General features: G+C 45.1%; 5 protein-coding genes and 3 pseudogenes across 16 annotated transcripts; 3 read left to right on the top strand and 5 right to left on the bottom strand.

Moving 5' to 3' along the window:
- Positions 1-18,213: 18,213 nt before the first annotated feature.
- Positions 18,214-19,200, bottom strand: LOC125550146 (LOB domain-containing protein CRL1). The gene is made up of 2 exons (XM_048713062.2): positions 18,862-19,200; positions 18,214-18,725 (listed from the first exon to the last, which is right to left on the bottom strand). Exons 1-2 carry the CDS (start codon positions 19,138-19,140, stop codon positions 18,378-18,380), a joined length of 627 nt encoding a protein of 208 aa, XP_048569019.1. The 5' UTR covers positions 19,141-19,200; the 3' UTR covers positions 18,214-18,377.
- Positions 19,201-20,686: 1,486 nt separating this feature from the next.
- On the top strand, positions 20,687-23,654 carry LOC125550147 (peptidyl-prolyl cis-trans isomerase). 5 transcript variants are annotated; one of them, XR_007301541.2, is made up of 4 exons: positions 20,687-20,837; positions 21,228-21,772; positions 22,584-22,656; positions 23,261-23,654. XR_007301541.2 is itself a non-coding variant. In XM_048713064.2 (3 exons), exons 2-3 carry the CDS (start codon positions 21,247-21,249, stop codon positions 22,598-22,600), a joined length of 543 nt encoding a protein of 180 aa, XP_048569021.1. In that variant the 5' UTR covers positions 20,687-20,837; positions 21,228-21,246; the 3' UTR covers positions 22,601-23,654. The 5 variants fall into 5 exon arrangements, 2 of the variants coding, with proteins under 2 accessions (XP_048569021.1, XP_087373483.1); XR_015600074.1 differs by having other exon boundaries at positions 23,228-23,654; XR_007301540.2 differs by having other exon boundaries at positions 23,134-23,654.
- Positions 23,655-24,347: 693 nt separating this feature from the next.
- LOC147974224 (uncharacterized) lies at positions 24,348-25,886 on the bottom strand. Its single transcript, XM_087519401.1, has 4 exons — positions 25,828-25,886; positions 25,665-25,736; positions 25,142-25,438; positions 24,348-24,954 (listed from the first exon to the last, which is right to left on the bottom strand). Exons 1-4 carry the CDS (start codon positions 25,884-25,886, stop codon positions 24,348-24,350), a joined length of 1,035 nt encoding a protein of 344 aa, XP_087375527.1.
- A 585-nt stretch (positions 25,887-26,471) lies between these two features.
- On the bottom strand, positions 26,472-29,654 carry LOC147974223 (putative F-box protein At1g47790; annotated as a pseudogene).
- Positions 29,655-29,805: 151 nt separating this feature from the next.
- On the bottom strand, positions 29,806-30,857 carry LOC147974222 (putative F-box protein At1g47790; annotated as a pseudogene).
- Positions 30,858-31,663: 806 nt separating this feature from the next.
- Positions 31,664-33,406, bottom strand: LOC125550148 (acyl transferase 4). Its single transcript, XM_048713065.2, has 2 exons — positions 32,824-33,406; positions 31,664-32,718 (listed from the first exon to the last, which is right to left on the bottom strand). Exons 1-2 carry the CDS (start codon positions 33,247-33,249, stop codon positions 31,876-31,878), a joined length of 1,269 nt encoding a protein of 422 aa, XP_048569022.1. The 5' UTR covers positions 33,250-33,406; the 3' UTR covers positions 31,664-31,875.
- Positions 33,407-41,826: 8,420 nt separating this feature from the next.
- On the top strand, positions 41,827-61,823 carry LOC125550149 (uncharacterized). 8 transcript variants are annotated; one of them, XR_015600073.1, is made up of 11 exons: positions 41,828-42,150; positions 43,478-43,725; positions 54,178-54,255; positions 54,335-54,434; positions 57,125-57,379; positions 57,466-57,519; positions 57,610-57,642; positions 57,698-57,780; positions 61,162-61,220; positions 61,307-61,349; positions 61,431-61,823. XR_015600073.1 is itself a non-coding variant. In XM_048713068.2 (11 exons), the coding sequence occupies exons 2-10, from the start codon at positions 43,526-43,528 to the stop codon at positions 61,320-61,322; spliced, it is 855 nt and encodes a 284-aa protein (XP_048569025.1). In that variant the 5' UTR covers positions 41,829-42,150; positions 43,478-43,525; the 3' UTR covers positions 61,323-61,349; positions 61,449-61,823. The 8 variants fall into 8 exon arrangements, 6 of the variants coding, with proteins under 6 accessions (XP_087373482.1, XP_048569025.1, XP_048569023.1 ...); XR_015600072.1 differs by having other exon boundaries at positions 41,829-42,150; positions 61,449-61,823; XM_048713068.2 differs by having other exon boundaries at positions 41,829-42,150; positions 57,721-57,780; positions 61,449-61,823.
- LOC147974221 (uncharacterized) lies at positions 47,316-54,171 on the top strand (annotated as a pseudogene).
- Positions 61,824-70,321: the final 8,498 nt, after the last annotated feature.

The following is a 70,321-nucleotide window of genomic DNA, read 5'->3' as shown; positions in this document are numbered from 1 at the left end:
GGAATGGGTCATGTCAATCACATCATTCTCCTAATAATGTGATCCCGTTAATCAAATGACAACACATGTCTATTGTTAGGAAACATAACCATCTTTGATTAACGAGCTAGTCAAGTAGAGGCATACTAGTGACGTTTAGTTTGTCTATGTATTCACACAAGTATTATGTTTCCGGATAATACAATTCTAGCATGAATAATAAACATTTATCATGATTTGAGGAAATAAAATAATAACACTATTATTGCCTCTAGGGCATATTTCCTTCAGTCTCCCACTTGCACTAGAGTCAATAATCTAGATTACACAGTAATGATTCTAACACCCATGGAGCTTTGGTGCTGATCATGTTTTGCTCGTGGAAGAGGCTTAGTCAATGGGTCTGCAACATTCAGATCCGTATGTATCTTGCAAATCTCTATGTCTCCCACCTGGACTAGATCCCGGATGGAATTGAAGCGTCTCTTGATGTGCTTGGTTCTCTTGTGAAATCTGGATTCCTTTGCCAAGGCAATTGCACCAGTATTGTCACAAAAGATTTTCATTGGACCTGATGCACTAGGTATGACACCTAGATCGGATATGAACTCCTTCATCCAGACTCCTTCGTTTGCTGCTTCCGAAGCAGCTATGTACTATGCTTCACATGTAGATCCTGCCACAACGCTTTGTTTAGAACTGCACCAACTGATAGCTCCACCGTTTAATGTAAACACGTATCCGGTTTGCGATTTAGAATCGTCTGGATCAGTGTCAAAGCTTGCATCAACGTAACCATTTACGATGAGCTCTTTGTCACCTCCATATATGAGAAACATATCCTTAGTCCTTTTCAGGTATTTCAGGATGTTCTTGACCGCTGTCCAGTGATCCACTCCTGGATTACTTTGGTACCTCCCTGCTAGACTTATAGCAAGGCACACATCAGGTCTGGTACACAGCATTGCATACATGATAGAGCCTATGGCTGAAGCATAGGGAACATCTTTCATTTTCTCTCTATCTTCTGCATTGGTCGGGCATTGAGTCTTACTCAATTTCACACCTTGTAACACAGGCAAGAATCCTTTCTTTGCTTGATCCATTTTGAACTTTTTCAAAACTTTGTCAAGGTATGTGCTTTGTGAAAGTCCAATTAAGCGTCTTGATCTGTCTTTATAGATCTTAATGCCCAATATGTAAGCAGCTTCACCGAGGTCTTTCATTGAAAAACTCTTATTCAAGTATCCCTTTATGCTATCCAGAAATTCTATATCATTTCCGATTAGTAATATGCCATCTACATATAATATCAGAAATGCTACAGAGCTCCCACTCACTTTCTTGTAAATACAGGCTTCTCCAAAAGTCTGTACAAAACCAAATGCTTTGATCACACTATCAAAGCGTTTATTCCAACTCCGAGAGGCTTGCACCAGTCCATAAATGGATCGCTGGAGCTTGCACACTTTGTTAGCTCCCTTTGGATCGACAAAACCTTCCGGCTGCATCATATACAACTCTTCTTGCAGAAATCCATTCAGGAATGCAGTTTTGACATCCATCTGCCAAATTTCATAATCATAAAATGCGGCAATTGCTAACATGATTCGGACAGACTTAAGCATCGCTACGGGTGAGAAGGTCTCATCGTAGTCAATCCCTTGAACTTGTCGAAAACCTTTTGTGACAAGTCGAGCTTTGTAGACAGTAACATTACCGTCAGTGTCAGTCTTCTTCTTAAAGATCCATTTATTCTCAATTGCTTGCCGATCATTGGGCAAGTCAACCAAAGTCCATACTTTGTTCTCATACATGGATCCCATCTCAGATTTCATGGCTTCAAGCCATTTTGCGGAATCTGGGCTCACCATCGCTTCTCCATAGTTCGTAGGTTCATCATGATCTAGTAGCATGACTTCCAGAACAGGATTACCATACCACTCTGGTGCGGATCTTACTCTGGTTGATCTACGAGGTTCAGTAGTATCTTGTTCTGAAGTTTCATGATCATCATCATAGCTTCCTCACTAATTGGTGTAGGTGTCACAGAAACTAGTTTCTGTGATGTACTACTTTCCAATAAGGGAGCAGGTACAGTTACCTCATCAAGTTCTACTTTCCTCCCACTCACTTCTTTCGAGAGAAACTCCTTCTCTAGAAAGTTTCCGAATTTACCAAAAAAGGTTTTGCCTTCGGATCTGTGATAGAAGGTGTATCCAATAGTTTCCTTTGGATATCCTATGAAGACACATTTCTCCGATTTGGGTTCGAGCTTATCAGGTTGAAGCTTTTTCACATAAGCATCGCAACCCCAAACTTTCAGAAACGACAACTTTGGTTTCTTGCCAAACCACAGTTCATAAGGCGTCATCTCAACGGATTTTGATGGTGCCCTATTTAACATGAATGCGGCTGTCTCTAGAGCGTAACCCCAAAACGATAGCGGTAAATCAGTAAGAGACATCATAGATCGCACCATATCAAGTAAAGTACGATTACGACGTTCGGACACACCATTACGTTGTGGTGTTCCGGGTGGCGTGAGTTGCGAAACTATTCCGCATTGTTTCAAATGTACACCAAACTCGTAACTCAAATATTCTCCTCCACGATCAGATCGTAGGAATTTTATTTTCTTGTTACGATGATTTTCAACTTCACTCTGAAATTCTTTGAACTTTTCAAACGTTTCAGACTTATGTTTCATTAAGTAGATATACCCATATCTCCTTAAGCCATCTGTGAACGTGAGAAAATAACGATATCCGCCACGAGCCTCAATATTCATCGGACCACATACATCTGTATGTATGATTTCCAACAAATCTGTTGCTCTCTCCATAGTACCGGAGAACGGTGTTTTCGTCATCTTACCCATAAGGCACGGTTCGCAAGTACCAAGCGATTCATAATCAAGTGGTTCCAAAAGTCCATCAGTATGGAGTTTCTTCATGCGCTTTACACCGATATGACCCAAACGGCAGTGCCACAAATAAGTTGCACTATCATTATCAACTCTGCATCTTTTGGCTTCAACATTATGAATATGTGTGTCACTACTATCGAGATTTAATAAGAATAGACCACTCTTTAAGGGTGCATGACCATAAAAGATATTACTCATATAAATAGAACAACCATTAATCTCTGATTTAAATGAATAACCGTCTTGCATTAAACAAGATCCAGATATAATGTTCATGCTTAACGCTGGCACCAAATAACAATTATTTAGGTCTAATACTAATCCCGAAGGTAGATGTAGAGGTAGCGTGCCGACCGCGATCACATCGACTTTGGAACCATTTCCCACGCGCATCGTTACCTCGTCCTTAGCCAATCTTCGCTTAATCCGTAGTCCCTGTTTCGAGTTGCAAATGTTAGCAACAGAACCAGTATCAAATACCCAGGTGCTACTGCGAGCATTAGTAAGGTACACATCAATAACATGTATATCACATATACCTTTGTTCACCTTGCCATCCTTCTTATCCGCCAAATACTTGGGGCAGTTCCGCTTCCAGTGACCATTGCTTGCAGTAGAAGCACTCAGTTTCAGGCTTAGGTCCAGGTTTGGGTTTCTTCTCTTGAGTAGCAACTTGCTTGCTGTTCTTTTTGAAGTTCCCCTTCTTCTTCCCTTTGCCCTTTTTCTTGAAACTAGTGGTCTTGTTGACCATCAACACTTGATGCTCCTTCTTGATTTCTACCTCCGCAGCTTTCAGCATTGCGAAGAGCTTGGGAATAGTCTTATTCATCCCTTGCATATTATAGTTCATCACGAAGCTCTTGTAGCTTGGTGGCAGTGATTGGAGAATTCTGTCAATGACGCAATCATCTGGAAGATTAACTCCCAATTGAATCAAGTGATTATTATACCCAGACATTTTGAGTATATGCTCACTGACAGAACTGTTCTCCTCCATCTTGCAGCTATAGAACTTATTGGAGACTTCATATCTCTCAATCCGGGCATTTGCTTGAAATATTAACTTCAACTCCTAGAACATCTCATATGCTCCATGACGTTCAAAACGTCGTTGAAGTCCCGATTCTAAGCCGTAAAGCATGGCACAGTGAACTATCGAGTAGTCATCAGCTTTGCTCTGCCAGACGTTCATAACATCTGGTGTTGCTCCAGCAGCAGGCCTGGCACCCAACGGTGCTTCCAGGACGTAATTCTTCTGTGCAGCAATGAGGATAATCCTCAAGTTACGGACCCAGTCCGTGTAGTTGCTACCATCATCTTTCAACTTTGCTTTCTCAAGGAACGCATTAAAATTCAACGGAACAACAACACGGGCCATCTATCTACAATCAAACATAAACAAGCAAGATACCATCAGGTACTAAGTTCATGATAAATTTAGGTTCAATTAATCATATTACTAAAGAACTCCCACTTAGATAGACATCCCTCTAATCCTCTAAGTGATTACGTGATCCAAATCAACTAAACCATGTCCGATCATCACGTGAGATGGAGTAGTTTCATTGGTGAACATCACTATGTTGATCGTATCTACTATATGATTCATGCTCGACCTTTCGGTCTCCGTGTTCCGAGGCCATATCTGTATATGCTTGGCTCGTCAAGTATAACATGAGTATTCCGCGTGTGCAACTGTTTTGCACCCATTGTATTTGAACGTAGAGCCTATCACACCCGATCATCACGTGGTGTCTCAGCACGAAGAACTTTCGCAATGGTGCATACTCAGGGAGAACACTTCTTGATAATTAGTGAGAGATCATCTTAAAATTCTACCGTCAATCAAAGCAAGATAAGATGCATAAAAGATAAACATCACATGCAATCAATATAAGTGATATGATATGGCCATCATCATCTTGTGCTTGTGATCTCCATCTTCGAAGCACCGTCGTGATCACCATCGTCACCGGCGCGACACCTTGATTACCATCGTAGCATCGTTGTCGTCTCGCCAATCTTATGCTTCCACGACTATCGCTACCGCTTAGTGATAAAGTAAAGCATTACAGCGCAATTGCATTGCATACAATAAAGCGACAACCATATGGCTCCTGCCAGTTGCCGATAACTTGGTTACAAAACATGATCATCTCATACAATAAAATTTAGCATCATGTCTTGACCATATCACATCACAACATGCCCTGCAAAAACAAGTTAGACGTCCTCTACTTTGTTGTTGCAAGTTTTACGTGGCTGCTATGGGCTTAAGCAAGAACCAATCTTACCTACGCATCAAAACCACAACGATAGTTTGTCAAGTTGGTGCTGTTTTAACCTTCACAAGGACCGGGCGTAGCCACACTCGGTTCAACTAAAGTTGGAGAAACTGTCACCCGCTAGCCACCTTTGTGCAAAGCATGTCGGGAGAACCGGTCTCGCGTAAGCGTACGCGTAATGTCGGTCCGGGCCGCTTCGTCCAACAATACCGCCGAACCAAAGTATGACATGCTGGTAAGCAGTATGACTTATATCGCCCACAACTCACTTGTGTTCTACTTGTGCAAATAACATCAACACATAAAACCTAGGCTCGGATGCCACTGTTGGGGAACGTAGTAATTTCAAAAAAAATCCTACGCACACGCAAGATCATGGTGATGCATAGCAACGAGAGGGGAGAGTGTGATCTACATACCCTTGTAGACCGACAGCGGAAGCATTAGCACAACACGGTTGATGTAGTCGTACGTCTTCACGGCCCAACTGATCAAGCACCGAAACTACGGCACCTCCGAGTTTTAGCACACGTTCAGCTCGATGACGATCCCCGGACTCCGATCCAGCAAAGTGTCGGGGAAGAGTTCCGTCAGCACGACGGCGTGGTGACGATCTTGATGTACTACCGTCGCAAGGCTTCGCCTAAGCACTGCTACAGTATTATTGAGGATTATGGTGGAAGGGGGCACCGCACACGGCTAAGAATATGATCACGTGGATCAAATTGTGTTTCTAGGGGTGCCCCCTGCCCCGTATATAAAGGAGCAAGGGGAGGAGGCCGGCCGGCCCTATAGGCGCGCCAAGGAGGAGTCCTCCTAGTAGGAGTAGGACTCCTACTAGGAGGGGGAAGGAAGTGGGGAGGGAGAAGGAGAGGGGGGGGGTCCAATTCGGACCAAGGGGGGGAGGAGGCACGCGGCCCACCCTGGCTGCTCCTCTCTCTCTCTCCACTAAGGCCCATATGGCCCATTACTTCTCCCGGTAGGGTTCCGGTAACCCTCCGGCTCTCCGGTTTTCTCCGAAATCACCCGGAACACTTCCGGTGTCCGAATATAGCCGTCCAATATATCAATCTTTATGTCTCGACCATTTCGAGACTCCTCGTTATGTCCGTGATCACATCCGGGACTCCGAACTAACTTCGGTACATCAAAACTCATAAACTCATAATATAACTATCATCGAAACCTTAAGCGTGCGGACCCTACGGGTTCGAGAACAATGTAGACATGACCGAGACACGTCTCCGGTCAATAACCAATAGCGGAACCTGGATGCTCATATTGGCTCCTACATATTCTACGAAGATCTTTTATCGGTCAGACCGCATAACAATATACGTTGTTCCCTTTGTCATCGGTATGTTACTTGCCCGAGAGTCGATCGTCAGTATCTCAATACCTAGTTCAATCTCGTTACCGGCAAGTCTCTTTACTCGTTTCGTAATACATTATCTCGCAACTAACCCTTTAGTTGCAATGCTAGCAAGGCTTATGTGATGTGCATTATCGAGAGGGCCCAGAGATACCTCTCCGACAATCGGAGTGACAAATCCTAATCTCGAAATACGCCAACCCAACATGTACCTTTGGAGACACCTGTAGAGATCCTTTATGATCACCCAGTTACGTTGTGACGTTTGGTAGCACACAAAGTGTTCCTCCGGCAAATGGGAGTTGCATAATCTCATAGTCATAGGAACATGTATAAGTCATGAAGAAAGCAATAGCAACACACTAAACGATCGGGTGCTAAGCTAATGGAATGGGTCATGTCAATCACATCATTCTCCTAATAATGTGATCCCATTAATCAAATGACAACACATGTCTATTGTTAGGAAACATAACCATCTTTGATTAATGAGCTAGTCAAGTAGAGGCATACTAGTGACGTTTAGTTTGTCTATGTATTCACACAAGTATTATGTTTCCGGATAATACAATTCTAGCATGAATAATAAACATTTATCATGATATAAGGAAATAAAATAATAACATTATTATTGCCTCTAGGGCATATTTCCTTCAGATACGTATTTTGGTCGGTAAAAATTCATTATATATTCTCCCGAAGGTTTTGACTCCCGTATCACGCAAACCTCCTCTGTTCTTGTTTCGAGCTATTTTTCTGACAGATCTAGATTATCATGACGTCCCCAAGTGCTTCCAAGGACAAGTTCTTCGAGAAGGTCATCAACCCTTACCTCGCGGAGGTGCTGCGACACCCTCAAACCATTGAGATGCGTGATGGGTTGTTGCACATCCGCGATGTTGAGGGACCAAAGGGAACCGGGAGCGTGGAGACGAGGCTCGAAGCAATGGAGCAACAAGTTTTCAAGTGCCAGGGGATGGTGGAGCGTGGAATCAATGGTAGCCACACGATGCTCGCGGAGTTCACCAACAACTACAAGCTGGATGCCAAGAACACCGAGGAGGCCATCTTCAAGCTATATGAGAAGATCGAGCACCTCCAAGCCCAAATCTATGACCTGCAAAACCAAAACTATGAGTATGAATATAGATTCAAAAGAATGAGTTTGGCTGCAGATTCGAGGATTCCAGAGACTCGATCATCCTTCTATGATGGTGAACCTATGCCTTGGAAGATGGATGACAAGCCCACATCATCAACGACACCTCCATCTTCCTCACCAACCAAGGAGATATAATCACATGGGTATGGGCACTCCCCTTGGCAACTGCCAAGCTTGGGGGAGGTGCCCCGGTATCGTATCACAATCACAACTCCTATCTTTACCGTTTTTCTTAGTTCGATCCTATTAGTAGTATCTTGATCTAGTAGAATAAAGTTTATGGCATGATCTAGTTTTGAGTTTTGCTTTACGATCTCTCTATGTAATCGAGTCCTTGAGCTATATATAATAAAGATTAGTGTTGAGTCAAGGGCTTGATTATTTTGCCATGATCTTGGGTGAATAAAAGAAAAGAGAAAAGAATAAAAAGAAACAAAAAGTTCATATTGATCTTATTGAGAGTAATGACTTCACATAGAAAGAGTATGATGATTAAAAGTTGTTGGGAGTTGGCAGACATAGCTTTGGTCATTCTTGCAATTAATAGTAAGTAATAAGGAAAGAGAGGTTTTCACATATAGATATATTATCATTGACATCTTTTATGATTGGGAGCACTCATTAAAATATGACATGCTAAAGAGTTGATGTTGGACAAGGAAGACAACGTAATGAGTTATGTCTTTCTTATATCTGAGATAAAGTATGTTGTCATGGATCCTCTAACTTGTTGAGCTTGCCTTTCCCCCTCATGCTAGCCAAATTCTCAGCACCAAGTAAAAATACTACTTGTGCTTCCAAACACCCTTAAACCAGTTTTGCCATGAGAGTCCACCATATCTACCTATGGATTGAGTAAGATCCTTCAAGTAAGTTGTCATCAGTGCAAAGCAATAAAAATTGCTCTAAATGTGTATGATTGATTGGTGTGGGAGAAATAAGATTTATACGATCTTGTGATGTGGAAGTAATAAAAGCGACGGACTGCATAATAAAGGTTCATATCACAAGGGGCAATATAAAGTGACGTTCTTTCGCATTGAGATTTTATCCATCCAACCATAAAAGCGCATGGCAACCTCTGCTTCCCTCTGCGAAGGGCCTATCCTTTATTATTATCTTCTACCTTATGCAAGAGTCATGGTGATCTTCACCTTTTCTTTTTCATTTTATCCTTTGGCAAGCTCATCATGTTGGAAAGAACATGATATATATATATATATATATATATATATATATATATATATATATATATATATATCTAATTGGATGTAGGGGAGCATGAACCATTATTGTTGACATTACCCTTGAGGTAAAAGGTTGTGGGGCAAAACTATAAGCCCCTATCTTTCTCTGTGTCCGACTAAAACTCCGTAACCACAAGTATCGCGTGAGTGTTAGCAATTATGGAGGACTAAATGATAGTTGAGTATGCGGACTTGTTTTTTAGCTCTGACATAGACTCTTCCCAATGTTATGATAAATTGCAATTGCTTCAATGACTGAGATTATAGTTTGTCGGAGCCCAATAAGGTTTATGATTTATACTTTTGCATTGTGAATAGATCATCACTTGAACATAAGTAACCATATGAAAAAAGCTATATATGTTGCTGCTATGAGAATAATCATGATGCCTTCATGGCCGTATTTTATTTTTATCGACGCCTCTACCTCTAAACATGAGGACATATTTATTGTTATCGGCTTTTCGCTTGAGGACAAGCGAGGTCTAAGCTTGGGGGAGTTGATACGTCCTTTTTGCATCATGTTTTTATATCGATATTTATTGCATTATGGACTGTTATTTCACTTTATGTCACAATACTTATGGCTATTCTCTCTTATTTTACAAGGTTTACATAAGGAGGGAGAATGCCGGTAGCTGGAATTCTGGGCTGGAAAAGGGGCAAATATTAGAGACCTATTTTGCGCAACTCCAAAAGTCCTGAAACTCCACAGAACATCTTAAAATAAATAAAGAAAAATCCTCGCCAAAGATGAAGGCCAGGGGGCCCACACCCTGCTCACGAGGGTGGGGGGCGCCCCCCCCTAGGGCGCGCCCCCTACCTCGTGGGCCCCCTGGTGGCTCTCTGACGTCCATCTTCTCCTATATGAAGTCTTTTGATGAGAAAAAATAAGAAGGAACTTTTCGGGACGAGACTCCGCCGCCACGAGGTGGAACCTTGGCGGATCCAATCTAGAGCTCCGGCAGAGCTGTTCTGCCGGGGAAACTTCCCTCCAGGAGGGGAAAATCATCACCATCGTCATCACCAACGCTCCTCTCATCGGGAGAGGGCAATCTCCATCAACATCTTCACCAGCACCATCTCATCTCCAAACCCTAGTTCATCTCTTGCATCCAATTCTTGTCTCAAAGTCCGGGATTGGTTCTAGTAGGTTGCTAGTAGTGTTGGTTACTCCTTGTAGTTGATGCTAGTTGGTTTAATTGGTGGAAGATCATATGTTCAGATCCTATATGCACATTATTACCCCTCTGATTATGAACATGAATATGCTTTGTGAGTAATTACGTTCGTTCCTGAGGACAAGAGAGAAGTCTTGCTATGAGTAGTCATGTGAATTTGGTATTCGTTTGATATTTTGATAAGATGTATGTTGTGTAGCCTCTAGTGGTGTTATGTGAACATCGACTACATAACACTTCACCATTATTTGGGCCTAGAGGAAGGCATTGTGAAGTAATAAGTAGATGATGGGTTGCTAGAGTGACAGAAGCTTAAACCCTAGTTTATGCGTTGCTTCGTAAGGGGCTGATTTGGATCCATATGTTTCATGCTATGGTTAGATTTACCTTAATACTTTTGTTGTAGTTGCGGATGCTTGCAATAGTGGTTAACCATAAGTGGGATGCTTGTTCAGTTAAGAACAACACCCAAGCACCGGTCCACCCACATATCAAATCATCAAAGTATCGAACGCGAATCATATGAACGTGATGAAAACTAGCTTGACGATATTCCCATGTGTCCTCGGGAGCGCTTTTCCTATTATAAGAGTTTGTTCCGGCTTGTCCTTTGCTACAAAAAGGATTGGGCCACCTTGCTGCACTTTATTTACTTTTGTTACTTGTTGCTCGTTACAATTTATCCTATCACAAAACTATTTGTTACCACTTATTTCAGTACTTGCAGAGAATACCTTGCTGAAAACCGCTTATCATTTCCTTCTGCTCCTCGTTGGGTTCGACACTCTTACTTACCGAAAGGACTACGATAGATCCCCTATACTTGTGGGTCATCATATATGGATAGTAGATAAAGGTATTTGTAATCTGAAATTATAAAAACAGCAAGGTAACTAATGATAAAAGTGAGCGTAAACGGTATTGCAATGTGTGGAAATAAGGCCTAGGGTTCATACTTTCACTAGTGTAAGTCCTGTCAACAATACTAACATAATTGGATCACATAACTATCCCTCAACATGCAACAAAGAGTCACTCCAAAGTCACTAATAGCAGAGAACGAACGAAGAGATTATGGTAGGGTAAGAAACCACCTCAAAGTTATTCTTTCCAATCAATCCGTTGGGCTATTCCTATAAGTGTCACAAACAGCCCTAGAGTTCGTACTAGAATAACACCTTAAGACACAAATCAATAAAAACCCTAATGTCACCTAGATACTCCAATGTCACCTCAAGTATTCGTGGGTATGATTATACGATATGCATCACACAATCTCAGATTCATCTATTCAACCAACACAAAGGACCTCAAAGAGTGCCCCAAAGTTCTACCGGAGAATCACGACGAAAACGTGTGCCAACCCCTATGCATAGGTTCATGGGCGGAACCCGCAAGTTGATCACCAAAACATACATCAAGTGAATCATGTGATATCCCATTGTCACCACAGATACGCATGGCAAGACATACATCAAGTGTTCTCAAATCTTTAAAGACTCAATCCGATAAGATTACTTCAAAGGGGAAACTCAATTCATTACAAGAGAGAAGAGGGGGAGGAGAAACATAAGATCCAACTATAATAGCAAAGCTCGCGATACATCAAGATCGTGCCAAATCAAGAACACGAGAGAGAGAGAGAGAGAGAGATCAAACACATAGCTACTGGTACATACTCTCAGCCCCGAGGGAGAACTACTCCCTCCTCGTCATGGAGAGCACCGGGATGATGAAGATGGCCACCGGATAAGGATTGCCCCCTCCGGCAGGGTGCCGAAACGGGTTTAGATTGGCTTTCGGTGGCTACGGAGGCTTCTGGCGGTGAAACTCCCGATCTATTGTACTCACGGATGTTTTTAGGGTATATGGAGATATATAGGCGGAAGAAGTACGTCAGGGGGGCCACGAGGGGCTCACGAGGGTGGAGGGGTGGGCGCGCCCCCCTGCCTCGTGACCTCCTCACAGATCCCCCGACGTGCACTCCAAGTCTTCTGGGCTTCTTTCCTTCCAAAAATGAGTTCCGTGAAGTTTCAGGTCAATTGGACTCTGTTTGGTTTTCCTTTTCTTCGAAACCCTAAAACAGGGTAAAAACAGAAACTGGCACTGGGCTCTGGGTTAATAGGTTAGTCCCAAAAATGATATAAAAGTGTATAATAAAGCCCATAAACATCCAAAACAGTAGATAATATAGCATGGAGCAATCAAAAATTATAGATACGTTGGAGACGTATCAATACCTTCAACGTCAAATTATACAATGCAGATACATACACCTATTTTGAATGCAAAACTTGGCAAGCACTATGCAAGGCTTATGCATTTGAGCCTGATATGGTTATCACCTTTGATATTCGTCCGGAAGATGATATTGAAGGTAATAGAGACATCTGGGTCGATGTGCAGACGCCTCCAGTTCTACCATTATGTGAGTTTCTCAACCATATTATGTCTTCAATATTGTTTATTCAAAAAGAGTTGACAAGTAATTTATATTGACAGCTTATTTCCAATCAAGCAAACATGTCCGGCGCTTGATAGACAGGACCGTCCACTGTCCCGGGGCTGAACTAAACTGCGAGGAGACAAGTCATTATGTTTCATGGCTTGAGGATCTTGATGCTGTCAAGACAAATTTTTTTCCTGCACTTAGAAATGTTAGTACTCAAAACGTGCGACCAATAGTGTTCGTACTGAACTACGGTCACATATATTTAGGAAAGATGGTAAGATTTCTACTATTTCTCCTCAGTGAATCTTTGCATACATTATTTTTTAAGCTAAACTTCATTGCTAAGTATGTTACTATACGATGTTCTTCAACAGGGACTCCCGATGAATGTTGTGCCTGATTGGATCGAGACTAAAGGTACCATGAATATTGTTAGCTTACGCCCAAGATATCCTACAATGCACTTTAGTGCATTCAGGATTTCTAATAGCGAGCAATGCTTAATAGTAAAATACCGGAGCAAAATTGTGAACGATTGCAGAGAAGTACTAGGGGGCAGCAATCAGAAGCGCAACCCACGATTAGGAGACAGGTTCATCTGCATGCTCCAATATGATGAATCAGGAAATCTATACATGTTCTATGCTATTTTACCTGAGAGAGAGCAGCAGGAGTGATTAGCTAGTTCATGCTCTTAGTACTTGTCCTCTCATGTCCGTGTTCTTCGTCCTGAACTTAATCTCAAAGAGTGATTTGCTTTTGTGGTGTTATGAACGCTTATAATATCATTACCATGTTGAACTCAATGATATCTTGGCTTCTGCTACAAGTGAATGTTTCTTCTTTAAGCTAGTGTTGGTGGTAATTAGATAGCGGTAATGACTATATGATGATTAAGTAGTGGTAATGAGACGACTATTATATGATGATTTTTAGCTAGCTATGAAAACTGTTGTTGGTGATGATATATATGATGCAAGAGTTTTTATATTAATATGATGATGATGATGATGATGATGAGTTATTATATCATTTATGAAAGAAACCGCAGATTAGTTTCAACTGGATGGATTCTAGCTAAGTGATCAAGTATATGCCATATCCATATTACATCGATCACTTAATTAGGTGATCAAGTATATATAATATGGATATGGCATATACTTGATGACTTTGCTAGGATCCACATGCATCCTAGTCAAACTAATCTGCGGTACTTTCACCTAATGATTTAACAACTCATTATAATGTAAAACAATCACTAAATTAAATTGAAAACACAAAATTAAAGTAAAAAATAAAAAATAAAACCAAAACACAACTAAACATTTAGTACCGGTTGGTGTTACCAACCGATACTAATGTCCTACGCGCGCCCGGAGCTGGCTTGTGCGACGTGGTTGCCCTTTAGCACCGGTTCGTGCTGAACCGGTACTAAAGGGGGGGCCTTTAGTGCCCACACTTTAGTGCCGGTTACCGAACCGGCACTAAAAGGCCTTATGAACCGGTGCTATTGCCCGGTTTTGCACTAGTGAACCAAACGCTACATCGATTCACTAGCCTGGCCAGGCAGAGAAATCCCACCATCTCGCGTCCACACCAGGCACCATCCGGCTTCCTAGATGGGGTGGGCACGAGGGCCAGGGCGGGAACCAAACTGGCTCTAAAGCCTTGGGGTCCTTGCCCACCCCCATCGTTGGAGGGACAAATGAAAGAAGAGGGGGCCTCCAGTCTCTTGCAAGGGTGGAGGGTAGATCGCCGCCACCCGTGGCCGCCTAGGTCACGAGAGGGAAGTGAAAGAAAACTTTTGGTCCCTCAATAGTACCAAAACCATATACATCATTTTCGGATTTTTTTTATAAAGGGGACCCAAAAACATAATTGTGAATTCAGATTCATTAGGAGGATTTGAACCTAGACAGTGGAATTATACACCCTCTTCCCCCACTAAGTGAGGTAGGCTATCTACCCGGAAAAAAAGAGTTCTTAAAACCCTCAAGATTTAGTCTTCTTACTTGCAAAAAGGATCACGAGACAAGTGAGGTAAATAAAAAACTAACACTGGAAAAAATAAACTAGCTAAAAGAAAACAGGCGGAAACCAGTTTTTTTAGCAAAGCTTAAAAAAAACATGGGAAAACCGCCAACGTAGAAGTTTACGGAACGCAAAGAAACCGAGAAAAGAAAATGAGGAAAATAGAGGGGGTGAGAGGAGGATAGAAAAATAACTAATAACTAGGTGAAATCACGAGTATCCATGGTTAATTTTCTTGAATACGTACGTTTTATTATTGTGTTCCATGGTTTTCTTGAATTTTGCCGCCAAGATCCAAAATTTCTAGAGTATTACAGTTGTTGTGCATTTGACATTCCTGTGATCTTGAGTAATTTTACTACAGTAGAATATTTATGTAACTGCTTAAATTCAAAAGGTATGACAGTTTTTTTTTTTGAGGAAAACATAAATAAAAGGTGGTATGACAGTTGAGATGTGGTTGGAGACAAAGTAGGCCTTGGAAAGGTACGAGGGATATACTTCAAGCTTGGAAGCCCATAAGATAGGCCCATAACCACCACACTGGTGCTCGGTTGAATGATTGGAACGAAATGCCTCCCTCGCCTGGCAGCACTATGAAAATGCAACCCCCCTTCAAAAAAAAGAAAAGAAAATGCAACCCGGCCACCGTGCAGGTCAGGTCAGGTCTCTGACTCCAAGTATCACCCACCATGAACTCAACCTGTTGGACGGAACGGAATGCCTCCGCCATTTCGCCAAGTAGGGCACATCTCCTAATAATTAATTAAGTCCAGTATTATGACACGAGACTTTCCCCAGTCCGTGGGCAGTTTGGCGCTAAAGTTAGTATAATGTTGGATCATCTATTTTAAAACGGAGGGAGTAGTTATTTAGTTGAATTCTACTGAATCAGATCTTAACTTCCATTCCACCTATTCATTTGGAATGTTAATTGTGCTTGCTTCTCTAAGCAGTAAGCACTAAACCAAACGTCTGGCTTAATGAACAAAGGATAAATAAAAACATATATAGCCTGGTATGTCAGTATCTCTGATCCATGCCAAGTCACTAGAGTGAAAAAAGCACGATGAAGCATTTCAGCATACTTCACTGATTGTTAGTAAAAAAAACACATGATGCCTTTGATCAGCCTGTACTAAGGTGAAGAGACGATGAAACATTTCAGCACTATATTATGAGACCAAGAGCTAGGGGAAGATTGATCCATCATGCATTGCATTGTCAGGCAAAAAAAAATATTATGCCTTTGATCACCTACTATATATCATACGGTTCGCATATGGTAACATGCACCGCAAAATCGCGGATTGGTTGGCACCGGCTCTGTCTGTCATCATCTTCATTCTTCTTGATCTTCGCTTCCGAGCATCTGTCACCTCTTCTACTTAACTGTCATCTTGGAGCATCGGTCAGATAGTAACTCCTTCACTTTCTGAGCTATCAGAACAATGTAGCCTCTTCAGAAAGAACACATACTCTGCTCCTGACATCACTTTTGTGGGTGCTCCAAGATGCTGCTGCCTCTGGCTTAACATCATCTGCACCCATTTCTAAAGATTCTCCTTCCTTCATCACGCCGTCTTCATCGAGTCAGAGCCATCAGCTGTAGGTGTCTTTGATTCTCCTTCCTTCATGAAACCGTCATAATCAGAGCCATCAAAGAAATATCATGGTTTTATTTCATGATGGCCTAACTTAAAGGACAGACCCAGTGCTAGAATTAATTAGCACGGCCAAACTATTAATGCAAAGAGAAGGCAGTGTCTTCCTAAAAGAATGTCACACTATCATGGCCTTGCAGAGAGCAAAATAGCATATGCTTGAAATCTGGATCAACTAAAGTGCAATACGGATTCACAGAAAACATTGTAAATTAGTAACACGGAGATCCTAAAACAGGTTGGGCATTCATGTGGTGTGCTAATTAAGAAGATTAACAAAGGATGGCATGTTTAATTTCGCATAAAGGTTGTTGCCCTGATTTTCTGAAAATCTGACACATACCTATTTGTATAATTTCTGGGAAAGCGGTTGCTTTGAATCTGCTGGCGCTTTTCTTCTCTATCATGTTCATCCTTTGGATCAAGAGCAGCATGGACTCTCTGTTTGTGCCCAGAAAAAGTAGGTGGAGATGTTTTGGTTGGGTACATGTTATCCCCTGGTATAGGTCTCATTCGTCCAGGTTGGTTGGAACTTGTGCGTGCAAAGTGCAAACACACCTGGCTGCATTCACCATGATGATTTCATCCTAATTTAGAAGAGATATTTACGGATTATCAACAACAACAACAACAAGACGTGCATGTCATGCTACTATATACTACCTCTGGGTATTTTTTCGTTGTCGAGCGAATGGGAGATAACTTGGGATTGTATCTCTGAAAAAGTTGGGCCTCCCAATCATCATCAACAACTGCAAAAAGGGCACCCACGGCCCGGCGCTCCAGCGCGGGGGGGCGCGGGGGGCGGGGGGGGGGGGGGGGGGGTATGCCAGCGGCGGGTTATTGCCGCCCTCGAGGTACTCCAGCACCTCGTGCAGTGAGCGGCCGGGGACGCCCCACCAGACGTGGCGCCCGTCGCTGTTCTTGACGCCGCCCCGTTCATGGACGCCAGCGGTTGTGCCTGCCGCCGCTGGAAGTAGTCCGCCCACGCCGCGTGGTTGTCGGCGGCGTACTGGGGGAGGACGCGCTACTCCTCCACCAGGGACGACCGCACGCGGTCGACCTCGGCGGCGAAGACTCCAGGGCACACGTCGACGTCGGGCACCGGAGGGGGGGGGCACCACCATTGCTGAGCCTCCACCCCGTCAGCCCGGCGCGCATGTCCGGCGGCGCTGGGATGTTGGCCTCGAACAGGAGCCACACCTCCCACTCCTAGAGCGAGCAGCGGCCGAAGCCGTTGGCCGTCACGGCGTCGCCGGAGAAGCGTTCGGCCATCGCTGGAGAGGGAAGGGAAGGGGAGGACGGGTGAGATAGCAGAGCTCGGCGGCGCGGACGGGAGAGAGCAGAGACTCGGCGGCGACTGCTTTGGGCTCGGACTGGTGTGGCCAGCGGCGGGTTTTATAGCCCGCCGTGTGTACGCGTGGCGGGAGGGGAGGCATCGCCGCGCCGCCCAGCCTTGCCATTGATTTCCCGCGGGAAACCGAGGTACTCTGGGGGAAGACGAGGCGTCGTCTCGCTGACACGGCTGGCCCGCGCCTCTTTCGCGCCAAAGCCGCTCGCCCCGGCGCCCCCCAACGCGCCGGGTTCGGCCTGGGTACGCCGGCGCCAGTTTCGGCCTAAACCGACGAAAAACGGGTTTCTGGGGACGCCACTGAGCCGATTTTTGGGCCCCGACGCGGCAAAAACACCTGGGGAGGCCCTGTTGGGATGCGGCTGGAGATGCTCTTAGTTGTGGTTCCCTAATTAAGCACGGAACTCCCTTTCTCGCTTGCACGAAACCAAATGCCTCAAAGGGGAGAGAAAAACATATCTTGGCATATCAGTATCTCTCATGATTCACTAGAGCGAAAAAAGCGCGATGAAGCATTTCAGCATGCTTCATCACTGATGGTTAGTAAAAAAAAAACATATGTCTTCTACACCCTGTTTGATTCAGCATTTTAGTACAGGCTTAGAATTTGAACATTTTACAATGGTTATCCATGGCTTAGAATTTGAACTACCAAAAGAGGACTGCTGGTAGCTTTGCAGTTACCAAGCACATGCTGTGACACCTAGTTGAGATATGCCGACTAGAGGCCCTCGGTGTCATAATACCCATTCTCTTGCAGATAGTCTTGCATATCAACGGGAAACATGGTGCTACCATGTATACTCTCATCATTAAATTTAAACGAGGCTGTATAGTCCGGTGTGTATACATGTGAACTGTTGTAATCCTGAGAATATTGCATGGAAGTGCAGGAGGTCATGGCGTCATTTCCGTAGTAGCTCTCTCTTTCAATCTTTACTGTCTGGCAAGCCATAACCTTTGCCTTCATACTGTCTTCTTCAGGGCTTGATACGGAACAAGTATTTGTGTACCCTTGTACTGGTTCCTGAGCTTTGAGCGACTCCAACTGTGCTTGCAGATTTACAACCTAAGAGAAGATTGCATGCCATCAGTTTTGCTAATATATTATCACTGTCCATGCAATTAGCAGTTTACCAAATGAAAATTCAGAAGTCAATAGAATTGTTGTTCAAGTCGGTGTGACTAATGCATAACTCACTAACCTGCTGCTGCAGAGCAAATATGTGCGCGACGCAACCATATACCGGATCATGTTGCCTGGCCTGTGCCTCGTAGGAGATGGTGACCGCAGCCTCACGGCGGTCGGTCGCCGGGAGGCTCGTGAGGAGCTTCGAGGCGTTGCTTGCACCAAACACCTTATGGATGGCGGCAAAATGTGCAGCCCCTTGCTCGTGGCAGAAGTGTGGAGCGAAGACACACCCATTGACGCACCTCCTCCGAAGGAACTTGCATGCGCCGCATGGAGAGGAAAACCCTGTCATTGCTCCTGCTACCTGATCGATGCTGGTAGTGTACTCTTGTTCCTTGCAGCCTGTGGAGTGAATCATCAATCCTTCCCATTTATAAAGGCTACTCTAGCACTAGCAGTGGGGTACATGCTAGGGTTAGCTTGGTTTGATGAATAATTAATCAGGCACGGTCTCCCTAATGGCCTGCCAATTTGATTATCCATTATCCAAAAGCCTGGTTCCCAGTTCTATACCAATTTGACATTCCTTTTAGAAAGGGACTAAAGTGACAAAGGAGGGATCTTATTTTACTACTGGTTGTTGGATGAGTTTATGATGAGTTGTTCAATTTTTTTCCTTTCTTTTCAACATGTCCGACAAACTTAGTACCACCCTTACAGGGAACAGAATGTCATAACTTCAGGAATCAATCAATGAATTAAAAAGGCAGTGAGCAAAAGGTTGAGCTTCGGGAAAGCTGGTAGAATGAACCAAAGAAAGATAGGGTAACTGTTGTTCAACAATATATGTACTCATTCTCAAGCCCATGTCAAGTAGCTCACCATGTTGATGCAGAGGCCGGGGAGATCCCCCTTTTTGAAAAAAAAAAGTAGCTCACCATGTAATGTTGTGAGATGACTATGTGATTAACTTCACTTAATCCTATGTGTCAAATCTCTGATGATGCGCGCGCATACTACTCTGTTTAAGAACCTACTGCCTAGCACCTATATATATCACTATTAGCCGTATGCCCTTCTAGCTATGCTTTTCCTCTGTTTTTCTGCTTGATAATTTAGTAATTGTAATGGAGGCCATTTAGCTAGGGGGTTGTCTGAGTCTTGATTAGTTGATTTCATCATTTTTGTGTATATCAAGCGTGTGCCTTTCCTTCTTAGTCATTATTGACCTTGTACTATTTCGTTTTTTGCATTATGCAAGTTTCATTATTTTTGGCTTCTAAAAATAATGGAGAGTGCATCTTTGCTTCTAAAAAGAATTAGTTAATGGAGAGTTAATATTCTGCACTTAGTCATCTTCCCAGGAGAAGAGAACATTATGTATGTATCTTTGCTTGTGCACTTGGTCATCTATCTTCCCAGGCTGTTATGCATACTTGTTTGCCGCGTAACCACCATTATTAGTGGTGCTTTGCTCGACACATAGAAGACATATGCAGCTGTGTTCAGTTTATTTCAAAAATTATTAGTATTGTACTTAAAAAGTAAAATTAGCATATAAGCACAAATTAAAGGTGTTGCTTTCCAGTCTGACATCCTACAAAGTAGCTAGAGCTAATTTCTTGTTAATGGAAAATATTTGTTGTTAATTTTTTTATCATTTATTAATTAATTTCTTTTGAGACGAAAAGATTATTAATTAATTTATAATTTTGGGCTCCCAGTGGAATGGGCCGCCATAATTGACACAGAACAGGGCTGTTAGTTGAGTCAGGTGCGGCTGAGATGAGATGGGCCGCTATTTATTGGTAGGTGCGTGCTCGAGCCACCTACCAATTAGAGCCCAGGCCCATTAGAGCCCGTGGAGTGTGTGCTCTGAAAACCCTAAACCCTCCCCTTTTTATCTCCCCCATCCAGCCGCCGTTTTCCCCATCTTCTTCCTCCTCCTCCTCCTCACAACTCAACTAGCATCACCGCTGCCGGAGATTTTCTTCCTCCTCCTCCTCCTCACAACTCAACTAGCATCACCGCTGCTGGAGATTAAGAAAGGTAGGATTTTTCTTCTTATCTCGACTAGATTTCTCTCTATCCTCACAGCTGTGTTTGTTTCTTGTGACTCGATTTGGTTTTGGTTTTGGTTTTGGTTTCCTTGTCTCTGCACATATCGAAGGCTTTCTAGGCGTCATTATCCAAAGGCCTCCTGAGCTCAATGTTTGTGCCAAATCAAATCTTACAATCTTCATGATCCTCGCCCTGTGACCTCCAGCAGTGCTACCCTGGAGGCCACGCAAGGACCATGACCACATTCCCCAATTTGTTTTCTTGAATTGTTGATTCGTTTTAACTCCAATACCTTGGAGGCAAATCTTAGATAGATTGGGCTCAATTTCTTGAATTGTTGATTCGTTTTAACTCCAATACCTTTGAGGCAAATCTTAGATAGAAGCAGAAAGTAGCCATGGCGGCCAAGAACCCCAAGGTCTTCTTCGACATCCTCATCGGCCAGGCCAAGGCGGGCCGGGTCATCATGGAGCTCTACGCCGACAAGGTGCCCAAGACGGCGGCCAACTTCCGGCAGCTCTGCACGGGCGAGAAGGGCCTGGGCAAGAGCGGCAAGCCGCTCCACTACAAGGGGTCGGCCTTCCACCGCATCATCCCGGGCTTCATGTGCCAGGGCGGCGACTTCACCCGCGGCAACGGCACCGGCGGCGAGTCGGTCTACGGCCAAAAGTTCGCCGACGAGAACTTCCTGCTCCGCCACACGGGCCCCGGGGTCCTCTCCATGGCCAACGCCGGGCCCGGCACCAACGGCTCCCAGTTCTTCATCTGCACCGCCAAGACGCCGTGGCTCGACGGCAAGCACGTCGTGTTCGGGCAGGTTGTCGATGGATACCGCGTCGTGGAGAAGATGGAGGCCGTCGGCTCGTCCGGTGGCGCCACCGCCGAGCCCGTCGTCATCGAGGACTGCGGCCAGCTCCCCGACGGCGAGTAACCAGTGCCTGGCTGATCTGATGATTCATTCAGCTTGTTTTTTTACTTACTACTGAAGCTGAGACAGTTGATATGGATCCGATGGACTACTAGTTTGTTTAGGCGTGTGTAATGACTGAATGAATGAATAAATTTACAGATTCAGTTTCATCAATCTCTAAAGTTTTAGTGAGAGATTCTTTCTCTCTTGTTATGTCTAACCTGCAAGATTTCACTATCCATGCTTAGTCTAGCTGCTTGAAGATGAGAAGAATAGACTAGAGATGGTCCCATCTTTTCTCTGGTTGAAAAACATGTTGACATGTTGAGTGGTTCAACATGTTGAAAACTATAGGAATCAGCAGCAGGATTACAAATTATGTTGACATGTTGAGTGGTTCAGGCATGAATTCAGTTCACATTGACATGATCCAACACAAGATTAACTGGTTCTGATTCAACAGACTACTAAGACTAGAAGACCATGGTATGAAGATTCTACTAGGAAATAGAATTAAAAATTATAAATGTCTGAATCTTGTTCAGGCTTGTTCATCGTTTGCCTGAGAGAAACTCTGTGGAACCAGCATCCCTGTTTCTATGCACGCCCCGCCCCAAGGATGTAGATTGAATTGCCAAGTGATGCCATTGGATGACAAAAGGCTTGACACATTGATTATGCAGTAGCACAAGTTCTTTTATCATCGATTCTATGATAGTTTCAATCATACGCTAGAGCTACTATGATTGTTTCATTCATATGCTCGAGCTAGCTAAATCTGAATATATTTCTTTCTGCTGTTGCTGTTTAATTTCGCCTGGCAGGTTCAGTCGGAGGATGAAGATGAAGCGGGCGACTATGAAGAGGTGTTGTAGTGGAGGCCAGATGCAAGGATATGTATGTCCCTCTGTTGCTGCTTATTCTCTTTTATCTATTCTTCTGAACTTCTTTTGGTATCAGAAGTCCATAACGTTGTTGTTATCATGTCCATGGTGAATTGTGTTTTTTGGAGTATTTTCTTTCACAAGATTTGTGATTTTAGTTGGTCATAAGGACCTAGGAATAGGGCATTATGAACCTGGATTGTCCATGAGAGACCTTAGCGACCAAGTGATGCTCTTACATAGTATGCAGTTAGAATCCAGAAAATGTATTGAACAATCCATGGTCCCATGTTTGGCATTTCTTGGATAATGAACCAACAGTTCTGAATTCTGAAGCTGCATTATTATTGTTCAGCTAGACTAAACAAAAAACATTCAGCTGTTAATTAATTATAAGCACAGCAAAGTTCTTATTTTACATTTAAGCAGCCTCAGTTTCATAATCTCGACGGTTGGTTACAGTTTAGAGTTTACATCCAAATCTGGACAGGTGCTAGACGGAGGAAACAGCAGCAGCATCATCACAGTAGAACAAGTGATGATGCCCAGTGTGCTCCAAATGCACAATTTTTTTTTAACAACAGATTAGCGAAGATTCTAATATTGTCGGCGGGCAGGAGGTCGCACAAAGAGCAAGCTGGTCCATCACCGTTTGGACGTGAGTGAGTTTGCTCTCGGCGACGACAGAGGCGCGGGGACGGAGGAAGAGCCCGGCCTCCGCAACAGCGGCGATAGTGTAGGGGGGCAAGCAGTAATTGGGACACCAAGTTGACAAGCAGTAACATCAGCTGGCTAGTTGCTCTGTGTTTTGTCTCTGTTTGTGTGTTCGTTTCAGTTTTGCACATACTAGTGAAGCTGCTGCTGTTTATGTTGGTTTAGGATTCCATTTGGTATCGAATATGATGATATGAAGTGAAGGTGTCCCTGACCTGATCATGTACGTACTTCACTTGTGGGTTGTCATGTTGTTTTTGTGCAAATTATATAGTCAAATGAATGAAGTTTCATTTAGGTAGCTGTTGCTCTCAATTTCTCTTGATTATTATTGTTTGGAAGGAATAGGTTTCAGGTTATCAAACTGAATGCACATGCCCTGTAAGCAAGACTGTCAAGAACATGTGGATTGAATTGATCTAGACTTCCCAGTCTGTTTAGCTGTGTGCCCGGCCGTGTAATAACTCAAGAAATAAATCTAGACATCCAATTCCAATCTCACCAGTTACAGAGATTCTAGCCTGTCATGGCTAACCTGCAAGATTTATCCATGCTCTAGCTGCTTGGAGATCGTCCAGTCTTTTTTTCTTTTTGATTGAAAAAGAAACCAGCATCAACACAGATTTTGATGAAAATGGCGAGTCGTTCAAACATCAATTGAGTAAACATTAATCTGTCACCTCCTTTTAGTTCTAGTTTATGTTTTTTTTTTGGGTTGAATAGTAGAATCATGCAAATTTGTTCTTGCAACAAACAACCCCATGGTTTCTCTTTTAGGTAACAAAAAAGTATTTGCAGAATCACACAAAATAGTGAATATAATCACGCTCTATTGCACGATACATAACGAGGAGATTAACCTTTTATGATTCAACAGACCAAGGCTACGACGAACATTCTAAGCAAATAGAAACGACATTAGATCAACTTTGTCAAAATCTTTATTCCTCGTCATCACCTTTTGCTTGAGAGAAACGTTGGGTGATCCATTCAAGAAGGTGGGCACGATCCTCCCAAGGCATGTAAGCTTGGCTTAAGAGGAGTAACACGGACAAGGCTTTCCGTGTACGAAACTAGGTCGAACCAGCATTTCTTTCTCCATGCATGGCCCAAGGTGACTTCTCTGTTGGGCCCGAGAAACTTTAGGTCGTCTATATCAAATATGTCTTCGAAGGCGCCGTGAGCTTGCAAGTAGAAACGGTATTCTTGACGATTAAACGCTACAAGAACCCCGGTAGCATAGGCCACTGGATGACAAAGGCTCGAGACATTGATCGTGTAGTATAAGCTCCATCTCGGATCCAGGACATCTCTTGTCATACAGACCACTACACGCTGCAGGCACTCAACCAAGAAAGTGGCGCATAGTTCCCCGTCAAGCTCATGGAGGATAATATCTTTGTCTTGTACTTGAGGGTACAAGGTGTCAAGCAACGGAGTGAAACCAAATGTTTCGTGTTGAAGGCTGAAACGGAGTAGTGCCCGTGGGGGGCATGGATGGTTGGCCTTATCGATGAAGTAGAATAGGTAATCCTTGCAGTGTGTGGCGGTTTGTGGACACGAGATGAGGGCAGGAGGGTCCACCAAGGTCTCCCTCCTTGAATTCGTTAATCGGGAAGTGCCTTTCGTAAAGGAGCGTCGCAGTTGAACCGGCACTCGCAGTATAACTCCGCATCCTCCTACCGAACGATGATCTTTGTTGTTGTTCCTGTTGTTCTTGTAACGGCAAAAACCAGTGGTAGAAGGGTTGTTGTTCATGTTGTTCTTGTCGTAACGGCAAAAACCAGTGGTAGAAGCGGACGTTGATAGAGACGTCGGGGGTTTGGTGATAAATATGCGGGGCGATGAGGAAGGAAGAAGGGCCGCGGCGCTGTCGGTGTTGTTGGGAGCAGTGGAGGTGGGCGTGGACAAAGAGAGGGTCGGAGATGATGGCGTGCCAGGCCTTGCTCACGAGCTTGAACCTCGCGAGGGATTTCACCGGCAGCCGGATCAGGATCTCCCACACCACCTCCTCCAGCAACAACTCAGGCGGGATGATGGTAATCTGCGGCGGCGGCAGGCTGTCCCTCTTTCTCTTGCTGCTGTTCTCACAATTCCCATTGTCATTGACGAGCAATTTCCCATGGGGCCTCCCTCCCCTCCCTGCTACTACTAGTACAAGTTTGTTTGGGTTGGGATGTTTTCTTCCCGGACATGTACACGTACGATCTGGCACGTATATGGATCGGACACGACCCCATCTTCCGTTGTAAAATCCAAGGAAAACCAAAGTATATACAGGGAGTTGTAGACACGATATCTTCTTACCGAATTTCAAGAGTATACAGCGTGCCTACATATCTCTTACATGCATCTTTTTTTTCTTGCAAAATTGTCAAACTGGTATTCGTAAAAATAATAATTGAAACTGGCAGATGTGGTCTGATTTTTTTAATAAGTTACGATAACAAACAAATTCTAGAATGTTTACAAGCTGTTCCTCTCTAATAAACCCTGGGGAGGAGACCTCCGGGCTCCCCGCGCCGCCATCTCTCCTCTGCTGGTAGGTCGCCGTCCCTTTCTCCCCCGTCGGCTCTGCTGGTGTGGTAGTGTCGGGAAGCTCTGATCTAACGGATGGTGATGTAGCTTTGCCCGCTTGGAGCTCTTAGGTAGGTTTTCGTTGTTCGTCGCTCCAGGCCTTCCGGCGGGGTGACCGGGGCGCACAATAGTTTTTTGCGGCCATCCGCTTTTCAAGTTTCAATACAACATACAGCAACCCAAAATAATCAAGTTGTCTATGACAGTATCAATACAGCAACCAAAATGCTTGTCTCTCTTTTTCTCTCACACACACTACCTGTAAGAGTTTCTCGTTCAACCAAAAGTTGCTTGTCTCACGGCAAGCATGTCGTCTTCAGCCAGGTCGTCGACGGATACGGCGTCGTGCAGAAGATGGAGGCCGTTGGATGCTGCCGCAGCGCCGTCGAGGACTGCGGCCAGGTCCAGTGCTGATTCAAATTTTCTTTATTTCTTTTTATTACTAGCTTCTTTGTTTAGGTGCGCGTGTACATGTAATGACTGAACCAATAATTCTACAGATCCAATTCCAGGTACACGTTACCATGTGTTTGAGTTTCAGAGATTCTCTCTCTGCTTAGGAGGAGTAACAGGAACAAGCCTTTCCGTGTAGGAAACTAGGTCGAACCACCATTTCTTTTTTTGCCATGCATGGCCCAAGGTGTCTTCTCCATTGGGCCCAAGAAACTTTAGGTCATCCATATCAAAAATGACATCTTCTTTGAAGGCGCCATGAGCTTTCAAGTAGTAACGGCACGATAGATGATCATATGCTAAAAGAACCCTTGTAGTGTAGGCCATTGGCAAACAATGGCTTGAGACATTGATTTTGTAGTATAAGCTCCATACCGGATCCAGGACATCTCTTGTCATGCAGATCGCTACGTGTTGCAAGCACTTGGCGAAGAAAGTGGCGCATAGTCCTCCGTCAAGCTCATGGAGGATTATATCTTCGTCTTTTACTTGAGGATACAAGGTGTCAAGCAACGGAGTGAAACCAAATATTTCATGTTGAAGGTCGAAGTGGAGTAGTGCTCGCGGGGGGGGGGCATGGATGGCTGACATTGTCGATGAAGTAGAATAGGTACCCCTTGCAACATGTGGCGGTCTGTGGACACGAGATGAGGGCGGGGAGATCCACCAAGGTCTCCCTCCACTCGTCCTGCCGGCACCGTTAATTGTGAAGACCTCCATCCCCATGGTAACGTGGCCGTTGTCGTCACAACCGCGTTAGAAAGAGCGTGCAACCTTGTATCTTTCGATGGAAGGATCAAGGCCGAAACCAACCGGAAGGCAATTTATGTACTCCATCATGTTGCGGTGGCTCTCGGGCAGCGCAATGGCATCTCTTGTGGCCGGGTTGAAGACATACACAATGGTGTTGGTGGGGAGCAACACCAAGCCGTCGCAGTGGGCCATTCGGGAAACGACCTCAAACTCGCCTGCCGGGATGTGACTTTCGTAAAGGAGTGTTGCAGTTGAACTTGCACTGCCAGTACTACTATCACTCCTGATCCTCCTACCAAGTAAGGATCTTCGTTGTTCTTGTTGTTGCTGCTGCTGCAATGGTAAAGACCAGCTATACAGGCAGATGTTGGTGGAGAGGTCTTGGTAAGGATCCTCCGGTCCGACATAAATATGTGGGGCGATAAGGAAGGAAGAAGGTTCGCGGCGCTGTCGGTGTTGGGAGCAGCGGAGGTGGGCGCGGACGAAGAGAGGGTCGGAGATGATGGCGTGCCAGGCCTTGCTCACGAGTTTGAACCTCGTGAGGGATTTGACGGGTAGACGGATCAAGATCTCCCACACCACCTCCTCAAGCAACAACTCAGGGGGGAAGACGACGATAGTCGTCGGCGGCGGCGCAGACTGTCCCTCTTTCTCTTTCTGCTCCCGCAGTTGCCCATCGATGAGCAATATGGATTAATGTGTAGTCTATGCAATGCACGCGCGATGGAAGAATTGCAATGAGCACCTACGATCCGTGTTAGTTTTTTTTTTTTTGAGGTATACGATCCGTGTTAGTTAGCTATAACAATAACTAGTACTAGTAGTAGTTTGTTTGGGTTGGGATCTTTTCTTCCATAACACGTACGGCCTCCTACTTTCGTTGTAAAATCCAAGGAAACCCAAAGTGTACAGGGCACTTATAGATACGATATATTCTTACCGAATTTCACATGTGCACAACGTGCCAACATATCTCCTATGTGTGCGTGGATTTTATTTTCCGCAATACGGAGTATTTTGAAACTGGTAGATATGATATGATTTTCCTTTCTACCAAGTTACGACACAAAACAATTTTTATTGTTCCGCTCTAAACCCTAGAGAGGCGATCTCCGCCTGTGCTGCATTGCGGTCTCTCCTCCACCGGTAGGTCGTCGTTTCATTTTACCTCCGCCGGCTCTGCTAGCGTGGGAGTGGTGATGACGGTGGGTACACATCAATCAATCAATCAATTCGAAATTGCACAACCCTTGTGCTCCGGCGCCGGCCCAGTGCGGTACTGCCGCGGTGGTAGGGCGGTACTACCGCTCTCGAGCGGTACTACCGCACCTACTACCGCTACAAGTGCCGCTCAACCCGACACGAGATGCGCCCCCCTCGAATCGAGGCGGTAGTGGTCCGGTACCGCACCGGTACTGTCGCTGAGGACCCTCAAGCAGTACTACCGTTGGACACCGCGGTACTACCGCTGAGGCCAAAGACTGCCCAAACAACAGGGAAACAAACCTCCAACGACGCGGGAAGGCCCAGAGGGTGTGAAACGGAAGTGTACGTGATGATTCCACCCTAGCCTTATCAAAGCGGACCCCCTCTTGATAGTACGGTGACTCCTACGAAACTAGTCCACCAACAAGAAACGAAAGAGCTACACCGCCTTGAAAAACACTCCGAGGGGAAAGAAATCGTCTCGAGCCAAAGGATGAATCTCTGAAATGCTCAAAGCACACGGTTAGTCCGCAAACATGTTGTCATCAATCACCAAAACTATATCGAGAGAGATATGTCTTAACACTGGTGCTTTGAAGCATATGAAAATTTTGGAGGATGGCATTTATATATTATTAAAAAAATAGTACGAAAAGTATAAACACATATAATCATGGATTTATTGGACACAAAGTGTGGAATGGACAATATAACATAGAAAAAAGAATACAACAAGTCCCAATCGCACTTGTAATGTAAATGTATGAAGGCTTAATGCGAGTTTCTAAGGAAATAAAAACAACATTAGGTCAACTTTGTCTAAATCTTCATGGTGCTTCATCTTTCACCCAAGAGAAATGTTAGATGATCCATTGAAGAAGGTGGACATGCTTCTCCTTAGACATTAAAGCTCATCTTAGGAGGGCTAACTGGAACAAGGCTCTCTGTGTAAGAAACACGGTCGAAGCAGTATAGATTTTTCCATGCATGCCTCAAGATGTCTTCTTCATTGGGCCCAAGGAACCTTAGGCCATTAATATCAAATATGTCGTCTTCTTTGAAGGTGTTGTTAGATTGCAAGTGGTAACGGTAAATACTCCCTTCGTTCCTAAATACTTGTCTTTCTAGTCATTTCAACAAGTGACTACATACGGAGCAAAATGAGTGAATCTACACTCTAAAATATGTCTACATACATCCGTATGTAGTAGTCATTTGAAATGTCTAGAAAGACAAATATTTAGGAACGGAGGGAGTACAACCATTATGAACTAAAAGAACCCCGGTACCACTGCCAAGTGACGCCATTGGATAACAAAAAAAAGGGCAGCCCGGTGCATGTAGCTCCCGCTTGCGCAGGCTCCCGGGGAAGGGTCCGACCACTTACGCCATTGGATAACAAAGGCTCGAGAAATTGATTGTGTAGTACAAGCTCCTTCTAGGATCCATGAAATCTCTTGTCATCCATACCAATACACGTTGCAAGCACTCAGAGAAGAAAGCGGCGCATAGTTCTCCGTCAAGCTCATGGAGGATAATATCTTTGTCTTTGACTTGAGGGTACACCGTGTCAAGCAATGGAGTGAAACCAAATGTTTCATGCTGAAGGCTGAAATGGAGTAACGCCTGCGGAAGGCATGGATGGTTGACCTTATCGATGAAGTAGAATAGATACCCCTTGCACTGTACGGCGGTCTGCTGATATGCGATGAGGGCAGGGGGATCCTCCGAGGTCTCCTTCCACCCATCATCTTGGTCTCGGCCGCTACTAATTGTGAAGACCTCCATCCCCATGGTGACATGGCCGTAATCGTCGCAATGACGGTAGAAAGAGCGTGCAACCTTGTATTTGCCGGTAGAAGGATCAAGACCAAGGCCAACGGGAAGGCAGGTGGGATATTGGATCACGTTGCGTCGGCTCTCGGGCAGTGCAACGACATCTCTTATGGCGGGGTTGAAGACGTAGACATTGGTGTCGCTGGGGAGCAACACCAAGCCGTCGCAGTGCGCCATTGGGGCCCCGAGTGTGAACTCGCCGGGCGGGAAGTGCCTTTGGTAAAGGAGCGTTGCACTTTCTCTACTAGCAGTACTCCTCGTCCTCCTCCTACATGAGGGCCTTTGCAGTTGTTGTTGTTGTAATGGTAAAGACCAGTGGTAGAAGCGGATGTCGGTGGAGATGGGAGTGTAAGGTACGTCCGATTGTAGAAAAACACGTGGAGCGATGAGGAAGGAAGAAGGGACGCGACGTTGTGTGTGTTTGGAGCAGTGGAGGTGGGCGCGGACCAAGAGAGGGTCGGAGATGATGGCGTGCCAGGCCTTGCTCACCTGCTTGAACCTCGTGAGGGATTTCACGGGTAGACGGATCAAGATCTCCCACACCATCTCCTCCAGCAACAACTCGGGGGGAAAGACAATAGCCTTGTTTCTCTTTCTGCCCTCGCCATTGACAGTTGTGGCCGTCTTCTTCTTCTTCTTCTTCTTTTTCTTCTTCTTCTTCTTGTTGGTGCCCATGCCCCTGGAGGAGCAGGAAACTGAACTGAAGATTGCCTCACCTGCCTGCCTGTAATAACAATCCATGGCGATGGATGAATCCGTAGTACCTAATCCGCTTCTTATTGGGAGATGTTTCCTTGCCGGACTCGGCCCCGTTTCCATCAGCGCATTATACAAGATTCTACACTATCCTGCATCTTGAAATTCTTCTACAGTATTGTACGTAGTATTTATTTAGTCTTGGCAATAAAACTACTCCTACTAACTTGTAGGAGTATATGTTTCAAGCAATGTATGGCACGGTTCTCAATCATCAATCCAAAAAGAAGAGAAAAAACAGAGCTCCTACACAACTACGGGAACGGATCCTCTAACATCATGAAGAGATGTCACGAAGCTACAGTGTAATTCGCAAAGACAATATGCACAATTACTGTTCGTAAAAATAAAATCCGAAATTAATTTTATTACACCATAATTTTGTTTATATGTAATTATTGTAAATGTATAAAGTAGATTTGTAATTTACAAAATAATTCAAATCATTTTAGGCTTAATCATATAGATGCGAAGAAAGGATGTCAGGGTACTGTAGCTTTCCTAACATCTCTTTGTGATGTTAGAGGATCTCGTTCCCACACCTACTGACTTGCATATAACACCCAACAAAGCATTTGAACCAAGAATGCAAATGCAATAACACCAAACAAGCTTGTGGTTGACAGTCTACAATGAATGATTCATTTGGAACACATGACATGATTCTGTTGATTCACAATGTCAAATACATGTACAATGTAAGTATACAGTGAGACACAAAGAAAGAAAGAAAGAACCCCTCATTGATTTATTTATTTGTTTGTTGGAAGCAAATTTAAGTCTGGTGTCGAATGAATAATACTACAACACACAACAAGATGGAGAATACAACAACAACAACAACAACAACAACAACAACAACAACAACAACAACAACAACAACAACTGCAACTCCAAATCCCACCTGTAATTCTTCTGTAAGGTAAAGAATGCTCTCTTAGGCGAGCTTCTCAAGCTCATCGGTGAAGACGGCTGCGTGCGGCTCCTCGACGCACTGGAGCACCAGCCGGATGCCCTGCTTCGGCTTGGGCGGCTTGAGGTACACCACGGACGGCACAATGTTGACATCGTCGTTCAATGTGAAGACGTAGGTGGGCTCGCCGAAGCCGTAGTCGACGTCGTTGAACCCGACGTGGCTCCAGTCGGTCACCACCAGCGTGCCGTAGTCCAGCGACACGTTGTAGTGGCTGTCCTTGGCGCCGCCGCCCAGCCAGTCCAAGAACCGCGCCGACAGCGCGTCCTTGGCCTCCCGGATCGCCGTCACGATCTCCACCAGCGACGCCTCGGTCACCTCTTGGCTTGTCCTGGCGAGGCCGCCAGGGTACACGCAGTTGCCGTAGTAGCCGTCGGGCGACGGCAGCGCGTTGGTAAGCAGGTGGCGGGTGCCGGCGGCGAAGCCCAGGCGCACCTCGGCGTCGGGCGCGGACCTGATGGCCGCGGCCCGGCACTTGAAGATCATGGCGGTGACCACGTCGAAGGTGGAGCACCTCTGGGCCGTCTCGGCGGCGACCTGGTCCTTGACGCGCTTGATGCTGTCCAGCGAGATCTCGACGGTGGACTTGACGAAGTTGAAGGCGGTGAAGGACGGCGGCGGGCCGAGCGGCGGCTTGGGCGGGTTGGGGATGGCGTCGCGGGACCAGATCGGCTTGGTCGACGGCTCCGGGAGGCCCCGCGCCATCTCGCCGACGGCCGTGAGGAACTGCGCCGCGCCCTGGCCGTCGAACACCAGGTGGCTGAAGCAAATGCCGACGGCGTACCCGCCGCAGCTGAACTTGGTGATCTGCAGCGCACGGAGAAAGGTGTAAATTTTGAGTTCCTGCTGGATCGGGATCGGGATCGGGATCGGGATCCGGACAAGACGAGATGAGATGAGCAAGCAATTGACCTGCGCGAGGAGGATCTGGTCGTCGAGCTTGTGGTCGGCGGGAGGGCGGGGGATGAGGTCGGCCTTGGGGATGGCGAGCGGGCGGTCCTCGAGGCCGTTGACGTCGGCGAGGGAGCAGCTGGCGGCGGCCTCGACGAACCAGACGCCCTCGCCGGTGCAGTCGACGACGGGCTCGCCCGGGGACGGCTCGGCGATGCGGCCGGCCACCGGGTAGTAGGGGACGAGCGCCCTGGCGAAGCCCTGGCGCATGGTGGCCACCTGGTCGTCGCCGGAAGGTGGGGAGTGGAAGACCTGGATGAAGTCAACCATGACGCGGACGGCGGCGGTCTTGTCGATGGAGGAGAGCGGGAGCGTGCCTCCCGGGGTCGGCCCCGCCGGGGGCACGAGCGCCGGCGGCGACTTGGCGACGGTGGGCGCGGCGGCCATGATCGAGGGAGGGATTGGGTAGGTAGATCTTCCCCCGCTGGTTGGTTTGCAGCTGTGCTGTGCTGGCTAAGCACGTCGTGGTATAGTGAATGGATCAATGGAGGTTGTTGCCTGCCGTCGGTCGCTGGCATGGCACGACGACCCAACCAAAGTTGTTGACTTTCTCAAGAAGAAGGGGACGTTGTTAGGCAAGGCAGATCTCATCTGTCTGCTACTGCTTGGTTTGTGGACTTCACATGGCCTCTCTTGGTCACTGATCTTTTCTGGCTCTTCTCTCATTGGGTGTTTGATAATACATTCACAAGAGAATTTAGACAAATAGCAAGCAATATGCCAGCAAAATGGGAGGGAGTACACACTAACATCTTCATCTTGGGCTTGAGGGTAGTGCATGTTCTTGATCAAGGGAGTGAAACCAAATGTCTCCTCTTGAAGGCTGAAATGGAGCGGTGCCCTCAAGGAGCATCAGTAGTTGTTGATCTTGTCGATGAAGTAGCCCAAATACCCCATATAGTGCATGGCGGTATGTGGACACGAAATGAGGGAAGGCGGGTCCATCGAGGCCTCCCTTCATCCATTTTGAAAGACCGATGAAGAAGGGAAATTTACTTGTTAGCAATAAAACTGTTATAGAGCATATCGGTCAACCTATTGTGCCATTTATAAAGACCGATAGTGACCTATTATTGCAGCCAAAGTTTTCCCCATTGCTTTATCAAAATTTCATATCTAATTGGGTAGCTTTGCTTGTTTCATACTTGGCTTGCACTTGGTCTCAACTAAGACATGTGTATTCTAACTATTTTTGTTTCAGAAATTTAAAGCCAAGGTCAAATTCTTTTGAGAAATCTGATGCTAATATAATATCTTATCCAGATACATCGAAGATAGGGTGCAAAACACAATGCATAGCCGAATGAGGATATTCCAAATTTGAACCATTCGTTTGCTTAACTCCAAAGCCGTTTGCACACCAAGATCGGCTAGAAAACAAGAAGTATACCTTCAATTCAAGCATGTGTGATCAAATATTTGATTTGTTGCTGAAAAATAATCACATTAGAGTTCTTGACCACCATGTGAAGCCATCAATCCAAGGACGAATGTATTGCAAGTTGCATGATTCGTCCAAGCATAGTTTTGATGATTGCAACATGTTTCATCAAATAGTTAAATCGGCCATTGATAAAGGACGATTAAAATTTGTTGAAACACCAAGTGATGACCAGTCTATTCCGATTGGTCTTAATGGATTTTTTTTTGAATCGGCTGCTTCAAGACGATTCCTTTAAAGATGAGAAAGTAAAAACTATAGGTGATGGGATCAAGCTTTCAAGTAAAGAAGTTGTTCAAGAGCACAATGAAAATATTCTTGAAGGCAAGAGCACAATGAAATTCCAACCGACCCTATTGTCGAGTGGTTGGAGCCACCACTCGGTACTAAAGGGGGGCACTTCCCGCCGCTTGGCCTGGCCAAAATTGACATTTAGTACCGATTGGTGGCTGATACGTCTCCGTCGTATCTACTTTCCAAACACTTTTGCCCTTGTTTTGGACTATAACTTGCATGATTTGAATGGAACTAACCCGGACTGACGTTGTTTTCAGCAGAATTGTCATGGTGTTATTTATGTGCAGAAACAAAAGTTCTCGGAATGACCTGAAACTTCACGGAACGTCTTTTTGGAAATAATAAAAAATCCTTGCAAAAGATGAAGACCAGGGGACCCACACCCTAGCCACGAGGGTGGGGGCGCGCCTGCCCCCCTGGGCGCGCCCCCCTACCTCGTGGGCCCCCTGGAGCTCCTCCGACCTCAACTCCAACTCTATATATTTGCTTTCGGGGAGAAAAAAATCAAGAAGAAGGATTCATCGCGTTTTACGATACGGAGCCGCCGCCAAGCCCTAAAACCTCTCGGGAGGGCTGATCTGGAGTCTATTCGGGGCTCCGAAGAAGGGAATCCGTCGCCATCGTCATCACCAATTTCATGATGCTCACCGCCGTGCGTGAGTAATCCGTCGCCATGTGTACAATATGTAGTATCGTAAAATACCAGCAAACAAAAAAGAATTAAATGGAAAACACAAAATCAAAGGAAAAATAAAAAATAAAATCAAAACCACCCAAATATTTTAGTACCGCTTGGTGTACCAACCGGTACTAAAGGGCTCCCCGCCCCCGGCGCTGGCTCGTGCCACGTGGTGGCCTTTTAGTGGCGGTTCGTGCAGAACCGGTACTAAAGGTGGGGGGGCCTTTAGTCCCCACTCTTTAGTGCCAGTTGCAGAACCGGCACTAAAGGCCCTTACGGACTGGTGATACATCCCGGTTCTGCACTAGTGCGTGTGGGGGCTGCAATGAACGATGTATTTGAATCCTAAGTCAAGATTTGAAGGGTCCCTTTTCCCATAGAACTACATAATACTGCCGTTATTAGTTCCTATTTCCCCCCTTTCTTTTCACTTGAAACAATTTGTTATTTTCTCTATGTACGTACCGTCACATCTTCAGCGAGTGTATGACAAACACAAGGATCTATTTGCAACGGAGTTGCAATCTACTATGAACTCAATTTCTTCGGATCTCCAATCAATTCAGTCATAGCAGAGGACCAAGCTTGTGTCAGCTCTTCAATCAATTTACTCAAAGCAGATGGCCGAGATTCTATTTGACATGACGCCGTGGCTTGCATAGTAGGGGCAATCTGTTGGCCCAACAGGTATTGTTCTTGTTATGCAGGTGTCTCCCTTTTCTCTTATATCTATTGGCCCAACAATGCTCACTTTTTTGCCCATGTTCTTCATGCAACCACCAGATTACCAGAAGCAAAAAAGATTATTGAAGCGAGCAGCATCCCAAACTTAAATGAGAAGAAAAAAATTCTTAAGAGCGTCGCCAAGAGAGTCATCAATGCACCAAAGATGAAGAAGCCCAACGTGGATGCCGAGGATGATTAGTTATACCAAAAATACATAATGGATCAACAAAACCTGAAGTCGCTAGCCACTGGAGAAACCTAGTAAGTCCACTATTCACCCATTCCTTCCATTTTTTATGGTTGTTTTTTCTGCTTCATAATACACAAATTTCCTATTTAAGTGTACATTGACGATAATGAAAAATTGTTCGCAACATTAATCATTTTGTCTCAATAAAAAACCATGCAACCCTCCTTTCATCTCAATAGGTGGATTCTACACCTAGTATGAGTTTTGGCAAAGTTCTTTGAAGCTAGAGGGGAGAATAGACACTGAGGTGATGACATTGCACACCGTGAGCTTTAACTTGGCATAGCTGTCTGCTCAGAAAGAGCGGAATACATTTGCCTTTCCTGTGCAAATGACTATTTTATACCCCCCGGCGATGTAAAATAACTATTTGTTGTACTGAACTTTTATACATATTTTAAATTAAGTGACCATATTATAATTTCAATTAATACAATTTTTATTACTCGGTCACATATGAATGTTTTCAAATAATATATTCATCATTACACAATTGTAATGTATATCAATCAAATTTTTGGTTCTACATAATTTAAATTGTATGATTTACCAAATCTCTTTTTTGTTAAAATCCTTCAAAATAATTTTCTAATATTGCATAAACTATATAGTGTATACACATATACCGGCATATATATAAGAGAATATGCTTTCTGTAATATGTGTGTGTATGTGTGTGTGTGTGTCCATATATCTTTTAATATTATTGAATAACATGGTAGATATTTGTAAATCGTACATACGAACAAATATTTTAATAGTGGTTTCTATTATATATTAGGCAATCATATTATAGAAACCTTTAGAGTATAGCAAATGTGACTTAATTACAAGTTGGGTTCGGTAATAGAATCATTGAAGAACCAAACGGGTTGATTGTACTATTGCACAAGCTTTGATTAACTGACATGCTCATCTAGATTCACTTGGCTTGATTTGGTGCAAATGAGATTTTCTACTAGTTTCTCAAGAACCAAAGTTGTTGACTTTCACAAGAAGAAGAGACGTTGTTAGGCAGATCTGATCTGTATGCGAGTGGTTTGCACTGCTTGGTTTGTGGACTTCACATGGCCTCTCTTGGTCACTGGTCTTTTCTGGCTCTTCTCTCATTTGGTGTTTGATGATACATTCGCAACAGAGTTTAGACAAATAGCAAGCAATATGCCAACAAAATGGGAGGGATTGAGTACACACTAACATCTTCATCTTGGGCTTGAGGGTAGTCCATGTTGTTGATCAAGGGAGTGAAACCAAATCTCCCCTTGAAGGCTGAAATGGAGTGGCGCCCGCAAGGAGCATCCTTAGTTGTGTTGATCTTGTCGATGAAGTAGACCAGATACCCCATATAGTGCATGGCGATATGCGGACACAAAATGAGGGAAGGCAGGTCCATCGAGGTCTCCCTTCACCCATCATCTTGATCTTTGTCACCTTTAATGGTGAAGGCCTCCATCCCCATAGCGACGTGCATGTAATCATCGCGGTAAATGTAGAAAGAATCCGCAACCTGTATATGTCGGTGCAAGGATAAGGGTTAAGGCTAGCTAGAAAATGGGTGGGTTGTCGAATCTCCTCCGATAACAACGACAACGACGACGGCTCAATTCTCCTTCATTGTTGTCGCCTCCTCATCATATATGGTGCCATAGTAGCATTGTCTTTCTTTTCCGCCCCTATCATTATCTGGCATCTTCTTCTTCAAGTCCATGCACGGCCCCGTGGACTTATCATGACTTCTAGTGTGACATGCAGATGTGTTGACTTATATATAGTGATCGATGATTTGTGGAACAAATGAAAATGACATCACTCCCTCCCCAAAATATTTTTTTACTAGTTGTCTACGTCTGGGACACTTCCTTCTCAGACACGTCTTCTTCTTCTTCAAGTCCATAGACGACCTCCATGGTTGCGCAAACTCAGGTCGACCCGATGGTTGGGAAAGAAGGGTTGATGTGTCATTGAAGCTATACCATACAATTTTTCTAAAGAATGAAAATTAGAGATGGACTTATCAAATTCCATATTATTTCTGCTTTTTCCTGAGTTTTGAAGAAGAAATATATTGTGTTACTCAAATGAGGAACAAAAGAGAAAATCAAGTGTGACATACAAGCTACATAGGATCACATGCCCAAATTGTTTTTTTTTCAAATAAATCACAGCTTCAATGTTGACCTCTGCTTGGTGATATCTATGTATCGACATGTTTTCCATAATGTTATCTCAACTAAACTCTTCTATCTTTTTTAGTTGTGCTTGTTGTGCCTTGTTACCGGCATATGACATTGTGTGTATGATTATGAAGTCATATGCTGTGGCCACCAGAAATTCACTTCTATCCTCGAGGAAGACCGCAAAGTCTTCTTGGAGCTAGGACCGAATCTCGGGCGTTGGTGATTCTTTACTGTGTGTTGACAATCTCCTTGCCTTGGTGCATGTCCACCTAGATGCCCTAGGATATGTTGTCTTTACTAGTATAGTTTTATATTACACTTAACATAGTTGACTAAATTCATGTGGATTGTAATGTTAAGATCTAATTTTATACAATTTTAAAGTCCATTGTTACTGAAAGGATCGATATGGTTGATGATAACCCACAAGTACATGGGATTGTTGGTAGCCTTTTTTGATAAGTAAGAGTGTCGAACCCAACGAGGAGCTAAAAGGGGCCTTTATGGAGCTAGTCACTCGTATCTGAGCTTCATGCAGGACTGCTTCCGAGACTATTAAACTGATGATACTCCCAAGTAGAGGTCTTCGGACAAATATGTCGGGATATCAGCTAGTTCGTCGTGATTAACATAACACCCTGGGAAAAGGAACCGCTAGAGGAACCATTTTTCGCCGAAGATGTGGCTTGCGTTAAAAAGCAATATAACATAACTCTATGTTAGACTTACATTTTGACCTTGTGGCCGTATTGCCTCGTTCCATGCAAACGTCACCTGTGACCAGGCTGATGTTGGGAACACTCTTCGTCCTCTGGCCGAGGAGGTAGAAGCCGATGGTTGGTTGACGAAGTCTGAAAATTACGGACATGAACATAAAAATGGCCAAGTACATAGATACATAAAGTCATAATTCAGCTTCAACTGTTTAATTTTTTCCTTGCCGACATCTTGCAGGTCGACCGACGGGTCCCTCAGAGCCAGCCGAGGAGCTGTGAAAGAATTTTTTTCCTCGCCGGCATCTCGTAGGTCGACCGATGGGTCTCACAGAGCCATTCAAATTAAAACTCACCATGCCACATTTTCAAACTACATCTACCATGCTAATTGTGGTCACAACTTACCTTTTTTTTACACACATGGCAAATTTCTTATAGAACATATGGCAATTTTCACTATACATCTGTCATGGTAACTTTTGTAATGATGTGTTTTACATTACATACATGACAAAGCTCTCACACAAAGGATGGCAAAATTTGTATACATCTGCCATGGTGTAATTGTGGTCGTTTTTTTGCCCAGTTTATTTTCTGTACTGTTCATTCTGTTTCGCACATGGTATTTTTTGCCACGGCATTTCCCGAACATAAAGTGTTGCCATTTTTTGCTATCTACCATGATTTGTAGAGCAATGGTAATCACCGTGTTTGCGTCATGACAAATCTATACAAATCTCAATGAACTACAATAAAAATACAACGGCAAATCTTAACATGCATCTGCCACAAGAACTTTATCCATTTTTTAAAATATGCCCCTACAAGTTCTAGTTCATTGAGCATATAATGGCAGAAAACTTGTGTGGATTGGTAATATGGCAACTTTTTCGAACAAGTGTGTCTCATACATCATGGCAAAATCTGGAACATTTTTTCCTGAATAGTCACACGATAAATGCATGAATTTTTTATCTTTCAAAACATAATTACCTTTTGAGAACATGGAAAATTTACTTTGGAGAATGGTAATTTTACATTTTATTGCCATGGAAAAAAATTGATTGCCATGGCTAATTTTATTTTTATTGCCATGGCAAAATTTACCTTCTTATTTGCATCGCAAGTTTACATTTATTGCCATGGAAAATTTACCTTTTTCTTTGCCATGGCAAGTTTACCTTATTTTCATTGCAATGACAAAATTAACTTTACTTTATTTGCATGACAAAATTAACTTTACTTTATTTGCATGACAAAATTAACCTTTTATTTTGCCATGGCAAATTTAACTTCATTAACATGGAAAATTTACCTAAATCACCATGGCTATTGCGATGGCAAGTTTTATTATTTATTTGCCATGGAAACTTTACATTTTTTGCCATGAAAATTTACCTAAATCGCCATGTCGATATTTAACTATTATTGCCATAACAAGTTCTACTACTTATTTGCACCATGGCTAATTTACATTTATTTCCATGGCAAAATTAGCTATATCATCATGGAAAATATTTAACTTCTTCGCCATGGCAATTTTCAGTTTTTATTTTCCATGGGAAATTTACATGTACTGTCATGGCAAAATTACCTATATTGCCATGAAAAAATTACTTTTACATATATGTAAATTATTCTTCAATAGTTCACATCAAATTATTTCTTATTTTTTGGCAACTTAACTTTTATGGTCCATCTAAATTTTTATCATTTTTCCATGTCAAATATATGCAAATTTTAATTTTATATACATGGTAAACTTACTTTTATTAATAATGATAAATTTACTTTTCATGGTCCATGGCAACTTTGCTTTTTACTCCTCATGTTTTTCTTGTCTACTACCATGGCATTTTTATTGGACCATGACAAATTAAGTTATTTGAGCATGGCAAATGTAGTTTATGGATCATTGCAATTTACTTTTTCTTTGTAACATGGAAAAATTACTTTACTTTGATGGCAAGCGTAGTTTAAGGATCATGGAAATTTTAGTATATGCACCATGGGAAATTTCTTCCTTTTCTACAACATGGCAAATTTCTTTTGAATGTGACCATGGCAATTATAGTCTGTGCATCACGGCAAACATAGTCTATGTAAATTTCTTTTTTTACTTCATGGCATTTTTCTTCTTATACAAAGCATGGCACTTATAATTAAAACACCAAGGCAAATTTTAACATGCATTATTTGCCATGGCAATTTTGTTCATAATTGGTGTTACTTCACATACATGGAAAATTCTTCATACTAAACACGGTAATTTTATTTAAAATACCATGGAAAATTTTAATATGAATTTGCCCATGGCGTTTTTTTATTTCAACTTTTTGTGTCTATTCACACACGGCAAATTTCGCATACAATATATGTAAATTTAGTTAAGAATACCATGACATGTTTTGCTATGAATCTGCCATGGCAAATTATTTTGTTTGTATGATGGAAATTGCCATGACTTTTTTCTTTTTTGGGTTACTGCTAAAATATACTCCTTTTTACCCATGGCAAACTGCGTTTGAAAGTTGATGGCATTTTTTACTTAAAAAAGCAAAAAATTGTGCTTTTTTTGTCACAGGAAAAATGCAAAATCTGGGTATTTTCTTTTGTTTTCGCTAGTGGGCATTTTTGTTTCACTCAGGAAAAAAGCAAAACCACATCGATCGACTCCTTCCCAGCCTTGTCTCAAAAAAAAAAAAGAAAAAAAAAGAGACTCCTTCCCAGCCCGCTGACTGTCTCCCTAGCCCCGACCCGCCGCCGCTGCCGCCGCCGCCTCCCTCCTCCCGCCCCGCGCCGCTCTCCACCTCCTCCCGGCTCCCATCCACCGAAAGCCGCCGCCGCCGCTTCTCCTTCACATCGCCGCCTTGCCCCTGTACGACGCCGGCCGCCTCCCTAATCGCGAACGGCGGGGAGGAGACGAGGCGCGGCGGAATTCCGCACCGGAGTAGAGCGGACCGTCTCCTCGCAGCTCCCCCGCCCACGCTGCCGCTTGTGAGGTGAGCAGGCCCCGATCTGTCGAACCAAGTGATAATTTGGGATCTCGTCACTGATTTGGGAACGGATCGAGATGAGGATCGGGGGAAGAAGAGGGACGAACCCTAGCTGCTCTGCTCTAGAGATAATTTGATAATTTTCGTCTTGCTTTTCCATTCCCAGAGTCTGGCTTATATATGCCCGAGAGTTACAGCAGTGACAGCGAGTGAGACACAGTTGGTAATTTTGAATTGCATTGTTAAACTCGCTCAATGACTAAGTATCACATCCTGTCCTTCCATTTGCATCTACCCGCTCTGCCGATAACTGACGAAGCGTCAGTTTTCTTCAGTCTTGGTCAGTTAGCTGCACCTTCAGGGTTTGGTCTTCAGATATCTTCAGTTAACTTGGGCCTGACAATTTCCCCCCTCTTAAGGTGCTGCTTGTGCACGAGTAGCTCTAGGAACATGAGTTGGCCACTGTGGTGGTGCAGCGAATTCCGGGAAATTGGCCTGGAAGAAAAAGAGAGATCTTCCCACGTTGCGTCAGTAGGTGCCATGTTTTCCCAGTGAACCAACCATTGTGCCACAGGTGTGTGTTTCCTCTGGATAATTCTTTTATCCAGAACCGCAAATGGTGAGGTTTTGAGTTTGCCATCCTCAGTCACCATAGGTACATTAGGAAGAGGGATAGCCTGAGAGCCCAGATGTTTCTTCAAGTGACTAATGTGGAAAACAGAATGTATGAGAGCTGTGTCTGGTAATTGTAATCTGCAGGCAACTGTTCCCACTTTGGCCAATACCTTGTAGGGACCATAGTATTTCGACCTGAGTTTCAAAGAGCCTCTTAGTCCAAAGGCATTCTGCCTGTAAGGTTGTACTTTGAGATAGTCATTGTCTCCAACTTCCAATTGTCTTTCTGTCCTCTTGAGATCTGCAAAGTATTTCATTCTATCTTGAGCTTGGGGAAGGTTACCTCTTAGTTGCTCCCTCATCTTCTCTCTTTGCTCTACAAGTGGCTCTAGCTTCTGGCAGTACTGTTCTGGGCAATGATAGTTCTCTAATCTGAGGGGGCTGATAAGCATACAGTGCTTCAAATGGAGAGACTTTTAATGATGTGTGATAGGTAGTATTGTACCACCACTCTGCCATTGACAACCAATTCATCTAGTCCTTGGGATTTTGGAAACTACATCTTACATGTGTCATTGACTGAATTCAACATAAAAAAAATAGTCAGCAGGTGGGCAACTACTGTGTTTATGCACACAAATTTTCATGCTTCATTTTCCTTGGTCAGGCAACAGACAAGTAGCAATTACATACTAAAATAAAATGCAATGTATTGCAGGTGATAGCACCCCCGCCCCGTCTACCGTGTCACCGCAACCTGCCGCCCATGGCCGGGGAAGACGGCAAGGTGGATCATCCACGCCGCAGCGGGCGCCTGAAGGCTCAAACTCGCGCGGATCAGGAGCACGGTGCTGAGGACACCAGCGAGGTGGACTGCTCGCGCCGCCGCCGTCTCAGGCCTCAGTCTTCCTCGGGCCAGGAGGCCGATGGCGAGGCGGACCACCCGTGCTACAATTTACGCCTCAGGTATTCGTTTTCCGCCAATCCTACCTTCATGTAGTGTTTGGTCAGGTTTAGCTTAGTAGGATTTGTATAACCATTTTGCTAGTTATTGTATAGGAACATACAATCAAGTTACTTTGCTCTTAACAGTACACTTGCATGCTGAACATAGATGTGCAGGATGCATACGTGCCTTGTGTAGCTTTTTATGTAAGCATGTTTAGCCTTGTAATTGTAGGTTTGGGGCACAAGAATGCACCAAACAAAAAATTGGTAATAAGAGAGGTCTGACAGGCTAGGACACCGGTGATTTGATTTGGCTCGCATGATTGGACCAACCTATTTAGGAATCTTTTGTCTATGGTGTGGCTTAGCTGCGAAATTAAGCGCAAGAAAAAAAGAAGTAATTTTTTTGGTCCACCTTAACTTTCTAGCCGCCGCTATAAGCCACTCGGAGGTAGCTTCCCGAGCTTCCCCTTTAAGTGGAAATCGCTAAATCCTATGTAGAATTTACCTAAAAGGGAACCATTATTCCATACAAAATGCCAGCGCACCAATCTACTTTGGACAACCTGCATAAAGACAACAACACCAGCCAATCCAATCCTGCACAACCGCCTCCTCGTCGTAGACACCATGGTTGTCGGCTGCCTACTCTTTCGCCTTGTCGTGGTTGTGGTGTCCCTCATCACGACGTCTCTGGTGGCCTTTCACGCGTCCCCGCCAAGCTCACACCACTGCCTCTAGTTCGCCGCCTCGCAGAGTTGCACTGCCTTGCTATTTCGCTCCACCATTCGAGGTCAACACCTTTATCGTTGTGGATCCTAGGTTGTTGCGAGGCTTACAGTGTCGGTGGTTTACACACCGACCGTTGAGTTCTCTGAGCCGTGCTCCTCTCCGTCTTTGTGTGTGCCTCGGGTGAAGTAGGCCACCATGTTTTCGGGTGTTCAAGGTTGATAGGCCTTTTACACCGAGCTTGGAGCCATCGCCGGTGGGTGATGTGGTTGCTTTTATTCCTCGTCACCTCCTGGGTCGGTTGGCCCCTCATCTGCATGCTTGCCTGCAAGGTCGCCGGCTTCCCTCCACCATCGAGCCCTACGACTTGTGCTCTCAACTCTGCTGCCTAGCCGGAGCTCGAAGGTAATCCCGCACCGCTTTGCTATTCTGATGCTTTGCCCCTCTGCTTCAGCTGGAGGCCGTTGCTAGAGCCACAAGCGCACTCACTCGTGCATGCTTGCAGATTGCTCGATGATTTACACGTTGCGCCTTGAAGTTGCCGAGTGCTGGTTGCGTTGCGTGCCTGGTGCTGCCACAAAGAATCAGCCCATCCAGTGTCCTACCTAGCTTCGTGAATCAGTCAGATCGATTGCTATCAATCTAGCTAGCTATATATCTCGTCTTTTCCCATCTAGTTATGTTACTTGATCTGCTTTGCTCTCCTTCTCACCCTAGTTCCTTGCCACCCCACTTCCTGATGTGCATGACTGGAGTACCTGCATCCAGACTGCCCCGAAGGCCCTAACGAGACAGTGCCCTAGTTTCTTGCCACCCCACTTCCTGATTTGCATGACAGGAGTACCTGCATCCAAACTGCCCTAAAGGCCCGCCCTTAGAGCAACTCAAATTCTGTAAAACTGTGTGAAACTTCTTTGCACGATAAATTGGAGGATACAATGCCCTCTGCATTTGCAGCCAAGAAAAGTTATCAGGTGGCGAAGCGCCCATGGTGAGACCATCCCCAGCCAAAAAAAGTTCAAACCATAGCCTCGTTAGCCGCTTGGTCATGTGGTTTTGGAATTCCAGTCTCTCGCTTCTTAGTCCCATTCCAGTCTCTTGTGTGATATCGTCTAGGAATCAGGATGGACTACCTTGTAGGGGTGGTCCTAGCGCTGAACGCCGACTCGGACTCCTTGTACTCGGTTGGTATTATACAAGTTCAATGCCTCAAATATCATGTTGACGACACCGTTATTGTGGAAATAGTTTGACTCGCTTCTAGTAGCTTCCAAGTATTTGTACTCCTACCGGCTCCTTTGGCAGTTCGTCTCTGGCGGCTTTGTCGGACCTTCAAGCGACCTTCCATCGGGTGACTCGATAGTTCCCTAAGGTGTGGCACAACACCCTGCCTTCTTTAGACTTCCTCTTACCCCATGGAGTAGTCTTTGACGAGAACTTGAAACTGAACATGATCATGTCCGCGAGGCTCCTTTGTCGTTCCACCGCCTCCCCATTGATGATGGTGTAGGCCTTGGCACATATGGCGATGCGCTGGGCCTCAAGGAGGGTACCCATCAACATGTAGTCCATGAAGGGCTTGGTCCATCTAGGGTTGATTAGGAGGACCTCTTCTCCTTGTGCCCATGCATCTTCGTTGGGGGAGGAGGCAACTCACTTGGACCAGATTGGGACTCGGGAGCAGCCTTTTCCTTGACTAACAGTGAGTGCAACTCCTGTAAGAAAACGCTTGGCGGGACCGAGTCACGAGCGGGCCGTAGTCTGGCTAGCTTGTTTGTTGCCTCATTGTATCAGCGGAGCACGTGCTTGAGCTCAAGGCCGTCGAAAGCCCCTCCATGCTGGATCTTTGCAGGTCCATTCCTTAATGATTTGCCGGACGACGAGATTCGAGCCCCCATGGGCGATGAGCCGATGAATACCGAGCGATACGATGGTGAATATCCCGTGTAGGAGTGCATTGTACTTGGCCGCATTGTTCGACGCGGGGAAGTCAGGTTGCAGGACGTACTTGAGATCTTCCCCTCTGAGGGAGGCGAGTAAGACACTAGCACCCGTGCCCTTGGCTGTTAGTGATCCATCAAAATGGAGTATTCGGTACTCGAGATTGACTGTAGGAGGGAGGACTTGAGCCTTGTGGTTGAGCTTCATGCTAAACTGCTTGAGGTTATCGAATGTCCCTACTAGGTCCATTATTAGGTCCTCCTTTTAGGTCTTGATTACCGCGCCGTCCACGTAAGCTTGCATGTTTCTTCCATTCAGCTTGTGGAAACAACGCTGGATGCATTGTTGGTACATGTCGCATGGTTTTTCAAACCAAAGGGTAGGAAGGTGTAGCAGAAGGCATTTGAAGGGGGTGATGAAGGACATCTTGAACTGGTGCTAGCCCGAGTAGGCGTCCAGTAGACATAGCACTTCCTGTTGAGTCAAACTTGTCTTAAAGAAAGGCAGGCCGGCAGCAGCAGCAGCGGCGCATACCTTGCTAGCCAAGGTAGTAGTAAAAGAAAACGTAGTAAATCCTATAGTAAATGTATAGGGCAGCAGTTATGTAAACAATACCTGTGACATCAACGCTTAGATAAGCTAGTATAGTTAGTCGGTTCAGTTTTAGCTATAAAAGGAGTTGCACCCCGGTTGTAGCCAATCCATCAAGCGTAGAAGCAATCTAGCGCCAAGCCATTCAACAACGATCCATCAAGTAGTGTAGCTAGCTTGTGAAGTACTAGTAGTACTCTCCTATGTAAGAGTGCGTGCGTACACTATATAAGCAGTAGTTCATCTCTTGTTTGTTCTTGCGTCCGTTTTGGTTGATCCTCGGTAGAGTTAACTAGTCTACACATTGGGGCTAACAATTGGCATCAGAGCCCTAGGTTTCAGTAGCGATGGCCGGTGTAGAAGGAGAGCAGCAGCGCAACACCTGTCGCAGTCATCACAATACAACTCCCAGTCGCTGCGTCCACGGGAGCAGTGAGCACACAACCAGTCTAGGCGCGACCGTAGCGGTGAGGTCGTGGTTAGGGAGATCGTGCGCGAGATCGCATGCAAAGGTAGCATGCCCATCACCTTCCCGATGCTCACGCGCTCGAACTATAGCGAGTGGGCGTTGATCATGGAGTGCAATCTCCATGCCGTGCGCCTTTGGGTTTCCATGGAGGACAACATGGTCGAAAGAAATGAGGTCAGGAAAGCCGTGGCAGCGCTCATGCGCGCCACGCTGCCGGAGATGCATGACATGCTTGCGGCGAAGGCAAACGCCAAGGAGGTGTGGGAAGCCATTCGGACCCAGCGTCACGGCAACAACCGCGGGCGTGAGGCGAATGCGTAGAAGCTGCGGGTGGACTTCGAGAACGTCACCTTCAAGGCGGGCGAGCTCGTCCACGACTTTGCCATGCGGATCTCCAGCCTTGCGTCGCAGCTCCACGCGCTTAGCGACGTCATGGACGACACGAGAATGGTGGGAAAATATCTCTGTGTCGTTCCACCTCGCTTCGCTCAGGTAGCAATCTCCATCGAGACCTTGCTTGACCTGAGTGAGCTCGCCATCGAGGAGCTCACGGGACGGCTACGGGTGGTCGAGGACCACCTCGAGGATGGTCGCAGGAGCTTCAGTGGCGGACGACTCTTACTCTCGAAGGAGTGGGAGGTGAGGAAGCTTCAAGGACGCGGTGGCGGTGCCACGAGCAACGGAGGCGGCACCGGCTGAGGCGGTGGTCGCACCCAAAGCGGAGGCGACAACTTTGGGCGGAAGCCAGGCCAGCCCCAATAGCAGGACGGGGCCAGATGAGGCGCCGACAATGACAATGAAAAGTGCCACTATTGCGGCAAGCCGGGTCATTGGTTCCAGGCATGTCTCACAAGGATTGTTGACGAGGCAGCTGTGGTTTCGGCAAACCTTGTCCAAGCTGACATGGACGGTGCGCCGGTAGTCTTGATGGCTTGCGCTGAAACCGTGCAAGAAGGCCCAGCGCCACCCGCGACCACGGTACCGGCAACCGTCGTGTCCGTGCAGGAGGCATGGAGCCTGTCAGCAGAATTCATCCCTACAATGGTAATCAATTCTCCGACAACATTGTTCTCGGGGCCTATTGACTGGGAAGCGATGAAGGCACGAGCGTGGGGAACTCACGCCCCGGCAACCGTCGTGTCCGTGCAGGAGCACAGAGCCCGTCAGTAGAATCCATGCCTACAGTGGTAGGCAATTCCCGACAACATTGTTCTCAGGGCCTATTGACTGGAAGGCGATGAAGGCATGCATGGGAAGTCACACCCCAGCAATGCTCGGGCCCATGGCACATCTGGTGGACCATGCCCCGACATGATGTTGGCGACCATCGAGTCCGTGGAGGAGCGCACGACGATTCAGGCCGGCCATACCTCGACAACCAAGTGTCCGGGGTCCATCGCGTTGGCAGGAGATAGCTCCCCGACAATGGCGTGTGCGTGCGGCTACGTCTTCCTCAAGGAGGAGAGAGCCGTGACCACACCCACGCTTGTAGGTGACAAGCGCAACGATGGTTGGTTCCTTGACAATGGCGCCACAAACCACATGACTAGTTCGGTCGACGTGTTTGCGGAGCTGGACCACTCGATCGCTGGGAAGGTGTGGTTCGCTGATGGCTTGGTTGTGGATATCCATGGCCTTGGGACCGTCGTCTTTATCGTCGACGGGGGAGACCACAACGCGTTCATGGATGTCTTCATCCCGACCAAAGTTCAAAAAAGTGCTAGGCGTTAATTATGCGTTTGGCCACCTACTTGCGCTTTTCTAGCTTAGGCGCGATTAGGCGTTACGACTGTAGCATGAAGAAATAAGCTAGATGGGCTGGCCTAGCCCATTAAACCACAGGCCCATCTTCATATCCTCCTACTAAAGCTCTCTTATGGTGCAATCGACAGGAAATTTAGGTTTCGTCCTCACGCCGCCTCTTCCCCTCGTCCTCTCTCCCTTGCTGCACGAGGCTGCTTCTCTCTCTCTCTCTCTCTTTATCCCTTGCTGGAGAAGCTCGATCCCTCGCCGGAGAAGCCTGATCCCTCGCCGAAATCAGTCAATTTGTCGTCAGAGTAGCTGAATCCTTCGTCGATGAGGATGAATCCTCGCAGGGGAGGTCGAATCCCCGCCGGGGAGATTGATTTCTCGCCTAAGAAACGTGATTCCTAGCCGGAGGACCTTGCCGGCTGCTTTTTTGAGCGCCCTGGGCCAAAGCGAGGTTCTAGGCCAACGCCCAACGCTTAAGCACGCCTAGGCAAGCGCCTAATAGCGCTTTTTTGAACAGTGATCCTGACACTCAAGAATAGCGTCATCAACATCGGCCAGCTCAACGAGAACTAGTACGACATCGCCATCTGGCGTGGGGTGCTCACTGTGCGCGATCAGCACAGACGGTTGCTCATCAAGGTAATCTGAGCACCAAATCGCTTGTATAAATTTTTGTTTTGTCCTGTGTGACCAATGTGCCTTGCCGTAGGGCATGTCTTCGACGCCTGACGCTGGCATGCTCGGCTTGGGCACCTGCATTTCGGCGGGCTGTGAAGGATGGCGCGTGGTGGTTTGGTTCACGGCCTATCGTACATAGAGCACGCAAATGAGCTCCGCGAGGCTTCCCTTGCTGGGAAGTAGCGGCGCCTGACGTTCCCACAAAAGGCGAAGTTCAGGGTGGAGAAGCCCTTGGAGTTGGTCCATGGTGACATATGTGGCTCGATCATACCGGCAACGCCGGTACATGCTACTAGTCGTCGACGATCGTAGCCGTTTCATGTGGGCGGTGCTCCTCGCCTCAAAGGATGAGGTGGAGCGGGAGTGCAACCACAAGTTGCGCATACTCCGCATTGATCAGGGTGGCGAGTTCACTTCGGCCACCTTCTATGGGCATTGCGCCGAACAAGGGGTACAGTGTCACCTCATCGCCCCTTACTCGCCGCAGCAGAATGACGTCGTCGAGTGGAGGAACCAGATGGTTCTTGGGATGGCACACACCATGCTCAAGGCCAAGCTGGTGTCGAGCACGTTTTGGGGGGAGGCGGTGCTCGCAATAGTCTTCGTCCTCAACCGTTCCTTCACGCGGAGCGTCGACGGCATGACGCCATACGAGGCGTGATATGGGAGGAAGCTCGACATGCGCTTCCTCCGCATCTTTGACTCGCCCACAGCTAAAGAAACTCGACGATAGAAGCACCCCAGTGGTGTTCTTCGGCTACGAGGCGGGCTCCAAGGCGTACAAAATGTATGACATTGTCTCGAAGCGTGTGCATATCTCCCGCGATGTTGTCTTCGACGAGGAGGCACGTTGGAGTTGGGAGGCGCTAGGAGAGGCGCCAGTGAGTAGCTCCTTCACCATGGAGTACACGTTGTGCACAAGTGTTGGTGCTTAGGCAGCATCCCCGAGCACAATGGCGACCCCGAGCTCAGTGACACCGGGTATAGCAACCCTGACCACTGTGGCCCCAAGCCTAGTGGCTCCAAGCACAACAGGTGCAACAGCCCCTCGCTCTGCAACCCCAGACACCTCAAGCGAGGTCGTGCCAGTTTAGTTTGCAACACCACCTACAGTGCGATCGGACCTATTCGACGCTGATGACAGCGGCGGCACCCCACACCGATACCGACGGGTAGATAACCTTTTCACCGAGCCGCCACAATTGGCAGAGAATGTCGGTGATGACGGCGGGACTTGTGTTGCATCTGATGGCCGGCGTGGAGCCGATCACATTTGTGTTGCATCTGATGGCCGGCGAGGAGTTGATCACGTTCACTGAAGCAGAGCGCGAGTAGTGCTAGCATCGCGCGATGCTGGACGAACTGTCGTCGATTGACGACAACACTACCTGGACACTCACCACGCTGCCCGCAGGGCATCGAGCTATTGGGCACAAGTTGGTGTACAAGTTAAAGAAGCACGAGCACGACGCCATCGTCGGATCTCCCCTCATCCCTAGCCGCGGTGCCACGTAGCCTGCCACTGAGTGGGGCTTGCCTCTGGGTGCCAACCACTGGTGGAGAGGCAAGCACCGATCTTGACACGCGGCTGGGTGCCCCTTAGCAGGGATGCAACTCACCGGGGTCGTCGGCGATGAAGTTGAGTGTGAGAGCCTAGCTTAATAGGGATGATAGACTACTCATATCAACAAAGAATTCCTTCTTTTCCAGGAGCCCATTTGGAAAGAACTCGAAAGGTAAGCGTGTTGAGCTTGAAGCAATTCAGGATGGGTGACTGTTTGACAAGTTAGTCCCAGGTGCGCACGAGTGAGGACAAAGTGTGCAGGAAAGACTAGTGTTGATCTGTGGGGCCAGTCTAGATTCTGCCAGTAGTAACGACCACTAACTGGCGGGTGTGTTTGGGGCATTACAAGTTGGTATTAGAGCCGACCCTCGCGGTTACATGGATGCATGGTCATGTTGTGCATGGCATTTGTGGCTATGACACATCTGCCGAACTGGACGCATAGACGTGTGCCAAGAGGGAACATTCATGTGAGCCGACGAGGATGTCGGTTCCTTTGAGTGGGGATGTATGTGAGAGCCTGGCTTAATAGGGATGATAGACTACTCATCAATAAGGAATTCCTTCTTTTCTGGGAGCCCATTCGGACAGAACTCCAAAGTTAAGTGTGCTGAGCTTGGAGCAATTTCAGGATGGGTGACTGGAAGTTGGTCCCAGGTGCGCACGAGTGAGGAGAAAGTGCGCAGGAAAGACTAGGGTTGATCTGTGGGGCCAGTCTAGATTCTGCCAGGAGTAATAGCCGGTAACCGACAGGTGTGTCCGGGGCATTACATCGAGGTACCCGAAGCGAAAGATCTGTCCCTTTGGGAAGGAGACGACAAGGACCAGCTTCCTAGCCGTGTTGGCGATGAAGCGCAAGGAGCCAGAGAAGAGACCTCGGTTTGGTGCGAAGCGACTAGTCTTGAAGGTTGAGGAAGCCATCCCAATCCAATCAGCTAGACCATGCGAACAACCCGTACACGACGCTCCAACTTCGGTGTTCTGAGTTTGGCAGTGCCGTCGAGCATCAACTGATTTTTTCAAAGAGGGATGCGAGCGGCGGGTTGAGATGGTAGCAGAAGAGACACACGATCTACCTAAGTTTGGGCCCTCCCTGGAGAGGTAATACCCAACTCCTTCCTGTGCTGGTTGTATTGCTAGGCTGCTCACCGGCGATCGGGAAGATCATGGGAGAGGGTTTCTTGGGTTACAAGTTGGTGCTGCGGTAACGTCCTAGCAAGAACAAAGGGCTTGGTGGAAACCCTAGATCTAGATGGCTCTAGAATATGTTCAATCCCCCTGAGAGGCCCCTAGCTCGCCATATGTACCTTGTCGGGTTAGGGTTACATGGCTTTGGTCAGACTAAAGGTGGGCTCGTGCCACCACTTGAACCAGACCATGCCGAGCACCAACACGACATTTTTTTTGCCTTGCCTCTAAAGTAGATGCAATGTTTGGCTGGTGCCGGGGAGCGAGTGGTTGACTCAGCCCACTCGGGGATGACATGGACAACCCTTGTATGGCTGGCGGTACCTAGGTATCATATACTCGTCTTCTTTGGTTCTAGCCACCATAGGAATCACACACCACCCAGGGCGCGTGTTTGCCAGTGTGCAGAGGTTGCTCGCCTATCATGGCCTCCCCCCGTCTGTTGGTTCCAGGCCACTCATCACCGCATGACTAGTCAGCTCGTGGCCGATGGCCAAGTTGCCGCCAAGATCGACATGACGGCTCCACCCACTCCATTTCACACATGCACCTTGCATCAAAGTTGCGTGTTTGCCCCCTAGTCGCTACTCGTCGCTGCTCCTCATCGACATCTCACCTGCACGACTTTCTCCACAACCTCCCCTACAATCACGATGGCTCCTGCATCATCTTGTATTTGTGTCCTAGCTTCTAGTTTTCTATATTATCCACTGCATCCACCAAATCCATTGCCCTTTCATGTTTTATGCCTTGCAAGTCCACCAAACTTTTATATGTCAACATTCTTTTCTAGTCCTTGTGTCCGTAGGATTTTCGTAGCCTTCGTTTGCATTGTTGTTGATCTACACCCATTCTTTTGCCGCTGGTTTCTAGGGAACGATTTTTTGTGCAATGCTTCATTCTCTTGATGTGCCATCTTCTTTTGACAACCCATCTCCTCTTGATACTTATCGTGCATCTTCTACTGATGCGATGTCTTCCTTTGGTGCGCCATCTTGTCGTTACCCCCCTTTGGCTTGACTCAACATGTTTTTGAAGCCTTCTTATTACACTTCAAAACTGGATGTGTGCGGTGGCGCCAAGCTTCGGGCGTTCTTTGGGAGAAGATACTGCTACATAAGCTTAAAGGCAAGTTCTATAGGACGGTGATTCGACCTGCGTTGTTGTGTGGCGTTGAATGTTGGCAAACTAAAAGACAACATGTCCAACAACTAGTTGTAGCAGAGATGGGCATGTTGAGATGGCTATGTGGCCACGCAAGAAAGGACCAGTCCGGAATGATGATGTACGTGGTGAGCAGTATTAGTATTGGTCTAGGAGTTTGCATTAGTCCATATTTCTTCCTTGTACCGAAGTCTTTAATATATTTGCCCCTTGGGCTATGCAATAGATATAAGTTGTATCAGTAATATGTTTAAACCTGTTGTGTATCCAATGCTCAACAAATATATTTTGCGCCTTTGTAGCTCCCCTTTAAATTTTTCATTTTTTCTCTTCTTTTTGCTTAATTTGATTTTGTAGTTGTTGTCTATCCATTAAATTTTTGGTTGCTGCATAGGAGCCACCGTGCTGTGAGCAAGGAAGGCAAGGATCATAACAGGGTGAAAAAGCCAAAGCATGAGTTTTTTCTCTATATGCAAGTCATTATTGTTTTAAATTTTATTTTCTTGACAGTGATGTGGTTACCGTTATTTGATCTGTTGTGTTGTCCATAGTGATTACTATAGGGAGAAGGAGAAGGCAAACGGAAGAAAGTTAAACGCTCGAGATGCAAGTAAACAGGCTAAGTGGATGTGGAAAAAGATGAGTGATGCTGTAAGTTATTTCTGGAACCGAAAGTTGTTTATTGGTAGACATACAAATAAATAATTTTACTTTTAAAAAGAAAATAAATAGTGTTTATTTATTAAGGTAATAAGGTAAAATATCATAATTATAAGTGCGCATGATCAGACTTATCATGTAGCTTGTCTCTCAAATCAACTTGAACCTGCAGTCTCGTCGTTACGTATGGTCATTATATCTTACTCCCTCCGTTCCCAAATATTTGTCTTTCTAGGCATTTCAAATGGACACAACATACAGATGTATGTAGACTTATTTTAGAGTGTAGATTCACTCATTTTGCTCCGAATGTAGTCACTCGTTGAAATCTCTAGAAAGACAAATATTTGGGAACGGAGGGAGTAGTACATAAGTACTGTATATGTTTATAACTTTGTGACTCATTCTTCTATCTTGGACACAGATCCATCTGTCTAGGCTGATCCTCTTTTTAACCATGTACTATACTCCCTCCGTTCACTTTTGTAAGTCATTTCAGACAACTCAAAATAGGTTGTTTTGCACATTATCTGAAATGTCTTTAAGGTCTTATAAAAGTGAACAGAGGGAGTAGTAATATTCTGTCACATTGGATGTACATTCGAGGAAGCATGCATGCGCCCAAAGGAATGTTCCTCCTGGCCTCCTAGCCATCCTAGAATAATCATAATTCATCGCAGCAAATGGCATCTCTTTTGCACACACTCGTATGCGCGTCGCCACAATACAAAATTCGGAGCCGCACATGCGCAAATGCCAACTACAATATAGTTTATATTTGTGCAAATGTACAAACTACGGTTTGGAGAACTTACAAGTAATGGAAGCAAAACGCGTCGCCGGCGATTTCTTTTCTTTCAATAATGCACATCCAACTGAGCTCCACTAAATTAGAGGACAGGACATATAAGTATACGAAAATTCTCCAAGGCAAAATTTCTTACATTTTTTTTAGAGAAAAAGCCAGGGGCCTTGCTTTATTGTGAAAAAGATTTTTCTTTAAACAACTTCCTCTCAGATTGTGTTTCGTAATACTAAGCAAAGAGAATGAGTGTTTAAAAGTCGATTGTTGGTTTGACAATAAAACGTGACAACTCTGTGTGGGGGCCGGCATGCCATCTTGGCATGAATTGAAAGTTCCCTTTCCTAAACGATGCTCATCTATCTCCCCAGAATCTTTGGAGAGATACATTTGTGGCCCATCTCTTTCCAAAGGACCGAGTCTTCTCATACACACCTCCCACAAATTTCCTTATCACCGGAAGCATGATTGAATCCTCCATGGCTCTTGTTTGTAGCCTTTCTTACTTCACCAGCTCTAGCGTTCTCCTTACCCGTAGAAACTTCCTTGCCATTGTGGATCCTGATGCCTCGTTGGGATTCACTATAATCATTGGGTTCCTCCCCTGCCGCCCACGACGCCTCCGCCCCGATCCTCAATGAGAGTCCACATACTCCATTTTAGGTTCGCCACCAACGACACAGGTTGTTGTCGTTCCTCTATGGTAGACGTCGGATCTCCGCACCACACTTCACATTCTCCACCGGTGGGCTAGCTTTTTGGATAAACCTAATATAACTTGAATTATAACAACAAAGTCTTTCAGTCCCAAACAAGTTGTGGTAGGCTAGAGTTGAAACCCAAAAGATATTGAAACTAAGTCATGGTTCTGTCATGTGGATAGCTAACTTCTATGCACCCCTGTCTGTGGCAAAATCTTTGGTGATATTCCAGTCCTTCAGGTCTCTTTACAGACTCCTCCCATGTCAAGTTTGGTCTATCTCGACCTCTCTTTACATTATCAAAGCCTTAACCATCAGCTATGCGCTGGCGGGGCCTGCGTTGAACATGCCCAAACCATCCCAGACAATGTTGGACAAGCTTCTCTTCAATCGGTGACACCCCAACTCTCACGTATATCATCATTCCGGGCCCGGTCCTTTCTTGGCCAACGCTCAGTGCCATACAACATCGTAGGTTGAATCGCCGTCCTATAAAACCCGCCTTTTAGCTTTTGTGGAACTTTCTTATCACAGAGAATGCTAGAAGCTTGGCGCCATTTCATCCATCCAACTTTGATTCGATGGGTCACATCTTCATGACTTCATCAATATCACCATCCTTCTGCAGCATCGACCCCAAATACCAAAAGGTGTCCGTGTGAGGTATCACTTGTCCATCAATGCTAACTTCCTCGTGCCTAGTACTACTGAAATCGCACCTCATATACTCAATCTTAGTTTTGCTAAGCCTAAAACCTTTTGATTATAAAGTCTGTCTCTGAAGCTCCAACTTCCTATTAACCCCTGTCAGACTATCGTGACTAGCACCACATCATCCGCAAAGAGCATACACCATGGGCTATCTCCTTGTGTATCCCTTGTGACCTCATCCATCACCAAAGAAAAAAGATAAGGGCTCAAAGCCGACCCTTGGTGCAGTCCAATTTTAATTGGAAAGCTGTTTGTGTCTCCATCACTCGTTCGAACACTTGTCACAACATTATCATACATGTCCTTGATGAGGGTAATGTACTTTGTTGGGACTTTGTGTTTCCCCTAGGCCCACCACATGACATTCCACGACATCTTATCACAGGCCTTCTCCAAGTCAATGAACACTATATGCAGGTCATTTTCCAAGTAACTAATTTATTGCCGTATTTTATGCTAAAATTTAGGACAAAGCCCCCTACAAGGCAGAGGCTATAAGACTAAGTGCAGAATACAAAGAAAAAAAGGGAAGGATGAACTGCTCTTCACCAGAAGTGGTCTCCATGCCCCCACTGGTGAATGACACGGCTTCAGAGGTGATCGCCACGCCTCCAGCGGTGAATGGCACGCCACCAGCTGTGAATGGCACACCTCTACAGGTGATCGTCATGCCACCAGCTGTGAATGACACGCCACCAGCTGTGAATGGCACACCTCTACAGGTGAACATACTAAACAAATTGATGCCAACTATTAACTTTATAAATATTGGTTTGACATGCGTTTTTTGTCGATTTTGGGAATATAGGAGCCCAACGTCAGTGACCCGTCTTGGCTTCAGGATCTTCCAGCACCTCCACAGGTGTGTTCACCAGACGAAATCTGCCAACTTTATTTCATGCCGACTTGTTATAAATATTGAGACGTGCTTTTTTCGGCATTGAAAATGTAGGAGCCAGTATTCAGCTTTAGCGGAAGTTCAATGGTATGTTCCCGATATTTATCTTTTTGTTAACATTGAATCTATTTATATGTTTTAGTCACATCTTTGTTGTAGGACCAGGTGTCTATGTATGTTTCAACTGGGCCGGAAGCATCAAGTGATTCGGAGTCTTTGTTTAAGGTAACGTCTTAAATCTTTAAGCAAGTGACGCTAATTCTGAATTTTACGTGTCTTTATTTGTCGTGAGTTAATCAAGTAATTCTGAATTCTAGTCACATCAAGTGATTTTCGTTGGGGCGTATCCCTCCCAGCGACGCGCCACATCGGAACCCGGGTGTGGTGGCAAATGGGCAAGGATCGGGCTGTCACCCTCCTAGCGGCGTGCCGTATCTTGATCTGGATACGGTGGCAAGTGAGCGATGATCGGGTCGTCACATCCTTTGTGGCATGCTACATCGGCGCTCGGATGTAGTGGAAAATGAGCAAGGGTCTTCGCATTTGACTCGACGAGTGCGAAAGGTAAGGAAGCTAGCTGAGCCTAGGAGGATTCGCTTAGGTAGCTGGAACGTAGGGTCTTTGACAAGGAAGCTTCGGGAGCTACTTGATGCAGCGGTGAGGAAAGGTGTTGATATCCTTTGCATCCAAGAAACCAAATGGAGGGGACAGAAGGCGAAGGAGGTGGAGGATACGGGCTACAAGCTGTGGTACACGGGGACGGCTACAAACAGAAATGGCGTAGGCATCTTGATCAACAAGAGCCTCAAGTATGGAGTGGTAGACGTCAAGAGACGTGGGGACCGGATTATCCTGGTCAAGCTGGTAGTTGGGGGCTTAGTTCTTAATGTTATCAGCGCGTACTTGCAATTTGGGTTTGTTGCACCAATTATACTGTAGGGGGTTCCCTTACAATCTTTCTGTCAAAAAAATGAGAACACCAAGAGGGAGTTCTAGGAAGGCCTGGAAGATATGGTTAGGAGTGTATCTATTGGCGAGAAGCTCTTCATTGGCGGAGACCTCAATGGCTACGTGGGTACATCTAACACAGGTTCTGAAGGGGCGCATGGGGCTTTGGCTATGGCATCAGGAATCAAGAAGGAGAAGATGTCTTAAGCTTTGCTCTAGCCTATGCCATGATTGTAGCTAACACCCTCTTTAGAAAGAGAGAATGACATCTGGTGACTTTTAGTAGTTGCCAACACTCTAGCCAGATTGATTTCATCCTCTCGAGAAGAGAAGATATGCGTGCATGCTTAGACTGTAAGGTGATACTTGGAGAGAGTGTTGTACCTCAGCATAAGCTGGTGGTTGCTGACTTCCGCTTTCGGGTTCGTGTCCAGCGGGATAAGCGTGCCAAAGTCGCTAAAACGAAGTGGTGGAAGCTCAAGGGGGAGGTAGCTCAGGCGTTCAAGGAGAGGGTCATTAAGGAGGGCCCTTGGGAGGAAGGAGGGGATGGGGACAATGTGTGGATGAAGATGGCGACTTGCATTCGTAAGGTGGCCTCGGAGGAGTTTGGAGTGTCCAGGGAAAGGAGAAGCGGAGATAAGGATACCTGGTGGTGGAATGATGATGTCCATAAGGCGATTAAAGAGAAGAAAGATTGCTTCAAACGCCTATACCATAGAGAAGTACAAGATGGCGAAGAAGGCCGCAAAGCGAGCTGTCAGTGAAGCAAGGGTCGGTCATATGAGGACCTCTACCAATGGTTAGGTGTGAAGGAGGGCGAAAGGGACATCTATAAGATGACCAAGATCCGAGAGAGGAAGACGAGGGATATTGGCCAAGTTAAATGTATCAAGGACGGAGTAGACCAACTCTTGGTGAAGGACGAGGAGATTAAGTATAGATGGCGGGAGTACTTCGACAAGCTGTTCAATGGGGTGAATAAGAGTTCTACCATTGAACTGGACGACTCCTTTGATGAGACCAGCATGCGTTTTGTGCAGCGAATCCAGGAGTCTGAGGTCAAGGAGGCTTTAAAAAGGATGAAAGGAGGTCAGGCGATGGGCCCTGATTGTATCCCCATTGAGGTGTGGAAAGGCCTCGGGGACAAAGCGATAGTATGGCTAACCAAGCTTTTCAACCTCATTTTTCGGGCAAACAAGATGACAGAAGAATGTCGACGGAGTACATTAGTACCAATCTTCAAGAACAGGGGGGGGGGGGGTTCAGAGTTGTACTAATTGCCGTGGAATTAAGCTGACGAGCCATACAATGAAGCTATGGAAGAGAGTCATTGAGCACCACTTAAGAAGAATGACAAGCGTGACCAAAAATCGGTTTGGTTTCATGCCTGGGAGGTCGACCATGGAAGCCATTTTCTTGGTACGACAACTTATGTAGAGATACAGGAAGCAAAAGAAGGACTTGCATATGGTGTTCATTGACTTGAGAAGGCCTATGATAAGATGCCACGGAATGTCATTTGGTGGGCCTTGGAGAAACACAAAGTCCTAGCAAAGTACATTACCCTCATCAAGGACATGTACGATAATGTTGTGACAAGTGTTCGAAGAACTGATGTCGACACTGATGACTTCCCGATTAAGATAGGACTGCATCAGGGGTCAGCTTTGAGCCCTTATCTTTTTGCCTTGGTGATGGATGAGGTCACAAGGGATATACAAGGAGATATCCAATGGTGTATGCTCTTTGCGGATGATGATGTGCTAGTTGACGATAGTCGGACGGGGTAAATAGAAAGTTAGAGTTATGGAGACAAACCTTGGAATCGAAAGGGTTTAGGCTTAGTAGAACTAAAACCAAGTACATGATGTGCGGTTTCAATACTACTAGGTGTGAGGAGGAAGTTAGCCTTGATGGGCAGGTGGTACCTCAGAAGGACACCTTTCGATATTTGGGGTTAGTGCTGCAGGAGGATGGGGGTATTGATGAAGATGTGAACCATCGAATCAAAGCCGGATGGATGAAGTGGCGCCAAGCTTCTGGCATTCTCTGTGACAAGAGAGTGCCACAAAAGCTAAAAGGCAAGTTCTATAGGACGGCTTTTCGACCCGCAATGTTGTATGGCGCTGAGTGTTGGTCGACTAAAAGGCGACATGTTCAACAGTTAGGTGTGGCAGAGATGCGTATGTTGAGATGGATGTGTGGCCACACGAGGAAGGATTGAGTCCGGAATGATGATATACGAGATAGAGTTGGGGTAGCACCAATTGAAGAGAAGCTTGTCCAACATTGTCTGAGATGGTTTGGGCATATTCAGCGCAGACCTCCAGAAGCTCCAATGCATAACGGACGGCTAAAGCGTGTGGAGAATGTCAAGAGAGGTCGGTTCCCCCCCCCCCCCCCCCCCCCCCCCCCTTTTTTTTTTCTGGTGATGTTTTTGTTTTTGCTTTTGCGTGCTGGGACAAATACAAGAGACGTGGGAGGGGACCGAACAATTCCAGAAAACGGAGGTGGGATGGGGGAGGCCGGATGAAATGAAAAATAGCGACGCATAAACACCAAATCTCTTTTAATAGTGAAGAAAGATTGCGACATGTCTTTCTGTTAGACATATCAAATATGTTAACTGATAAAATTGTTTTCTTTCAATCTGCATAGAAAGGAAAAGGTGATGGCGTGCGGCCTTCGCCCCCGTCGGTGAACAGGCCAGCTGTGAGGTATCTGCAAATTAAAGCTCACATTATTGTTTACAGTTGTGTTTGTGCCAACAATTTGACCGATGTTGCTCCAAACTGTGATGCAGGCGAGGTAGCAAGTAGAAAAGGGAGCAAGACAAAACTTGTGTTGTGAGTCTCAGTTAATTTGCATTGATATTTGCATCCCTCCAAATGTCACGTGCTGCACAGATTTTTCTTATTTACACCCAGTAAGGTGCTGTGCTGCAGACCTTGTGGACGCTGCACGTCATGGCAGCCAGACAGCGTGCGATTGAGCTCCACTACTCCAGTTGAGATCAGCTTGTAGAGTTTCACATTCTTCGGTTCAGCTTGTAGACTTTTTTTTCTTTTCTTTTCTTGAGTGCAAATGTTAAGGGTCCGTAGGAACAATTTTGTACAAGTTTTCTGCTAGCAAATGTACAGGGCTACGTAATTTGTTTAGTAATCGTAAATTGCTAGCAAAAGTTGTTGTCCTGAACCAGCATATGACTTGTGGCTATACTTCTTTTTTTTGTTTTCGAGAAAACCTGTGGCTATATTTGGAGGATTAAGTTATTGCTAGGACTAATTGATCATTTGGTCAGTCAGCTTTTCATGAGCTCCCATATTTCAGTAAACTCGTTTCTCCATGGGTTCCCTCTTACGGATTTAATGTCTGACTGGAATGATGATTGGAATTGGCTGTTGAACATAGTTAACCTAGATTTAATTTTTCCAACACGGCGTGTGGAAATCTTGGTACTGTAAATATTTAGATCATATATGTGTGATTTGCTGCCCAGTAGGAACAAAAGCAAATGAATTCTTGTTAAGAAAAGCATTTTTGTGAATAGTCAGCTGTTGAACCATCTGATTTACTACAAATGATCTGCAATGCCTTGTGTTTGTTTACGGAGGAAGTGTTTTGTCGCTCCCTTATGATTATCTTACATTCTTCACGTGGGAGAGTAGACAACTTTTGGCGATGAAATTGTGCGTTTCCTATGTGCTGAATGTTTTCTGGATTATATCATTTGTGATGATTTCTTGATAAATAATTTAATTTAATTTGTCAGTGGTTTCCGCCATCGAACCTTCAAATGTAATCCACGTTTTAGTTTTAAGCCATGGATTAGTGGCGCCTACCTCAGTGAGACCTTTTTTCCTTTTGAGATTCATCCCTGCTTTTATTAACTCATAATATTGTCAGGGATACAGGTGATATTTGGTTTCTCAGTCAACCAAACATGCCTACCTAAAGGTAAAGAAATTACAGCTTTAGCTAAAGGGAGAATGTGCTTCTAAATTTGAGTCTCTTCTCATGGACCTCAGGCCACAGCCCAATAACGAGCAGCGCTTGATCGATGAATTCCTTCGAGGTGCCTGTTGTTTGACCGATTGACTGTTGACCAGGTGAAATCCTTCGGGGTGCCTGTTGTTTGACCGATTGACTGTTGACCAGTTGACATTTCACCGAATCTTAAAAAACATAAATTTGAAAAAAATCATGAATTTAGAAAAAAGTAAACAAAGTTAAAAAAATCAAGTACTTGAAAAGGGGTTACAAATTTGAGAAGTTCAGAAATTTGAAGAAGTTCATGAATCTGAAAAGCTAAATGAATTCAAAAATAGTCTGGATTTTAAAAAGTTCCTGGACTTTTAAAAAAGTTTATGGATTTGAAAACTTGTTACCGGGTGTCAAAAAAGTTCATGCATTTGAAATAATCTTCGCAGATTTCAAAAAATTACAAATTTTAAAAGTTTCATGAAGTTGAAAGATTAAAAGGAGGGGGATAGTGACATATATGTACCCGCTTGGTCGCTAATGATGTTTATTGGCCGGCCCGTATCTGGTTTTGTTCCACCGGTTTTGGGATATTCTAGAACCTCCCATGAACAAGTTTTCTCTTTTTCTTCTTTCTTTCATGTTTAATTTGTTTCCCCATTTTTCTATTTATACTTTTTCCTTTTCCTTTTTATTTCTCCTTATTTTTCATTTTCATTTTTGCGAATATTTTTGCAATTTTTATGAAATTATCAACATGTTTTGAAATCTTGAACATGTTTTAATTTTTTCTAACAATTTTTAATATATGGGCATTTTGGAAAGTTTCCAATATTTTTTGATTTTCCCAATATTTTTGAAAAATCACAAAAAAATGATTACATTAACCTTTTTTTGAAAAACTAATTTTTTGTATTGATGAACATTTGTTGGTGTCCCGATTTTTTTTCGAAATCGTGAACATTTTTTGTATTCATGAACATTTGCCAAATTGAACATCATTTTTTAATATGCGAATATTTTTTTCAAAATCACAAACCTTTTTTGAATTCATGAACATTTTTCAATTCCCTAACATTTTTTCGAAAATCGTGAACAATTGTTTTGAAAATTCACTGACTTCTAAGCCTCTATCTATCTATTTTTTTCTTTTCAAATTGCTCTCAAAATTTATCTTTCTCTTTCTATACATTTTGAAAAAATATATTCAAATTCCTAGCAATTTTTGAATTTTTGACTCTTTTTTTTGGATTCTGAACACTTTTCTTGATTTTTCAGATTTGTTTTTGAAATCTCTACAGTTGGGCTGGCCCAAATGGTGAGCGGGAGGGAGAGGGATGACCATTAAAAAATTTCTGTCGGACCTGATAGACCAGACTTCGGCGACTTGGGACATGAACCGGCTAGAAGAAGTTTGTTTGCTGATTGACAAGGCATCGATCCTTCAAATCCCAATATGCACTAATGATATAGCGAACACATGGTCCGAGTTTTATGAAAAAAATGTTAGTACAGACAAAACTGAGGAGAGAGGCTTGGCTCGCCGGGACCTCGGGATCCTCAAGCTTCTATCGTGACGCTGACTCATGGAAACAACTCTGGAAAATCCAGGTACGAGTAAATTTCGCATGTTCTTGTGGAGACTAGCAAAACATTCCATCCCTACCGAAGATGTCAAAGCACATCAAAAGATGGCAACGTCGAGCGCTTGTGGTTTATGTGGAACACGGGATTCTTGGCGTCATTCCATGCTTGAATGTTCAATGTCTCGCAGAATTTGGGCACTTGTGGATGAAGATTTGGCAGAACATCTTTGCGCAACGTTCGAACCCAGTGTCAAACAATTGATTTTCACCATGATCGACACATTATTGCATGATGCCTTCATTCGACTAGCTGTTATCCTTTGGGCTATCTGGTGGGCTAGGAGGAAGGCCATCCATGAAGATATTTATCAAAGCCCCTTGACAACCCATCAATTCGTTACACGGTTCATCATGGAGCTTCAACTACTGTCAAGAGCAGAAACTACAGGAACACCACCACCAAGAGTTACAGCGGCTAGACCTAAAGCTCCCCCACCGGGATTTGCAAAGATTCACGTTGATGCCGGAATTTCTATAGCCCATGCAAGGAGTGCATCTACGGCAGTGTGTCGAGATGAGGCGGGTAACTTCATGGGTAGCTAAGCCCTAGTGATCATTGGCTTAATTGATGTGGCAATAGTGGAAGCGGTTGCTTGTCATGAGGGTTTATCCCTAGCGCAAGATCTTATGCTACCCAGCTTCATTATGGCATCGAATTTGAAAGGTGGTGAGTGACATTGACAAAGGTAGTCGTGGATCTTATGGAGCTATTATTAGCGAGATTAAGCTTAGGTCATTAGCTTTTAATTGTAAATTTACTTTTGGCGGTAGAGCCTCGAACACGTATGCAAATAGGTTAGAGAAGTTTTCTCACTCTTTGGATCAGGGGCAACACGTTTGGTTGTTCGAACACCATGATCCATTTTGTATACCATACCATGCGGACTTTGAATAATTAAACTTGGTTTAATCACTAAAAAAATTATAATTGTATTGTCTAAAAAATTATTTTTTCTACACGTCATTTTAAATAAATATCATCGTGTTTCAAAAATATTGTTCATGGCATTTAAAACAAATGTTTGTGGAGGTTAAAAAATCTTTATACAATGTTAAAAAAACATTCACATGTATTAAAAAATGTTCATTATTTTTTTTAAAAACTTTTATACATTGAAAAAATGTCTATTGTCATTAAAGTTTTTGAACTTTTATTTGATGTTTTGTTTAAAAAAGTGAATTGGGAAAAAGTGTTTGAAACATGTATCTAATGAAACATGGTTTAGATTCTGAAGATGTAGCTAGAGCTTGAGATGTACTATTATTCGAAATCAGCATAAAGTGGATTCAAAGTTTTGAATTCGAGTTCATATAAGTAATCATGTGCTGTGTTGTGGAGATAATATACAGATGATGGTTTATCAAGACAACAATCATGACTGTAGATTCTTATTCAAATTGCGAAACAAATTCAAATTTAGTACATATTGCAGCGGGTAGTATATACATTTAGAATGAACTAAAATGTTGATTTGAGTAGGCTACATGCATTATACACCTAGGCAAATATTTTGATTGAACATAACAAGGATTCAAAGTTTTGAATGACATTTGTAGTAATTCATACAGTAAAATAGGACAAGACTCTTTCTTGTGTGGTGCGAGTTGTTTTTTTTTTTGATTGAGGGAAGTGCGAATCGATTTAGTACAGTACACGTTAGGCTTGTCCCATTCAAAAACCGAGGCCGCTAGATCCTCTCTCCACTAGTCACAAAACCCTAGCCTCCTTCGTCTGCCACCCCACCGCTGCCCAGTGGGAGCCTCTTTCTCGATGACGTCGTCCACCGTAATAGCTCGACATCCCACATCGACCCCACGGGATGATGATCCGTCGTAGATCTCATTATCCCGCCTGTTCAGCCGCCCCGTCCTCCACCTCCAAGGAGCTGCTCCGACAATCGCCTCGTCTATCATGGCTGCCCAGTCCCACAACCCTGCCTTAATCTGCCCCACCGGAACCGTAACATCCTCACTGACTCCTTGGATGAAGCCGAGGCCTACTCGGCGCCACCAAAGAGGTTCTACACTCATTGCATCACGTCTTCTCCTTCACTCAACCTCACGGCACCGCCGGTGCTCGATCCTGCACCGCCATGGCGCGACTCCCTCGACGCTGGCGTCGCCGGCGACATCCCGCATGGCATCTCTCCCCCATTGCGAGGCTCCCTCAGCAGCGGCGTCCATACTAGCCGAAGCTACTTCTGCTGCTCCGGGTCTCATTCGCACTTCTGCTCTGATCTTGCTCTCGCTCATGATGCTGCTCTGTTATTGCTCTTGCTCGCACTGCTGATATTGGTACATGGCCTGCTGCAGCTACACAAGTTGCTACTCTGGCTCTCGTTCGCGCTGCTGCTCTCGTTCATGCTGCTGCTCTCGTCCACGCCGTTGCTCCGACAGTTATCTGCTAGTCCGTTCCCTAACTGCTGATTTAGATCACTGCTTCTCTGCTACTAGTGCTCGAGCGGCCTAAACTACCTTTGAAGCGCTTCTCTGCTACTAGTGTGTTCAGTTTCAACAGTAAAATTCAGTTTTGAAAGTAACATTCAGTTTCGATAGTAAAATTCAGTTTCGACAGTTAAGTTCAGATTCAACAATTTTTACATCATCTGCTGGAGTTGGGTATTTTTTGGTGCTGTAAATTTCACATCTAGCACTTTTTGGTGATATATTTTACATCATCTATTGGATATGCTATCAGAATCCCACTTCAGATTAACAAGGTCGGTCTTGTACTACTTCAGCCTTGCCGTCATACAGCTCACCAGAGCTGCTCCAACAATGGAACCATCCATCACAACAGAGCAGTACCCTCGATGCCATCTACAAACGCCTCAGATCTTCTTCCCCAGCTCCGACAGCAACCTCCGTCGCAACATCTTCAGGGACCAACCCAATGATGCTGAGGTCGACACGGCTACACCAAAGAGGTTGTACACTTGTTGCATCACTTTTTCCTCTACCTTCATGTCGATCTCTTTGGGCTATTTTGGTTCAAAAGAAAAGTGAAGGAAAACATAGCAATAGGAAGTTTTCCTATGGTACTTTACTATTCAATTATTCATGCATTTGGTTGAATGGAATGGAGCAAAATAAAACTGAAGCATTTTTTCCTTTCGTGTCTGTTTCAAAGAAAACACATAGAAATTTTAACATTCATCTGGACCTACTTATCAAAATCCTATGCATGAAAACAAGACTAAGTTCATTCGTGGAAAATAACATTTTAACTGTACACATTTTCATGTGGTTTGACTTTAATTTGGCCATGTTTCTTCGTATCACTGTGCTCTTCCAATTCCTATGAACCAAGCACCCTTGTAGAGAGATATCATGTGTTTACAAATGCTTTGTTTTCCACGGGCATTCCTGCTACTTGTGAGCTGCGTTGGGATTTTCTTGAAGAGAAAAGGATGATGCAGTATAATAGAGATAAGCATTTCCCTTGGTTAGAAACCAAGATTATCAATCTAGTAGGAGAACCACACAACAACTCTTTATTAGTACCTACACGAAAAATAACAAATACTTGCACCCAATGCAAACAAGGGTTTGTCAATCCCTTGGCAGTTAATTGCAAAGATTAGATCTCGTAGTGATAAATAGATAAACAAAAACATAAAAATAAAATAACGCAAATAAAAGTGCAGCAAGGTATTTTTGGATTTTAATATATGATTAAAATAGACCCGGGGTCATAGTTTTCACTAGAGGCTTCTCTCTTGAAAATAGCATACGGTGGGCAAACAAATTATTGTTGGAAAATTGATAGAAAAGAAAATGATCATGACGATATATAAGGCAATGATCATGTATATAGGCATCACGTCCGAGACAAGTAGACCGACTCTTGCTTGCATCTACTACTATTACTCCACATATCGACCACTATCCAGCATGCATCTAGAGTATTAGATTCATAAAGAACAGAGTAATGCCTTAAGAAAGATGACATGATATAGACAAAGTAAACTCAATTAATATGAATAAACCCCATATTTTTATCCTTGATGGCAAAATATAAATACGATGTCCCTTTCTGTCGCTAGGATTGAGCACCGCAAGATCGAACCCATCACAAAACACGTTTCTCATTGCAAGAAAAATCAATCTAGTTGGCCAAACCAAATCAATAGATCAGAGAGAAATACAATGCTATAATAATCATGCACAAAAGAGTTCAGAGAAGACTCAAATAATATTCATAGATAGACTGATCATAAACTCACAATTCATCAAATCCCAACAAACACACCACAAAAAGGGATTACGCCGAATAGGTCTCCAAGAACATCAAGGAGAACATTGTATTGAAGATCAAAGAGAAAAAGAAGCCACCTAGCTACTAGCTATGAACCCGTAGATCTCTGGTAAACAACTCACACATCATATGAAGGGCAACAAGGTTGATGTAGAGCCCTTCCGTGATCAACCCCCCTCCGGCAGAGTGCCGGGGAAGGCCTCCAGATGGGATCTCACGAGAATAGAAACTTGCGGCGAGAGAAAAAGTATTTCGGGTGGCTCTCTGATGTTGGGGGAACATTGGGCATTTATAGAGCTAAGATTAGGTCAAAAGGTGGCACGAGTGGCCCACAAGCCTGGGGGCGCGCCCCTAGGGTACGCCTGGCAGGCTTGTCGCCTCCTCGTGGCTCTTCAGGTCTTCTCCCGAAGCTTCTACAGTCCCATCTGGTCTAGAAAAAATCAATCCGAAGTTTTTTTCGTTTGGACTCTTTTTGATATTGACTTTATGAGAAGCCAAAAACATGCAGAAAACAACAACTAGCACTGGGCACTGAGTTTATAAGTTATGTAACACCCGGATAATTAAGCTACAGTAAACCCCAGTTAATGGTGCCATGCCATCATATTACTGTTGCTAATCCTCACTTGATCCAAATCACTATTCAAATTTAAAGTCAAAAATTCAAATTTGTCAAACATGAAAACTAAAATGTTCAAAGTGTGGCAAATAATCTCTGATTATTTGTCATGTTGAAACCTATATTTTATTATGTGTTTATAATTCCCTAAAATAAATAAAACATGGGATAAAACAATTATTAAATGCTTTTAATTAATGAACAAATACAAACTATTTAATTAAAGTGTCAAATTATTTATGGCGGTGGCTTTATTAATAATACTAATTCACGGGCTAGTGGTATATTTTAGAAAAACTAAAATAAAATGAAACTAATAAGAAATAGAGGCTACAAAAAAGAAAGAAAAAAAGAAAAATGAAAAGGGAACCCCCCTCTCTGCATGGGCCCTAACCGCTTGGCAGGCACAGTCGGCCAGCCGGTCGGCCCACCTACTCTCCCCGTTGGCGTCTTCCTCCTGTCCTCCCCTCATCCCTTATTCGCTCGACCGAGCGAGCGCACACCCTCTCCGTCCCCGCCTGACCTACTCGTCGCCCCGCGCCTCGCTGCCGAGGAGATAAGGTCGCCCCCTCGGGCTCCGCCCTTGTTCCTCACCCACTTGCCCCTGCCTCGCTCTCTCTACATTTCCCTCCTTTCCCTCCTCCCTTGTGCCCACCCGGCCTGGCCGCCGCTGCCACCTCGCCATGGCTAACGACCTCCCCTAGCCACGCGAAGACGTCGAGGAGCACCACCGACATCACCTGCGTCGACTACAGCCAGCAGCGCGAGCTGGGAGGCGCTGCAGCCCCGGATCCCCGTCGTCTTCCACCTCGGGCGCGGCCGCCCTCGCTGTCGCATTCCGGCATCACCGAGTCTCCCCTGAGCCCACTTCGTGCACCTGCAGGAGCGATGTGAGCTCCTCTTCCTTCTTCCTCTCACCTCTTGCTCGCGTTCATCCTCTGGGCCGCATTGCCGTGCTTCGACCGCCACCATGCTTACGAGCACCACGCTCCCGAGCTACTATGACCTCACTCGTCCGCCCTAGCGCGCTCATGGGGCCCCGTAGATGCCGCCCCGCTGCTCGTTTGCTCGCTCGTGCCATGTTTCAGCGTAGCCCCGAATGTCGGCGCCGCCTGCCGTCATCGCTGCGCCCAACTCCGGCCACTTTTGCCCCATGGCCACCGCCGATTGATGCGCGAGAACGTCCACTGCCGAACGAGCCCAACCCGCGGGTCTGGAGACCCTCAGTAGCCGATTTCCGACCAACACCGGCGGCGCATGATATGTCTCCAACGTATTTACTTTTCCTAACACTTTTTCTCTTGTTTTGGACTC

The sequence above is a fragment of the Triticum urartu genome, chromosome 4A (assembly GCF_056163025.1).
Source record: "Triticum urartu cultivar PI428250 chromosome 4A, HENAU_Tu73, whole genome shotgun sequence".
Taxonomy (NCBI): Eukaryota; Viridiplantae; Streptophyta; class Magnoliopsida; order Poales; family Poaceae; genus Triticum; species Triticum urartu.
This window is presented reverse-complemented; position numbering and strand designations above follow the sequence as displayed.

Bases quoted from the DNA above. Each gene is read 5' to 3' on its own strand.
- LOC125550146 (XM_048713062.2), bottom strand. From the start codon at position 19,140: ATGACAGGGTTTTCCTCTCCATGCGGCGCATGCAAGTTCCTTCGGAGG. The intron at 18,726-18,861 runs GTTAGTGAGTTA...ATCTTCTCTTAG, and splicing joins TATTTGCTCTGCAGCAGCAG to GTTGTAAATCTGCAAGCACA.
- LOC125550147 (XM_048713064.2), top strand. From the start codon at position 21,247: ATGGCGGCCAAGAACCCCAAGGTCTTCTTCGACATCCTCATCGGCCAG.
- LOC147974224 (XM_087519401.1), bottom strand. From the start codon at position 25,886: ATGGCGGCGCGGGGAGCCCGGAGGTCTCCTCCCCAGGGTTTATTAGAG. The intron at 25,737-25,827 runs GTAAACATTCTA...TACGAATACCAG, and splicing joins TTATTAGAGAGGAACAGCTT to TTTGACAATTTTGCAAGAAA. The intron at 24,955-25,141 runs GTTTTTGCCGTT...AACGAATTCAAG, and splicing joins AACGTCCGCTTCTACCACTG to GAGGGAGACCTTGGTGGACC.
- LOC125550148 (XM_048713065.2), bottom strand. From the start codon at position 33,249: ATGGCCGCCGCGCCCACCGTCGCCAAGTCGCCGCCGGCGCTCGTGCCC. The intron at 32,719-32,823 runs GTCAATTGCTTG...CGTGCGCTGCAG, and splicing joins ACCAGATCCTCCTCGCGCAG to ATCACCAAGTTCAGCTGCGG.
- LOC125550149 (XM_048713066.2), top strand. From the start codon at position 43,526: ATGGCCGGGGAAGACGGCAAGGTGGATCATCCACGCCGCAGCGGGCGC. The intron at 43,726-54,177 runs GTATTCGTTTTC...GTTGCTGCATAG, and splicing joins TGCTACAATTTACGCCTCAG to GAGCCACCGTGCTGTGAGCA. The intron at 57,643-57,714 runs GTATGTTCCCGA...TCTTTGTTGTAG, and splicing joins GCTTTAGCGGAAGTTCAATG to GACCAGGTGTCTATGTATGT.